Source organism: Dendrobates tinctorius, unplaced genomic scaffold (assembly GCF_039654945.1).
Source record: "Dendrobates tinctorius isolate UK_male_01 unplaced genomic scaffold, ASM3965494v1 ptg000032l, whole genome shotgun sequence".
In the NCBI taxonomy this organism is placed as follows: Eukaryota; Metazoa; Chordata; class Amphibia; order Anura; family Dendrobatidae; genus Dendrobates; species Dendrobates tinctorius.
This window is the reverse complement of record NW_027361700.1, coordinates 35,993,707-36,065,795: the sequence shown is the minus strand read 5'-3', so window position 1 is coordinate 36,065,795 and position 72,089 is coordinate 35,993,707.

The window sequence follows — 72,089 nt, the reverse complement described above, 5'->3', positions numbered from 1 at the left end:
GTATCTTACAGTGATTAACCTCTTTAGAAGGACATAGATCTGGGGATTTATTCTGACGGAATATAGGCTGAAGTGGATGGACAAATGGTTTTTTTTGGCCTTGCTAACTACGTATGTTACTATGTTACTAATTTTGAAATGCTGCGGAGTTTCAGAGACAAACATACTTTAAAAGCTGCCGGGGACTGAACCACGCTGGAGACTAGTCAGACAGGCAGGTTCTTGGCAGCTCTTCCCCGTCCGCTACCCTGGAGTGACAGGTCTCTGCCTTCGTGTGCATATGTGAAGAGATCTGTCAGTCATTGTTAGAGCGTGGCTCAGTCCCTGGCGGCTTTTTTAAGTCTTTCAGCATCAAACATACCTGGCTGAGATCGTAAGAGCCAATGTCTGATACATGCTGCCCATGGACCGAACAGCATGCATCACCTGTCAGGTTCACTTAAAGATAAACAGTGGTTGTTTTGTTATTTCCAGCAATCTGTAATCTGTGAGAGCACCTGGCAAGTGTCTGTTTTCCCTGCAGTGTCCCTCAGAAGTCCATATAATGTAATGAGTACTCCAGATAAAGGGCCTATTTACACTATCGCAGCCATTAAATAAACACCGAACAGCTACGTGTAAATGAATCGGCAGTTAATTATTGGCCTGTGTGTCCTAACCATACAATCATTCTTTCATGCGCACAAAGCGATCATTAACACAAGTGTTCTAAGTGTCCAAAATATTGTTTTTCTTGGCAAAAAGTTACCTGTTTACAGCTTTCTTAAAAGTCAAATCACCCAACAAGCGAGCGTTCTGCTCATGTTGGGCAATGGCCAGTCTGTTTATAAAGACAGATAATACATTTTTGTCCAGTGTAAATTAGCCCAAAGAGATTCTCTTTGTAGCCACTCTCTACGCTGAATAATAACAAGGTCTACCCACTTCTTTGGAGTTGTCCTTATCAACAGTCTTGACGTGTCAATTTTAGTAAATAATTTAATTTCTCATGAAGTAACAATTTTGGAGCATTATTTCTTCAACCATAGAATTTTTCTGTCCCTCTGTTATTCCTCCTAGAAATGTATCATTACATTGACAACTGGGTGTTACCACTGAATTAAAGGAGTGTTTCTCCACACAGTCTGACATTGTCAGCACTGATAAGATAATGTCATACTCCGCAGGGACACATCCCTAACTGGTAACACCAGATAATAATTTATAGATTTATAACACAGAAACACAATGCAAAGAAGCCCTGAATTGTTCTATTAGGAATACAAGTATTTATTAAACAAAGCATGTTAGCGGTGGTCACAGATCTTCTTTCACTTCTTGCACCAACTACTATTTAATACTTTTTAATAATGCATGTTTTTTTGTCTCCAGCAATAGCATTATATTGACAGTAAAGCACCATTATATATTAACCCCTTAACCCCCAAGGGTGGTTTGCACGTTAATGACCGGGTCAATTTTTACAATTCTGACCACTGTCCTTTTATGAGGTAATAACTCTGGAACGCTTCCATGGATCCCAGTGATTCTGACATTGTTTTCTTGTGACATATTGTACTTCATGTTAGTGGTAAAATGTCATTGATATAACTTGCGTTTATTTGTGAAAAAAACGGAAATTTTGCAGACATTTTGAAAATTTTACAAATTTTAATTTTTATGCCCTTAAATCACAGAGATACGGCACACAAAAAAACTTAATAAGTAACATTTCCCACATGTTTACTTTACATCAGCACAATTTGGGAACCAAAATTTTTTTTTGTTAGGAAGTTATAAGGGTTAAAAGTTGACCAGCGATTTCTCGTTTTTAAAACACCATTTTATTTTTAGGGACGACATCACATTTTAAGCCACTTTGAGGGGTCTATATGATAGGAAATACCCAAAAGTGACACCATTCTAAAAACTGCACCCCTCAAGGTGCTCAAAACCAGATTCAAGAAGTTTATTAACCCTTCAGGTACTTCACAGGAATTTTTTGAATGTTTTAAAAAAAATGAACATTTAACCTTTTTTCACAAAAAAATTACTTCAGGTCCAATTTTTTTTATTTTAGCAAGGGTAACAGGAGAAACTAGACTGCAAAAGTTATTGTGCAATTTGTCCTGAGCACGCTGATACCTGATATGTGGGGGGGAACCACTGTTTCGGCGCATGGCAGAGCTCAGAAGGGAAGGAGCGCCGTTTGACTTTTTCACTGCAAAATTGGCTGGAATTCAGATCGGACGCCATGTCACGTTTGGACAGCCCCTGATGTGCCAAAACAGTGGAAACCCCCACAAATGACACCACTTTGGAAACTAGACCCCCCCAAGGAACTTATCTAGATGTGTGGTGAGAACTTTGAACCCCCAAGGGCTTCACAGAAGTTTATAACATATTGCCGTACAATTAAACAAAATCATATTTTTTCCACAAACATGATCTTTTAGTCCCCAATTTTTTTATTTTCCCAAGGGTAAAAGGAGAAATTGGACCCCAAAAGTTGTTGTCCAATTTGTCCTGAGTATGCTGATATCCCATATATGGGAGAAAACTACTGTATGGGCACACATCGGGGCTCGCAAGGGAAGTAGTGACGTTTTGGAATGCAGACTTTGATGGAATGGTCTGCGGGTGTCATGTTGCTTTTGGAGAGCCCCTGATGTGCCTAAACTTGTGGAAACCCCCACAAGTGAGCCCATTTTGGAAACTAGACACCCCAAGGAACTTATCTAGATGTGCGGTGAGCACTTTGAACCCCCAAGTGCTTCACAGAACTTTATAAATGTGATGGTCAACGTGTGACTGGACACACCGCCTCCAGCAGGGCGAATTTCTATGGAACACGTGACCCTGGATACACTGCCTCCAGCAGAGCAAATTTAAATAACATAACGTGCAGCTGGATGCACCGCCTCCACCAGGCGAATTTCAGAATTACACATATAACTGGATACACTGCCTCCAGCAGGGCAAATTTAAATAATAAAGGGAAACACCAGGGAAACTGATACAATGGAGGGCCCTGTGATAGGGAACGGGGACGTGGAGACCTCCTGCACTCCCCTGAGTCAGTGTCTCTACACTCCTAATGATCCCTAGGCCGGTTCCGCACCGGGCGTCAATCAGGAACCTAAAAACCCTAGCTCGCCCTGCACCTAGCCCTTTCTAGTGAAATGGACGGTGCAGAAACTAATCTCACCACTGCACTGAAACACACAAAAGGAAAGTTACAAAACAGGGGTAACACCACTTAGCTTTGCTCTGTTGCTCTTGCTCCCAGCAACAGAGTCCACCTGAAGCTACTACACCAGAGCTCTGCCTGAGCTGCAAAGAACTCTCTGCAGTTCCTTCCTCCACCAGACTTGGTTGGAAATGAGCAATATCACTAACAGTGAGTGAGAGAGCAAGACACACCTATATAGTTAAACCAGAGCAATCACACCTGTTAGTGATAATCACGTGCACTAAACTAAAGAAACCAGAGTGCAATGACCCTACAGGCCACCGGGGGCAAAACTAGAACTGAAATCACCACAGTGCAATGACCCTAATGGCCACTGGGGGCAAAACTACCTTAAAGCCAAAGACTAGAAGGAAAAAAAAGGTTACTAGTGCATTTATCTGTCATAATCCAACCTGGATCATGACAGTAGAACCATAAAAATAAAAAAAATCATTTTTTCCACAAAAATATTTTTGCCCCCAATTTTTTATTTTCTCATGGGTAACAGGAGAAATTGGACCCCAAAAGTTGTTGTGCAATTTGTCCTGAATAGGCTGATACCCCATATGTGGGGGTAAACCACTGTTTGGGCGCATGGCAGAGCTTGGAAGGAAAGGAGCACCATTTGACTTTTTCAACGCAGAATTTGCTGGGATTGAGATCAGACGCCATGTTGCGCTTGGAGAGCACCTGATGTGCCCAAACAGTGGAAACCCCCCAATTCTAACTCTAACCCTAATCTCAGCCCTAGCCCTTGCCCTAACCCTAGCCCTAACTCTAGCCCTAGCCCTAATGGGTTAATGGAAATAAATAATTTTTTTAATTTTATTATTTTTCCCTAACTAAGGAAGTGATAAAGGGGGGTTTGAGTTACTATTATGGCGGGTTTTTATGCTTGGCAACTGTCTTACGCTAAAAGACGCTTTTTATTGTAAAAATAGTTTTTGCACCACCACATTTTGAGAGCTATAATTTTTCCATATTTTGACCCACTGAGTCATTTGAGGTCTTATTTTTTGCGGGAAGAGTTGATGTTTTTATTGGTACCATTTTCGGGCACATGACATTTTTTGATCACTTTTTATACCGATTTTTGGGACGCAGAATGAACAAAAACCAGCATTTTATGAATTTCTTTTGGGGGGTGCGTTTACACCATCCCGCGTGTGGTAAAATTGATAAATCGGTTTTATTCTTCAGGTCAGGATGATTACAGCGATACCTCATTTATGTCTTTTTTTATGTTTTGGCGCTTTTATGCAATAAAAACAATTTTATATAAAAAATAATTATTTTTGCATCGCTTTATTCTGCGAGCTATAACTTTTTTATTTTTTCGCTGATGATGCTTATTTTTTTGCGGGACAAGATGACGTTGTCAGTGGTACTATGTGGTTATTTATATCCGTCTTTTTGATTGCGCGTTATTGCACTTTTTGTTCGGCGGTATGATGATAAAGCATTGCTTTTTGCTATGTTCTTTATTTTTATTTTTTCAGGGGTTTACTAAAGGGGTTCACTAGTGGGACAGTGTTATAGGGCGGGTTGTTATGGACGAGGCGATACTAAATATGTGTACTTTTATTGTTTTGTTTTTTTATTTCCAAAAGATGAATTTATTTACTTTTTTTAAATTTATTTACTGATTTTTTATAAACTATTTTTACATTTTTTTTTTACTTTATTACTTTGTCCCAGGGGAGGACACTACTGTGAAGTGTCAGGCACTGAGGAAGCTGCCTCCCTGCAGGCCCTCGAAGGCCCTCGCGGCCATCTTGGATCCGGGGGCCTGCAGGGAAGGAGACCGTCGGAGCAGCACAGCAGATCGCGCTGCTCTGGTGGTCTCAGGGACTGCAACTGACAGCAAAAGCCTAAAGTATGAAAGTAGCCTTGGAATTTGTATTATGGCAAGAAAAAAGCAGCTAACAGTCTATTCAGTAGGACTATCATCTGTGTATCCACCAGACTTCTGCACAACACAACTGATGGTCCCAACCCCATTTATAAGGCAAAAAATCCCACTTATTAAACCTGACAGGGCACACCTGTGAAGTGAAAACCATTTCCGGTGACTACCTCTTGAAGCTCATCAAGAGAATGCCAAGAGTGTGCAAAGCAGTAATCAAAGCAAAAGGTGGCTACTTTGAAGAACCTAGAATATAAGACATATTTTCAGTTCTTTCACACTTTTTTGTTAATTATATAATTCCACATGTGTTATTTCATAGTTTTGATGCCTTCAGAGTGAATCTTCAATTTTCATAGTCATGAAAATAAAGAAAACTCTTTGAATGAGAAGGTGTGTCCAAACTTTTGGTCTGTACTGTACATATATACTGTATATGTAGAAAAAACACACAGAGACCTGCCTGGTTGGGTGACAGTCAGCCACAGCCTTTAATTCTATCTCTTGGAGTTTTTACCATAAAAACTTGATAAGTATAACATTAGCAAAGTGATCCCCGAAACATACAGGACTCCAGAAACATAAACAATTAACAGTTTCAAAAGTCTACTCAGCTGCTGGGGGGAAGAGGAAACCCCAAAGCAGCCTATATATATTATATGGGTGGGATATCAAACTAGCGGTTGAAGAATAGACTACTATATAATAACTAATATATCATATTGTCTATTCACCGGAGAATTATATTTTGTGAATTATACTAATGCACCTTGGTATATGCAGTGGTGTGATTGAGGTAAGATGGGATGGATTGTGGTTAGTGTTGAGCATTCCGATACCGCAAGTATCGGGTATCGGCCGATACTTGCTGTATCGGAATTCCGATACCGACATCGGATATTTTTTCAATATCGGGCATGGGCATCGGAATCGGAAGTTCAAAGTTGATTGACAGCCGAAATGACGTCATCATGATGCGCGGTGTGTGCGCATCATGATGCGCTGTCATTTTGGGCCTTCCGGGGGTCTCTGCCGGCCTGCCGGGGGGCTGTGTGGACTGCCCGGGGTCTGTACCGGCCTGCCGTGGGGCTGTGCCGGCCTGCCGGTGGTCTGTGCACCCTGTGGGGGTCTGTGCCGGCCTGCCGGGGGGCTGTGCCGGCCTGCCGGGGGGCTGTACCGGCCTGCCGGGGGGCTGTGCCGGCCTGCCGGGGGGCTGTGCACCCTGTGGGGGTCTGTACCGGCCTGCCGGGGGGCTGTGCCGGCCTGCCGGGGGGCTGTGCTGATGTCCGGGGGTCTGTGCAGGCATCGTCCGATGGGACTACAAGTCCCATCGAGCGATGCCTGCTACCATGACAGTGATTGACACATTAGCCAATGATGGGGCAGTAGTAGTCCCATCATCCGGCTAATGTGTTAAATGTTTAAAAAAAAAAATATATATACTACATACATAATACATACATACTACATGCATGCTACATATATACTACATGCTACATACATACCACATATATACTACATGCATGCTACATACATACTACATGCTACATACATACCACATATATACTACATGCATGCTACATACATACTACATACATACTACATATATACTACATGCATGCTACATACATACTACATGCTACATACATACTACACATATACTACATGCATGCTACATACATACTACATGCTACATACATACTACATACATACTACATGCATGCTACATACATACTACATGCTACATGCATGCTACATACATACTACATACATACTACATACATACTACATGCATGCTACATACATACTACATGTTACATACATACCACATATATACTACATACATACTACATGCATGCTACATACATACTACATGCTACATACATACCACATATATACTACATACATACTACATGCATGCTACATACATACTACATGCTACATACATACTACATATATACTACATGCATGCTGCATACATACTACATGCTACATGCATGCTACATACATACTACATGCTACATACATGCTACATACATACTACATGCATGCTACATACATACTACATGCTACATACATACCACATATATACTACATGTATGCTACATACATGCTACATGCTACATACATACTACATACATACTACATGCATGCTACATACATACTACATGCTACATACATACCACATATATACTACATACATACTACATACATGCTACATACATACTATATGCATGCTACATACAATACATACATAGACATACAGTACATATAACATAGAGTAACATACTTACCAATACTTGTCACATTGTTCCCCGAAGCCATTGTCGTCTACGGAATAAATATTAACATAACAAACCACAAAAATACTCACCCATGATCCGAAGCAGTCCACGAGTGTGTCCCATGACGATCTTGGGTAGAGAACTGCAGCATCAGCTGATGCTGCCGCTCTCTACGGGCTGCAGGAATCCAATGACGGAAGGTAGGTATCCTTCCGCACTGTATTCCTCCGCCACTTAAAAAAAAAAGTCCCTAGTCTCACTTTATGGTAAAAGCTTTTACCATAAAGTGAGACTAGGGATTTTTTTTTTTAAGTGGCGGAGGAATACACTGCGGAAGGATACCTACCTTCCGTCATTGGATTCCTGCAGCCCGTAGAGAGCGGCAGCATCAGCTGATGCTGCAGTTCTCTACCCAAGATCGTCGTGGGACACACTCGTGGACTGCTTCGGATCATGGGTGAGTATTTTTGTGGTTTGTTATGTTAATATTTATTCCGTAGATGACAATGGCTTCGGGGAACAATGTGACAAGTATTGGTAAGTATGTTACTCTATGTTATATGTACTGTATGTCTATGTATGTATTGTATGTAGCATGCATGTAGTATGTATGTAGCATGTATGTAGTATATATGTGGTATGTATGTAGCATGTAGTATGTATGTAGCATGCATGTAGTATGTATGTAGTATGTATGTAGCATGTAGCATGTATGTAGCATGCATGTAGTATATATGTGGTATGTATGTAGCATGTAGTATGTATGTAGCATGCATGTAGTATGTATGTAGTATGCATGTAGCATGTAGTATGTATGTAGCATGCATGTAGCATGTAGTATGTATGTAGCATGCATGTAGTATATATGTAGTATGTATGTAGCATGTAGTATGTATGTAGCATGCATGTAGTATGTATGTAGTATATATGTGGTATGTATGTAGCATGTAGTATGTATGTAGCATGCATGTAATATGTATGTAGTATATATGTGGTATGTATGTAGCATGTAGTATGTATGTAGCATGCATGTAGTATGTATGTAGCATGCATGTAGTATGTATGTAACATGCATGTAGTATATATGTAGTATGTATGTAGTATGTATGTAGCATGTAGTATGTATGTAGCATGCATGTAGTATGTATGTAGTATGTATGTAGCATGTAGTATGTATGTAGCATGCATGTAGTATGTATGTAGTATATATGTGGTATGTATGTAGCATGTAGTATGTATGTAGCATGCATGTAGTATGTATGTAGTATATATGTGGTATGTATGTAGCATGTAGTATGTATGTAGCATGCATGTAGTATGTATGTAGCATGTATGTAGTATGCATGTAGTATATATGTGGTATGTATGTAGCATGTAGTATGTAGCATGCATTTAGTATGTATGTAGTATGTATGTAGCATGTAGTATGTATGTAGCATGCATGCAGTATGTATGTAGCATGCATGTAGTATACACTCACTGGCCACTTTATTAGGTACACCTGTCCAACTGTGTGTTAAGACTTAATTTCTAATCAGCCAATCACATGGCGGCAACTCAGTGCATTTAGGCATGTAGACATGGTCAAGACAATCTCCTGCAGTTCAAACCGAGCATCAGTATGGGGAAGAAAGGTGATTTGAGTGCCTTTGAACGTGGCATGATTGTTGGTGCCAGAAGGGCTGGTCTGAGAATTTCAGAAACTGCTGATCTACTGGGATTTTCACGCACAACCATCTCTAGGGTTTACAGAGAATGGTCCGAAAAAGAAAAAAAATCCAGTGAGCGGCAGTTCTGTGGCCGGAAATGCCATGTTGATTCCAGAGGTCAGAGGAGAATGGGCAGACTGGTTCGAGCTGATAGAAAGGCAACAGTGACTCAAATTGCCACCCGTTACAACCAAGGTAGGCAGAAGAGCATCTCTGAACGCACAGTGCGTCGAACTTTGAGGCAGATGGGCTACAGCAGCAGAAGACCACACTGGGTACCACTCCTCTCAGCTAAGAACAGGAAACTGAGGCTACAATTTGCACAAGCTCATCGAAATTGGACAGTAGAAGATTGGAAAAACGTTGCCTGGTCTGATGAGTCTCGATTTCTGCTGCGACATTCGGATGGTAGGGTCAGAATTTGGCGTAAACAACATGAAAGCATGGATCCATCCTGCCTTGTATCAACGGTTCAGGCTGGTGGTGGTGGTGTCATGGTGTGGGGAATTTTTTCTGGGCACTCTTTGGGCCCCTTGGTACCAATTGAGCATCGTTGCAACGCCACAGCCTACCTGAGTATTGTTGCTGACCATGTCCATCCCTTTATGACCACAATGTACCCAACATCTGATGGCTACTTTCAGCAGGATAATGCGCCATGTCGTAAAGCTCGAATCATCTCAGATTGGTTTCTTGAACATGACAATGAGTTTACTGTACTCAAATGGCCTCCTCAGTCACCAGATCTCAATCCAATAGAGCATCTTTGGGATGTGGTGGAACGGGAGATTCGCATCAGGGATGTGCAGCCGACAAATCTGCGCCAACTGTGTGATGCCATCATGTCAATATGGTCCAAAATCTCTGAGGAATGCTTCCAGCACCTTGTTGAATCTCTGCCACGAAGAATTGAGGCAGTTCTGAAGGCAAAAGGGGGTCCAACCCCTTACTAGCATGGTGTACCTAATAAAGTGGCCAGTGAGTGTATATGTAGTATGTATGTAGTATGTATGTAGCATGTAGTATGTATGATGCATATATGTAGTATGTAGTATGTAGCATGTAGTATGTATGATGCATATATGTAGTATGTATGTAGTATGTATGTAGCATGTAGTATGTATGTAGCATGTATGTAGCATGCATGTAGTATGTATGTAGTATGTATGTAGCATGTAGCATGTATGTAGCATGCATGTAGTATATATGTAGTATATATGTACTATGTATGTAGCATGTAGTATGTATGTATGTAGTATTTTTTTTTTTTTTTTTTTACATTTAACACATTAGCCGGATGATGGGACTACTACTGTCCCATCATTGGCTAATGTGTCAATCACTGTCATGGTAGCAGGCATCGCCCGATGGGACTTGTAATCCCATCGGACGATGCCTGCAGAGACCCCCGGACACAGCACAGCCCCCCGGCAGGCCGGCACAGCCCCCCGGCAGGCCGGTACAGACCCCCACAGGGTGCACAGACCCCGGGCAGTCCGCACAGCCCACCGGCATGCCGGCACAGACCCCCGGCAGGCCGGCAGAGACCCCCGGAAGGCCCGTACAGACCCCCGAGAGGCTGTACAAGGGCAGGAAAGGGTTTTTCCAATTCCGATACTGGAAGTCTCATAGACTTGAATGGGACTTCCGGTATCGGCATTGGCGATACCGATACTTTTTTAAAGATCGTCCGATCCATTCCGATCCGATATTTTGAAGTATCGGACGGTATCGCTCAACTCTAATTGTGGTATGATTTTTATGTTTTAAAGATCTTTTGGTGTACTTCACTTTGTCTGTCAGGTCATATTTAAGTGATTTCTTGATTGAGAACAGGTATGGCAGTAATCAGGCCTGAGTGTGGCTAGGGTATTTGAACTCAGCTTTCCAAATATGTGATAAACCACAGCTAATTTAGGTTTTTCACAGAGTGCCCTGTAGGTTTGGATTTCTTTTTCCTTTAAAGAAAAAGACCTTCATTTAAAGGTGTCATTTGTCTTGTACGCTTCCTGACCTGAGAATTAATCAACAGTCTGTATGTATGCAGTAGTAACTAGTAGTTGGTACAATATATACAATAATAAGAATTATTAATTCACGTTCACTCAACACATACTTATACTGTTAGTACCGTAGTGGTTCTAAATTCTTCCAATTTGACTCTTGGAAGTGGCTTTGAATAACATCAGCTATCATATAGTCAGTCTCGCAATAAACTTAATCATACCACGCTCTATCAAATCATGCAAGTGATGATGTTTAACATCAATGTGTTTGGTTCTTGCATTGATCTTCTTCTCTCTGCATGCAGGTTTAATGCATCCTTTGTTATCTTCATAAATCGTCGTTGGTTGAGTTGATGGCTTACCAAGATCACCTAATAATTGGTTTAACCAAATTACCTCTTTACTTGCGTGGGCTGCAGACACATACTCTGCTGCTGTAGATGACAAGGCTACAGACACCTGTTATCGCTAAACCAAGAAATTAAATCTTCTCCATGCTCGAGAATATAGCTGCTAGTCGATTTATGATCACTTAAGTCACAAGCCCAGTCTGCGCCCACTTAGCCTGTGAGTTTTAGGTCTCCTGTTGCAAATATCCTTAAAAGTATGCCTTGAGTCTCTTTCAAATATTGAAGAACTCTCAACAGCATTCCAGTTTTTTGTCTCGGTTTTTCAACATATCTGCAGAGAATTCCAATTGTTTCTGCAATATCTGGTCGAGTCATAGCATCTATGAATAGAAACGCTCCCATTGACTGTCTGTATTTCTCATTGTTAGGTAACAGATCATCTTCTCCTTCCAGTTTTAAGTAGGATGGTGCCATTGGAGTTGATATATCTTTGGTTTCTGGCATTCCAAGCTGACTCAGAATTGAGTTGATTTTTGCACTTTGGTTTAGAAGAATCTTCCATCTTCTTTTTGGACCTGGATTCCTAGAAAATATGGTACATTTCCATGGGCTTTAGTTTCAAAATTCTAATTCAGAATTTTAGTCAGTTTTGTTTCCTCTTGATGAATCATAATCACATTGTCCACATACAATTTCTGTACTTTTCTGTACATTTTGTGCATAAAAATTAATCTTCTTGACCTTTTTTTTAAATCTTTCTTCCAAGGACACATTGTCCATTTTGGTGTTTCATGCACCTGCAGATTGCATAAGACCATAGAGAGATTTTTGGAGTTTGAAAATAAGATTCTCAAGATTCACCCTCTTTGATATAAACCTCATGTTGAATCATGTACAAGTCCTCTTCAATATGAATCCAAAAGATAAGGGGTGCTCACTGGTAAACAAGGGATGTTGGTGCTCTGAAGAAACAGCACTGAAAAAAATTCACACATTATCTATGTCTTTACACAGATTTATGCTTGAAAAAGGCTTAATCAAGCCAAGCTAAAATGTCACTGCTAGTGTTGAGCATTCCGATACCGCAAATATTGGGTATCGGCCGATATTTGCGGTATCGGAATTCCGATACTGAGTTCCGATACTTTTTGCATCTCTAATACCGGAATCATAAGTTCCCATAATGCTATGAGCCAGTTTGATTTGATTCAGCCAATGAGGAATCCTCAGAAGTGTGGGCACATCATGTTAGGCATGTAGGAATGTTAACTAATGGCATGGCTGTGATTGGCTGCTGAAATGATGTCATGATGCACTATAAAAGCCGCCGCCATTTAGGGTTCACTCCGCTGTGAATTCAGCTAGGGACAGGCTGCTGTTCAAGACTCTGAGGGACAGTTAGAGATAGCGATTTGCTATATAATATTGTGCTTTACCCAGGCTACATTATCAATCACTGTAGCTTTCTTTTGTCTTGCAGCGCTGTTCACAGCTGTCTGCATAGTCTGTGTGAGTGCAGCTCACGCTGTAGTGTGTCCTGCAGCCACCTCTGGTTGTAGGCCGCTCAGCGTGCGTCACTGCCTGTTAAATATTAATAATCCGTTAATTTCTTATTACACCCAGTTCTGTACATTGCTTTAGCTTACACGACATAGGCTATTTTTAAGCTTGGCTCATGGTAGAAAGACAGCTCCATATATGTAGAGACCATGTGCTTTAGGAGACGTATATAATTCATGGCTAACTGTAGAGGGCGCCTCTTCTTCCCTCACCATCATGAGAGACAGACGCAAGATGACATAACTCAACAGCTGGTATGTTATTTTAGTACGAAGAAGTCGAACAGAGAGACAGACGCCATTTGCCATGTGGGTTCCCGGAGAGAAAGAAGAATACATGCTGCTTTGCTATGAACAATGGACAATATCTCACCTCTTTTTATTCACCTGTTTTTCTGTAATAACCTTTCTTTGATGGAAGAATCCAAATAAACCACTATATTTTTATCTGGTAACTAGTCCTGAGTATTTTACAGGATATGCATTATTTTACATTGGAGAGCCAGCCAGATCTGAATTTTTGTACTTTTTTGCGGATTTCCTTCAACTTGCACACACGGGGGATTGGACTTTGCTAACGTCAAATCATATGTGCAAGTTATCGGGAATTCCACTACTTACAAGAATCACATGGAACCTAGAAGTAAGAAGTACCAGATAGATTGAGAAGTACTACAAGTGCCAAAAGTACCAGACCTAAGCCAGACGTGTGAAGACAGGAACCCAGCGTTGTCCATCAAAGGAGCTGAGACATTTCAAGGTAAGATAAAATGGATGTCATTAATTGTCTTGCTAAGCAGAGTAAATTGAAATTTAAGTCTGTAGACAATTCTAATTCAGAAGTTTTATGGTTAAGTTTATATGCCGAGTGTGAACTCGAGAATCAGAGGTTAGATTCTAAGTTTTTCAATAGAGAAAGAGAGAGATTAAAAAATATTCTACAGATGGTAGATATATTTCATAGATCTGTGTCAGAGAAATCTAAAAATGATTGTGTAGAGGATAGTGATATTCCCGAGATTCACTGTAATGTGGAGAAACAGTTACAAGTAGCAGTCATTGAAGGTGACCTTGCAGACGTGGAACAAGATGGAGAGGTAGGAGGAGACTTCAGAACTGACGTAGAGGACGTACAAGGGAAAGACGTACCACTAAAAATAGAAGACTCACAGGCCCAAATCCGAAGTAGCGTGAGGAAGAATTTGATAAAAATATGCCAAATAATTCCTGCTTATGACAACAAAATAGATGTTTATAGAAACTCTGAGATCTTTGAAAGTTGTACTGATAACTTTGATTTATCTAACGAGGAGAAGAATCAGTTGTTCAAAATGTGGATCCCTGTAAATTTTGCAAGGAGATTGTCTTTAAAGTTATCTGGTGAAACACATGAGAATTTAACTGATAAGGACAGATTAAAAATTCTCATTTTTTGTTCATCAAATGAAAATCATCCAGATATTGATATTCTTCAAAAATTAAGGATTGGTCGGAAGGAATGTATTTTTACGTTCATGTCCATATATGAACGTTTGTACAAAATGCTGAGTGAGAATGTCAAAACACCGTCCCTCATAAGGAGTTTTGTAAGCAAATTTTGGTTTCTAAATCCTGCATCTCGTGTTATTGCGTCACAAAAAGATTCTTTGTTTGAATGTGCGCAATTTCTTGATTTTGCCAGGAAACACGAGAATCGTGAAAGGAAAATAAATTGTGCTAATTTTGGAAAGACAGGCAGAGTAAAATCTTATCAGAAGCCTGTATTAGCAAAACCTTCTAAAATGAGTTTTCCCCAAAATCAAATCTACGAAGAAAGAAAAAGAAAATCACATGTTTGTTATAAACCATATGGAATGATGCAAAAGAACACCGAAAAGACACAAATTGAATTAAGAAAAATGATGAGTTCTGATTTTCTTTCTGTAACAAAGATGGCCGAATTTAACAGACAGAAACAGGTGGTGAGTGACATCATGGCCTGTAAACTGAATACTCTGCTCCAAGAATCTATTAGCTTTAAAATGGCAAGAACCTTTCAGGATATTTTTTGCAGAGAAATAAGTATGGGTGTAGGAATTGGCTAGGAAAAAAGTAATATATATTGTGTAACAGTGTTATACAATTAGTGAGTTATAGAGTATAATCCTGTAGTTTTATGGTTTGTGGATATATACATAGTCATACAGTATATATAGAGTGTTTGTAGAAGTAGAAATAGTAGAACTGTATTTTTTAATGAAAATTAAAATCTACATCAGTAATAATATTTAGAATATGAATATGATATTAATCTTATTTTTTATGTTTCCTTAGAATTTTCATTTCAAAGCAGGACTTAATCGAGAAAAATTCTCTTCCAAGGATTTATGCCTTTATTTACACAGGATGTTGCAATAATTGCATGATTTTATATATCTAACCCTTAAAAGGAAATAACCAATTGCTTTTTAAAATGTTCTGGGTGTGTGCTTTTTTTTTTACTGCATGGTTTGAATGACTACCACAGCAGGGGAATTTGAACCTTGTTCTAATAATACAAGTATATCAGTATACTATGTCCCTGTTCCTTAGGAAAAGAATTTTAAAGGGGGAATATTCAAAGAAATATTAAGAGACTAAATTGAAATAGTTTACAATGCATTGATAATTAGGATAATTTGGGTTAAAATACGTGTATTAAAGTTAATATGTGACACAGTCTGAGTGACAGTGACTGAGTGTATGAGCAGCTGCTGAGCGAGTAATGTGATACGTTTGTGAGACCTCAGGATCCTGAATGCATGAGAGAAAGAAAAAAAAAAAAAACCCCAAAGCTTTTATCTTTAGGAAATTAGAATATTAAGATACATAATGAAATATTATCTATACAAACATATATTTCTATATTTCTATAGTAATTATTATTTCTTGATTTAGTTAATTGTGGATAAGTGCAATCGCACAACAAAATAGAAAATAGTTTAGGAAGAAAATCTATTCTTTCCTTATCAGCTTTAGCTCTTTTAAACAGGCACCAGCACAGAGCCTGGTATTCACCAGCTGCATCTGGGAATAGTGGACCTTCCTTCTCTGTCCAAGTGTGTTACATTTAAATTAATTTTTCCAAAGGATAATTTTATGATATTCAAATTAATTTTGATGGTTACACATCTTCAGACAAATAATGGTATAAGCAGGTATAAATTCACATAATTTATACATTAATTATTTTTAATTTTGGTTTTGATAAATGAATTATTTCATGAAACAATATTTTTTGGTATTAAGGGAGAAATATGTTTTTTATCCTGACTACATAATCACATTTGATTAATACTTCTTCTTCACATATTTTAATAGGAAAAAATATTAATAAGGTACAATGGTATAAGTATTGGGTATAATAACAAGTATTATAAAGAGTCATTTCTTTACACTAAGAGGAATTACATGCAAAGTTGCATAATTTGAAGACATAACTACTCTGCATCAACATAAAGGCCTTATTCTTATTTTTATTTTTATTCTTATTTTTCATTATTTTTAATTCTTTCACCAATATTTAGTAAAGTAATATCTACTGAGAATATTGCTTCATTAAATATAGCAATTATATGGTTCTATTACTAAGGAAAATGTTTCACTTCTGAGTTATATGCAACAATTCTTTTATTCATTCATTCGCTCACTCATATATTCTTATTTTGGTTCATGGCTATACATTCCTACATATTATTAGTATAATAAATATATTCCTTATTAATAAAGATGAAAACACTGGTTACATAAAACACAGTGACACCTATGGGTTGAAAAAGGTAATTACACCTATGACATAAAAATGTTCTATCACATGAAAAAAAAATGGATAATAATGTATTATCACTTATTATTGGTTTATTATTTCAAATATTAAAATCCATATACAGTACAAATTCTGATAATAATTATATGGATATTACTGATTGCTATGGTACGCTGTGATATTATGGGATAGGGAAATTACCAGATTTGGTATAGAATAGGGAATGAAGACTTCAAGCAAGATACTGAAATTATGTTAATAAAGACTTTTCACATTTCTAAACTTCATTGATTTTTATCAGTTGCAAGAAGAAGAATGCCGCGATCCAGAAATCCCAGAAGGTAACAAAGCTATGATTACTGAGTAATAGACTGTGTTAATTACAAGTGCAGTATCCACCACTGACAGTCACAAGTGCAGTATCCACCACCGACAGTCACAATTAAAGTGTCTAACCTGACAACCAGAGGAGAGGACGATGATCCTATGATGCTGAGATGAACGGTGTTATCACGTTCTTATCAAGTTCCAGAGGTTTTCAATCACCTGAAAAGCTTCGATGAAAGCTGGTGAACAATGAAGGTAATTATCAGGAAGCTACAACCCTGACATATGTCCTGTGCATTAGGACAAGGACTGGTTATGGTGCTATGTTTAGCAAGGAAGAGTCATTTTAACCCTTGCTTTGCTGACCAAAGACGTCACACCTGTTCAAAGACCAGTACCGATGGAGGATTCCAGAATATCCAAGGCGAGCCAATGTAAGCCCAGGTTTTTAAAGATAACACTGCACAGATATTAAAGCTGCATAGACTTTGTTTTCGTATTAACATTTGAAATTATGGACTTTGATTTGATACACAACACATCTATATGCTATAAGAAAACTGTATTTTTAAAAGAACCAAGAAGAAGACAGAAGACATCAAAATGAAGACCAGATGACATCAGATGATGATGACTGGACCTGAGATGCTTCAATTTAGACTTAGGGAAGTATAATTATACATATTTTATATGAATATTGTTCACGGCTTACCATAACATGAATTCACATCAATTATGTCATTGAGTACTTATAACGGTAATCTAATATTATTATTATTATTATTATTATTATTATTATTGATATTAAATTATTTTGTCAAAGAAGAAGAAAAGAAGAAAGAAGATCTTGTTATATTTGAGGGTTCCAATTAATGTCTGTCTCCCTCAAAAGGGGGAATTGTTAAATATTAATAATCCGTTAATTTCTTATTACACCCAGTTCTGTACATTGCTTTAGCTTACACGACATAGGCTATTTTTAAGCTTGGCTCATGGTAGAAAGACAGCTCCATATATGTAGAGACCATGTGCTTTAGGAGACGTATATAATTCATGGCTAACTGTAGAGGGCGCCTCTTCTTCCCTCACCATCATGAGAGACAGACGCAAGATGACATAACTCAACAGCTGGTATGTTATTTTAGTACGAAGAAGTCGAACAGAGAGACAGACGCCATTTGCCATGTGGGTTCCCGGAGAGAAAGAAGAATACATGCTGCTTTGCTATGAACAATGGACAATATCTCACCTCTTTTTATTCACCTGTTTTTCTGTAATAACCTTTCTTTGATGGAAGAATCCAAATAAACCACTATATTTTTATCTGGTAACTAGTCCTGAGTATTTTACAGGATATGCATTATTTTACACTGCCTCATACATATTTATTTTTGTTTTATTGCTGCTCATTTTTCATTAATTCTCCTATTAGTGTGCATCCATCCGTATCCATCTACATTGGTTGCAAACACTATAGGAGTAGACAGCGGAGCCTTTCTGCAGCCTTTCAGTGCTAGTGCCCAGTTCTCTGCACTGTTCACGGCTGTCTGTGAGGTCTCTGTGTGTGTGCAGCTCACGTTGTAGTGTATTGTGCAGCCACCTCTGGTTGTAGTCAGCTCAGTGTGCGTCACTGCCTCATACATAGTCCTTTTTTTGTTCTATTGCAGCTCATTTTTCCTGATTTTTTTCTCCTATTAGTGTGCTTCCATCCGTATCCATCTACATTGGTTGGTTGCAAACACTATATAGGAGTAGATAGAGGAGCCTTTTTTCTGGCTTGTGCCCTGCAGCCGCAGCCAGATTAGTATTAGCCTATTTTTTGGAGCCTCATCTATTGCATTGTAGGTTACCTTCCTGCATTGTAATAGCTCCAAAAAGTTTGTGATACTATCGCTTTCACATCTTTGGTCATATCCTTTTTGTTTTTTTGAAAAAAAACCATGTAAATAAAGTTCACCAAACACTCCACTTGACAGTTGTGTAGCCCACATTAGCTCATATTAAAGGGTAGTCCACACACTTTATAAAATTAGTGTTTCTTATACCTGTTAGCAGCTGTTCAGGAATAAGCACACTAAGCCCCCCCTTTGTACTTTTCTGCCTATCTTTATCAGTCTACCGAGATGAAGAAGGCAGGGAGTAAGGCACGTGGTCGTGGAGTTTCAGCAGGGAGAGGACGTGGGGATTCTGTGCCCGCTGCGGGCACCAGTGATTCAGCATCCCCCAGTTTTACCAGGCAACAGTCCTTTATGCGCAGCTTTGTAGGACCTCGCCGTACCCCACTGCTGCGGGACGAACAAATTGAAGCCGTTGTCGGATGGATGGCAGCTAACGCATCAACTTCAATGACTTCCACATCCTGTCAGGGCCAGAGCACTGAAAAGCAACCATCTGTCTCTTCACCACCTGGCAAATTGCCCAGGCAGTCAGAGAGCCCTGGACAGGAGCCATCTCTACTTCTGTTCTCTGAATCTCTTGGCTTGGAAACAGGGGGCCAGCCAAGCAGCATTCTAGAATGTGAAGAAGAGGGAGTATGCAGTGATGCGCAACTGCTTTGTCCCTCTGAATCTGAAGAGGCGGGTGGGCCAGTGCCTATGGTCAGCACACCTCAGTACGCATCAGATGATGAGACTCAGGTGCCACTTTCTGGTGCATACTGTGCTGGCGAGACTACCCAGGAGAAGCAGGTGTTTGAAGAGGGGAGTGTAGATGATGAGGTCCTTGACCCATCATGGCGTGAAGAACAGGAAGGTGGTGGGAGCAGCTCAGAGGAAGAGATTCCCCGAACGGCCAAACTAGGAGGGAGAGGGAGGGGCCAGACTTGGTTGCCTGTAGCCTCCACTTCGACACCCGTTAGGAGCATTCCTCTTCCAAAACCCAAAACGGGCGCTCCCAGGACTTGCAGTGCGTGGTCCTTTTTTGACACAGTTGCAGATGACATTTGCTTTGTCAAATGCAAGCTGTGTAATCATAAAGTCAAAAGAGGGAAAAGTGTCAGCAACATCAATACCACAAATATGTGGAAACATGTGCGGACCAAGCACGTGGTGGAGTTACAAAGATGCACTGAAGACGTAGGCCAACCTACAGCACCACCTACCACCTCATCAGCTCGTTTTGTAGCCTCTTCCTCCAGCTCACACACAGCTGGTTCGGCTTCCTCACAGGATCGCCATGGAAGAACCACTGGCACTGTTGTCCAGAGACCCAGTGACATTCCACCCACAGCACCACGTTCCGTCATCCTCACACTCCCAGGCCACTCTACAGCCATCGGTAGCACAGGCATGGGAGAAAAGGCGGCTATACTCGGCAAACCATCCCAGAGCACAGGCTCTGAATGCTGGCATTGCAAAACTACTGGCCCTTGAAATGATCTCATTCAGGCTGGCTTCCGTAACTTCATGGCATTGGCAGTCCCACAATACACCGTGCCCAGCCGCTTTTATTTCAGCAGGCAAGCCATCCCTGCCCTGCAAAAGCATGTGGAGGGAAAAATTAAACATGCGCTACTAAACGCCAGCAGTAGCAAGGTCCACCTGACCACCGATGCGTGGACCAGTAGCCATGGACAGGGACGATACCTTTCCCTCACTGCCCATTGGGTCAATGTTGTGGAGCCGGGTACAGATCTTGAGAGTGGCGCTGTACGTGTTCTGCCAACTTCAAGGATTGCAGGAATCCTGTCTGTACACATTGACTCCTCCTCATACTCCAGTTCCTCTGAATCAGCGCTGCAGGAGCCGTCACGGTCTGCCTCCACATGGACCCGTGAACGCTTACCCGATATGCGCACAGCCGTGGCCAAACGTCAACAGGCAGTCCTGAAATTAATTTCTTTGGGGAATCGAAGCCACACAGCGCAGGAGCTCTGGAATGCCATCAAGCAGGAGAGCGACGTGTGGTTTGTGCCAGCGAATCTTCAGCTGGGCTTGGTAGTGTGTGACAATGGCCGAAATCTGGTGGCAGCTCTGGGCCTAGGCAATCTCACTCACATCCCATGTGTGGCACATGTGCTCAACTTGGTCGTGCAGAGCTTTCTGAGGGACTAACCGGATCTTGATGCACTGCTGCACAAGGTCCGCATAGATTGCGCTCACTTGCGGCGTTCCAGCATGGCAAGATCGCGCATTGCAGCTCTGCAGCGCCGATTCCGCCTTCCGGAACATCGCATCATATGTGACCTACCCACCAGGTGGAATTCAAAGTCACATATGTTGGAGCGGTTGTGTGAGCAGCAGGCAGCAGTAATGGAGTACCAGCTTCATCAGGCGCAAACAAGTCGCACTGTGCGCCGGTCACACTTCAGCACCACTGAGTGGGCCTCTATGAAGGACATCTGCCACGTTTTGCGTGCCTTTGATGATTCCACGCGGATGGCGAGTGCAGATGATGCACTAGTCAGCATGACTGTCCCCCTTGTTTGCCTACTTCAAAAACCACTGCTAGCACTAAGGGAGGAGGTTTTGGAAGAGGTGGAGGATGAGGAGTCACAAATGCCATCTGCTTCTGGACAATCTGTGCAACGTGGTTCCTCACAAAGGCCTAGGCAGGGGACACTTTGTGAGGAGGATGAGGAGGAGTCAATGGAGGAAAACATCTCTCCAGAGGAGGGAGGTACACAATGCTCTTGTAGTCAGTATGCAGAGCGAGGGTGGGGTGATGCAGAGCAGGCAGAGATGACGCCTCAAGCAGGGGACAGCGTTTCTTGGGAGTCTGTAGCACATGGTTGATTTCATGCTGCAGTGCCTGAGAAACGACCGCCGCATCGCCCACATTCTCAACACGGCTGATTATTGGGTGTACACACTCCTAGATCCTAGCTACCGGGACAACTAACAAAGCCTCATAACACCATTGAACCGGGAGCGTAAAATGCGGGGGTACCAAGACTCACTGGTGCATTCCATCATGTTCTCAATTCCACCCGAGAGCAATGCTGCTAGTGCTTTACAAAGCAGCTCTGTGCGCCGAGGCAGTGGAGGAAGCTCTGCACAAAGAGGGAGCAGAGGCAGCACTTCAGCACAAGGCAAGAAAAGTATGGCCCAAATGTGGCAAAGTTTTGTGTGCCCATCACAAATGTCTACACCATCACAGACGGCTCCAGTCAGCAGGATGCAACGTTTCTGTCAGATGGTGACAGACTACATGTTTTGCCCTCTCAGTGTACTCCAAGACGGCTCTTCCCCCTTCAAGTTTTGGGTCTCTAAGCTGGATACATGGCCAGAGCTTAGCCAGTATGCATTGGAGGTGCTGGCTTGCCCTGCTGCTAGTGTATTATCGGAACGCGTCTTTAGTGCCGTAGGTGGTGTACTAACAGACCGTCGCATGAGACTATCCTCCGATAACATTGACTGCCTTACTTTTATGAAAATGATCAAGGCCTGGATCTCGCCGGAATTTACCAGTCCTCTTCCAGAATAAATAATTGGTTGGCAACAGTATCCAGGTCTCCTGTTGTGTTCATGTTTCTACCACCTGAACTGTAATCCCTGGACTCCAACACCGCCATTTGTTGCTCAGAAGTGCCGTCTGCACAGAGAAAAACACATGCTCCAGTGTTAGTGGGGTTCAGTAACGCCAGCTGCTCCCATGCTGTGTGTCCGGCAAAGTCTCCTGCTGCCTCCACATTCAAACTACATCAGATATTAAACTTGCTCCAAGGAGGCCTCAGCCAACACCATGATTTATCCTGGGCTCCAACACCGCCAGTTGTTGCTCAGAAGTGCCGTCTGCACAGAGAAAAACACTAGCTCCTGTGTTAGTGGGGTTCAGTAAGGCCAGCTGCTCCCCTGCTGTGTGTCCGGCAATATCTCCTGCTCCCTCCACATTCAAACTACATCAGATATTAAACTTGCTCCAAGGAGGCCAAAGCCTACACCATGATTGATCCTGGGCTCCATCACCACCAGTTGTTGCTCAGAAGTGCCGTCTGCACAGAAAAAACACTAGCTCCTGTGTTATTGGGGTTCAGTAACGCCAGCTGCTCCCCTGCTGTGTGTCCGGCAATATCTCCTGCTCCCTCCACATTCACCCCGCATCAGATATTAATCTTGCTCCAATTAGGCCTCAGCCTACTCCTTGATTGATCCTGGGCTCCAACACTGCCAGTTGTTGCTCAGAAGTGCCATCTGCACAGAGAAAAACACTAGCTCCTGTGTTAGTGGGGTTCAGTAACACCAGCTGCTCCCCTGCTGTGTGTCCGGCAATATCTCCTGCTCCCTCCACATTCAAACTGCATCAGATATTAAACTTGCTCCAAGTAGGCCCCAGCCTACACCATGATTGATCCTGGGCTCCAACACCGCCAGTTGTTGCTCAGAAGTGCCGTCTGCACAGAAAAAAACACTAGCTCCTGTGTTAGTGGGGTTCAGTAACTCCAGCTGCTCTCCTGCTGTGTGTCCGGCAATATCTCTTTTTTTAAAATGACCAATAATATCACATCCAAAGGGACTAATACCACCGCACCATGACAAGACACAATATTACCACCACATAGTGACCTATAGAACAACATACAACCACATAAAAGGAACAAATACAGCCTGTTATGAATGGGTCACCGAGGAGGAAAACTAAACAAGCTAAGTCACAGAAAACCAGAGAGGTTGGTAACTATGCAGATTGCAGACCCACGATCCTAACCACACAACTAGCAGCAGCCGTGGAGCTTTCCTACGATGAATCTAGATGCCTCGTCACAGCCGGAGGACTAAATAAGCCTAAAACAAGAAAAGAGGAAAACTAACTGCCCCAGAGCAGACCCCCAAAAAATAGACAGCGCCCACACATGTATTGACAGTGAAACAAGATGAAAACACAAACACAGGCAGGAAAATAGGCTGAGCAAACGATGGGGCCCAAACTAACTAGAAAGGACAGGAAAAGAAAGACACTGTCTGCAATCGGCCCAAAACATTCTACAAAAATAATGTCCAACACTTCTGATAACAAATTTAACCCTGAAGTCACTAGACTTCTCCCACTATATCAGCACTCTGAAATATTCTGAGACAGAGCAAAAAAGAGGCCAATCTAATAAGGGATAAAAAGCAAATTGGCAAATACAGATAAATTTAGCACAGCCCCAGCTGGGGCTGGCTGACCACATAAAAAACTGAATAGACCAACAAAATCAAGTGTGAACATTAGCAGGAACACTTAGCTTGAGATGACTGGAACAGAGCTGAAAACCAAGACCTGAAAAGCCAGAAGGAATAACCAGCACCAGAATAAGGTGTCGGCTGTCTTAAATCCAGTCTGAGATTGCAGAGATCCAATCGTTATCCTCATCATCAGTTGGCAGATCTCTACCAATTAACTCAACCTCACTACCTCCTGTTACCACCAGAGGGAGCCCGGAAGGAGAACTCACAACTGGTAGACAAGAAAATGAGTTCACAACAGTAACCCCCCCTTGAGGAGGGGTCACCGAGCCCTCATCCACGCCACCAGGCCGATCAGGATGGGCCCGGTGAAAAGCACGAACCAATCTATTGGCATGAATATCAGAGGCAGAGACCCAAGAATTATCCTCCTGGCCATAACCCTTCCATTTGACCAAATACTGGAGTCTCCGTCTAACCAAACGAGAATCCAATATTTTCTCTACCTCATATTCCACATTGCCTTTAATCAATACAGGGTCAGGAGGTGCTGCCATAGGAACTACTGGCTCAACAAACCTCTTCAAGAGTGATTTGTGAAATACGTTATGGATCTTGAACGTAACTGGAAGAGCCAATCGAAAAGAAACAGGATTAAGAATCTCCAAAATCTTATAAGGTCCAATAAATCTTGGCTTAAATTTTGGAGATGCAACCTTCATAGGAATATTCTTAGACGACAACCAGACCATATCCCCCACTTTAAACCGGGGACCAATGGTCCTATGCCGGTTGAAAAATCGCTGGGCCTTTTCCTGAGAGAGTGACAACTTATCCACCACTTGGTCCCATATCTGCTGCATTCTCTCAACCACAGTGTCCACACCTGGGCAGGATGAAGATTCAACTTGCCCTGAAGAGAATCGAGGATGAAACCCAAAATTACAGAAAAAGGGTGACATCAAAGTGGCAGAACTAGCTCTATTGTTCAGCGCGAATTCGGCAAAGGGCAAAAATGAGACCCAATCATCCTGATCAGCAGATATAAAACATCTTAAATAAGATTCCAAGGTCTTGTTTGTTCTCTCAGTCTGCCTTTTGGTCTGGGGATGAAACGCGGAGGAGAAGGATAGCTGAATTCCCAGATTGGAACAAAAGGCTTTCCAGAATCTGGAAACAAACTGGACTCCTCTGTCCGACACAATGTTCTCAGGAATCCCATGTAACCGAACTACCTGTTGTAAAAACAAGGGCACAAACTCAGCGGAAGATGGCAACTTTGGGAGTGGTACAAGATGGACAATCTTTGAAAATCTATCACAAATCACCCAGATAACAGTCATTCTCTGAGAGACAGGAAGAGCAGAAATAAAATCCATTGAGTTATGGGTCCATGGCCTCTTGGGCACCGGCAGGGGCATCAGCAACCCACTAGAACGAGAACAGGGTTTAGACCGAGAACAAGTCCCACGGGACTGTACAAAATTCCTGACATCACAAGATAAGGCAGGCCACCAAAAAGACCAAATCACCAAATCTCTGGTACCAAAAATACCTGGATGACCAGCCAATGCAGAGCAATGAACTTCAGACATCACTCTCTTTCTCCACTGGTCAAGAACATACAATTTTCCCATAGGGCAACGCTCAGGTTTATCCTCCTGAAATTCCTCCAGGGCGCATCTCAAATCGGGCAAAATGGCAGAAAGAACTACCCCCTCACCTAGGATGGTAATAGGCTCGGTCACATTAAGAGAATCAGCAAAGAAACTCCTAGACAGGCGTCAGCCTTAACATTCTTAGTGCCTGGAAGAAAAGAGACCACAAAATTAAAACGCGAGAAAAACAAGGCACATCTAACCTGTCTAGGATTCAAGCGTTTGGCCGACTCCAGATAAATCAAACTCTTTTGATTGGTGAGGACTAGAGTTGAGCGAAACGGGTCAAAATATTTCAAAAGTCGCCGAATTTTGGCAAAGTCGGGTTTCATGAAATGAAACCCGACCCTAGGATGAGGTCGGCCACGAGGTCGGCGATTTAAGCGCCAAAGTCGCGTTTCAAAAGTTTGTTTTGCGCTCTTTTTCAGCCAATCAGGATCCACGGACACTGTGGGCAACGTGATGACATAGGCAGGGGTCACCACCATCTTTCAGAAGGGCATGCGAGTGATTGGCTTGCTTTGGTGGGCGTCACAGGGGGTATAAAAGGGCGTGCACGCCGACCGCCATGTTACTCATGCTGATCTCAGAATAGGGAGAGCTGCTGCTGATGATTTTGTAGGGAGAGCGTTAGGCAGGGAAGAAGACACCAAAAACTGCTTCTGCTGTTAGCGATTTTGCCTGTACAACACACCAGTCACTCTGTGTGCAGTGCAAGTGGAGGATATATTTTGCTGGATCAGCAGTGTTGGCTGTTAGGCTGCCTTCTAAGGCTTCCTGACGGCTGCATTGCTGTTTACCCACTGCTCTGCAAACTGCTTTTTTAAAAGCAATCCCAATTTTTTTTTTGTCCTGGTGAGGTACTGAGCGTGCATTTTTTCACACCATACAGCGGTGCACACTCCTCACACAGTACCGTGTAACAGCTGTTGTCACAGCCACAGTGAAGCTATCTGTGTGTCACTCTGTGGACATGTTCCGTTCTTACAGAGCTGCACCTTCTAGTTTTGTCTAGCTTTCAAACAGTTAAATATATTTGCTGTTTGATCACATTCAAAACTATAGAGAGACAGCGTGTGTCAGTCCGTATACTTAAAAAACATGGAGCTTGACAATTTTACGTACACTGGACAGCCGTGTACGAGCACGCTCCTCTCTCAGTACCGTGTAACGGCTGTTATCATGGCCACAGTGAAGCTGTGTGTCGCTCTGTAAGGATAAGTCGAGGACAAGTTCCGTTGTTACAGACCTGCACCTTCTAGTTTTGTCTAGTTTTCAAACAGTTAAATATATTTGCTGTTTTATCACATTCAAAACTATAGAGACAGCATGCGTCAGTCCCTATACTTAAAAAACACGGAGATTGACAATTTTACGTACACTGGACAGCCGTGTACGTGCACACTCCTCTCTCAGTGCCGTGTAACGGCTGTTATCACGGCCACAGTGAAGCTATCTGTGTGTCGCTCTGTAAGGATAAGTCGAGGACTTGTTCCGTTCTTACAGACCTACACTCTAGGGAGATTCCTATTCTGCCCAATTCTATATACACCTTGTAGTTTGTCATACACTAGCCAATTTCTGCCTGTGACATAGCGCTGTGATATTCACTGGGCCTCACACAATCCAAAAATGTCCAGTGTCCACAAGTGTGTGCAGAAATTCAAAATCTCCGTTATCCTCTAGTGCCATTTTTCACACCTGCGACATCGAGCCTGTGACATAGCGCTGTGATATTCAGTGGGCCTCACACAATCCAAAAGTGTCCAGTGTCCACAAGTGTGTGCAGAAATTCAAAATCTCCGTTATCCTCTAGTGACATTTTTCACACCTGCGACATCGAGCCTATGACATAGTGCTGTGATATTCAGTGGGCCTCAGACAATCCAAAAGTGTCCAGTGTCCACAAGTGTGCAGAAATTCAAAATCTCCGTTATCCTCTAGTGACATTTTTCACACCTGCGACATCGAGCCTGTGACATAGCGCTGTGATATTCAGTGGGCCTCAGACAATCCAAAAGTGTCCAGTGTCCACAAGTGTGTGCAGAAATTCAAAATCTCCGTTATCCTCTAGTGACATTTTTCACACCTGCGACATCGAGCCTGTGACATAGCGCTGTGATATTCAGTGGGCCTCACACAATCCAAAAGTGTCCAGTGTCCACAAGTGTGTGCATAAATTCAAAATCTCTGTTATGCTCTAGTGACATTTTTCACACCTGCGACATCGAGCCTGTGACATAGCGCTGTGATATTCAGTGGGCCTCACACAATCCAAAAGTGTCCAGTGTCCACAAGTGTGTGCAGAAATTCAAAATCTCTGTTATCCTCTAGTGACATTTTTCACACCTGCGACATCGAGCCTGTGACATAGCGCTGTGATATTCAGTGGGCCTCACACAATCCAAAAGTGTCCAGTGTCCACAAGTGTGTGCAGAAATTCAAAATCTCCGTTATCCTCTAGTGACATTTTTCACACCTGCGACATCGAGCCTGTGACATAGTGCTGTGATATTCAGTGGGCCTCACACAATCCAAAAGTGTCCAGTGTCCACAAGTGTGTGCAGAAATTCAAAATCTCCGTTATCCTCTAGTGACATTTTTCACACCTGCGACATCGAGCCTGTGACATAACGCTGTGATATTCAGTGGGCCTCAGACAATCCAAAAGTGTCCAGTGTCCACAAGTGTGTGCAGAAATTCAAAATCTCCGTTATCCTCTAGTGACATTTTTCACACCTGCGACATCGAGCCTGTGACATAGTGCTGTGATATTCAGTGGGCCTCACACAATCCAAAAGTGTCCAGTGTCCACAAGTTTGTGCAGAAATTCAAAATTTCCCCTGTCCTATAGATTCCTTGTACCTTGTTTTACATTACTATATAGTTTGCTGGATTTTGTCTACATTTCTACCAAAAATGAGGAAGGCTGGTGGAAGAGGCCGTGGAATTGGGCGCGGGTTGGCAGCTGGTAATGATGGTGTTGGTGGTGGATCTGATGGTAGTGGCAAAAGCAAAATAGGACCGAATGCAGGAGGTGTTGAGCCTGCGTCATCATCTGGCTCCACAAGGCCTCGAAGGCTTAGTTTTTTAGGAGTTGGCAAACCGCTTTTAAAGCCAGAGCTTCAGGAAAAAGTTTTGTCTTACATTGCTGACTCAGCCTCCAGCTCTATCGCCTCCTCTTCTGAAGTTGTAAAAAATAAAAGCACTGAGTCGTCATTGGAGGCTCATGGTCATGAACCACACCTTTCATTGTGTCCATCACCCCAACCAAAATTAAAGGATGACGCAGGCCATACTACTGATTACTCCATGGAGCTGTTTTCACATACCATGCCTGGATTATCAAGTGAAATGGTGAATTACCCAGGCCAAGATGAATCTGACATGGAGTGCACTGATGCACAGCCACTGATAGATGATTCTGCTGGTACATTCACTCAGAGCACTACATTGTCCTCGCAGTGTACAGAGCCAGATTCTGACCCTGATGAGACTCAGGTGCCCCTTCCCGCACACTATACCACCATACACAATGACACAGAGGAAGGTGCACATGACATTGAAGAGGAGGTGATGGATGACCCAGTTGTTGACCCAGATTGGCATCCATTGGGGGAAGAGGGTGCTGTTTCCAATAGCTCAGATGAGGAGGAGGAGCATCCACAGCAGACATCGACATCGCAACAGCTGTTATCTGGCAGGCCCGGAGCACTCCAAAGACAGGTTCCAAAAATCAAAAGGGTTGCTAGACAGCTTGTCCAGAGGGTCAAAATATCACAGCGTGCTAGGCCGCAAAATGTCTGCCAAAGTAGGAAGAGCGCAGTGTGGCACTTTTTTGAACAAAATCCTCATGATCAGGCCAAGGTTATCTGTAAGAAGTGCGCAAAGACCTTTAGCCGAGGGAAAAATCTGAAAAATTTGAATACCAGTTGCATGCTTAGACATTTAACCAGCATGCATTTGCAAGCGTGGACACAACAACAAACCTCAAGTACCACATGTGCAACTGATCACAAAGAAGGTAGTCAGCAACGCTACATTGTTTCCCCCACTGTAAGCCCACCGGTTAGCACAGCAGCAAATGTTGAGGTGTCGTTGCAAGGCCACAGCAGTCAGGGAATCCCACTGTTATATCAACGAAAGACTGAATCTAGGCCATCAGTAAGAACACCAACTCCATCACCATCATCAACCCTTTCTCAGTCCGCCCTGTCCACCGCTACTTCCACCATATGCAGCTCTCAAGTCCAGCTCACCCTCCCAGACACTATGAGTAGGTCAAGAAAGTACTCAGTCTCTCATCTGCGTACACTGGGTTTGAACGCCCACATTGCCAAACTAATCTCGTTAGAGATGATGCCCTATCGGTTGGTGGAAAGCGCAGCTTTCTGCAAACTCATGGCCTATGCAGTACCACGCTATGACCTACCCAGTCGCCACTTCTTCTCTCGCAAAGCCATCCCAGCCCTCCACCATCATGTGAAAGACCGCATTGTCCATGCACTCAAGCAGTCAGTGAGTGGAAAGGTGCACCTCACAACTGATGCATGGTCCAGTCGGCATGGCCAGGGCCGTTACGTGTCCATCACTGCGCACTGGGTTAATGTGGTGGATGCAGGGTCCACAGGGGACAGCGGTGGTGGGACAGTGCTGCCTAGCCCACGGTATAGGAAACAGTTGGCTGTAGGAGTTCGACCCTCCTCCTCCAGAAGCGAAAGCTCGTCCACAGAGCGCAGTCGTACGAGCACTCCATCTGCAGCTGCCACTGTTGCACACGAGGTGTCCCCCTATCGAGCAGTTAGTGGAAAGCGTCAGCAGGCTGTGTTGCAGATGATGTGTTTGGGCGACAGACACACCGCCGAGGTGCTGGCCGAGTACTTTCAGCGACAAACTGAGTCATGGCTGGGCAGTGTACATCTTGAGGCAGGCAAGGTAGTGATAACGGCCGTAATTTTGTGGCAGCAATAGCCCTTTCAAAACTCAGCCCCATACCTTGCTTGGCTCACACCTTGAACCTGGTGGTGCAGTGCTTCCTCAAAAATTATCCGGAGTTAACAGCCCTGCTCCAGAAGGTGCGAAGACTGTGCACGCACATCCGCCGGTCGCCTGTACACTCCATTCGTATGCAGAAGCTGCAGCGATTGCTCCACCTTCCCAACCACCGCCTCATTATCGACATTGCAACAAGGTGGAACTCCACCCTGCACATGGTTGAGCGGATGTGCGAGCAGAGGCAGGCCATAATGCATTTGTGGGAGGATACACGGCCAGGCACTTTGAGAGCAGACATGGAGTTGACAGGTGTGCAGTGGTCGAAGCTGAAAGACCTCTGTAAAGTCCTTCAGTGTTTTGAGGAATGCACACAGCTGGTAAGCGCAGACGACGCCATCCTAAGCATGAGCATCCCACTTATGCGTCTGCTCATGCAAACTTTGACGCACCTTAAGGAGCAGGCGTCTGCAGCCAATGTTGACGAGGAGGAAGAGGTGGAGGGAATCCTTGATGACATTCAGCCATTGTCTGCTCAGGGACCTCTCCTGGACGAGGTGGAGGAAGAAGAGGAGGAGGATGATGGGGATGATTACTTAGGGGAGGAGAATGCATCTCATGGGGCAAGTGAAAATGTTGGCGTGGCAAGGTCTGGTACAGGGTTTGTGCGTGACTGGAGGGATGTGGATTTGCCAGAAAGTGCTCCTCCACCCAGCACTCGCAGTGCATCATTGACACCGGGAACATTGGCCCACATGTCAGATTATGCCTTGCAGATCCTAAAAAGGGACCCACGCATTGCCAAAATGATGAACGATGATAACTACTGGTTGGCCAGCATCCTGGATCCACGCTATAAAGGCAAATTACAAAACATCATGCAACAGGAGAACCTTGACCTAATATTGGCTACTAAACAAGCAACTCTGGTTAACCGGTTGGTTGAGGCATTCCCAGCACACAGCAACGGTGATGGCTCTCACACGAGCCGTACGGGCCGGGGGCAGCTTGGCAGAGGTGTTCGTGGTGCACACAGCAGAAGTGGCGTTGGAGTCAGGGGTTTCATGACAATGTTGTGGACTGATTTTTCACGGACCGCTCACACAACTGGTAATACTGCATCGATGGAAAGTAACAGGAGACAGCAGTTGTCAACTATGGTTAACAACTACTTTTCCTCCCATATCGATGTTCTCCCGCACAGGTCATTCCCCTTTGACTATTGGGCCGCTAAACTGGACACCTGGCCTGAATTGGCACAATATGCCTTACAGGAGCTCACTTGCCCAGCTGCAAGTGTGCTATCAGAAAGAGTCTTCAGTGCAGCTGGATCAATCCTGACAGAAAAAAGGACCCATCTGTCAACCCAAAATGTGGATGATCTAACCTTCATTAAAATGAACCATGCATGGGTTTCCAAGGATTTTGTCCCACCTTCCCTTGATGACACATAGGTTGCCAGAAAAATGGCTTGCTTTGGTCCTCCTCCTATTCCGCGAACTTGACCTATTTCGCCTTTTGCAGTAGCTGAATGACCCACATCTACATATGCCACTTTGTAAACCTCCCTAAGTGGGCGGCCCCCCCCCATGGCTGGGGTCACCACCTAGCGCACAAAACTGTGCGAGTGCCGTTGCCCTGGACAGGTGGGTAGGCCGACTCTTGGGAGCGGGCACTGGCATAGGGTCCCTCATAGTGCAATCAAGTGTCTCTGACAGTGGTGGTGCACACCCACCGTCAGACACACCGCCGTACTATGAGGGGCCCAGTGCCAGTACCGACGCCCACGAGTGTGCCCCCCTTGCTTGGGCAGGGCCCCAGCATTTGCAATGTTTACCTCTCCCTGCTCCTCCGCTGTGTAGTCTGGGCTGTCAAATCCTTCACTGGGACTGCCACTACAAATTGATTGAACTGAAAGATGATGGTTAAGATGTAGCTATGCCCCGTCCTGCTGGCCGGGCTCTAGCTCCAGATGATGAGTGGCTTCCATTTCTTATGGACGTCGACTCACAATTATATGCAGTGGTGGTTTATCATCAGCTTTCACGGTTTTCCTACTCACAAACGTGTGACATTCCGGCGCACATTTCAAAATGTGCCCTCTCATGCCAATCAAATAGAATCGCCTACGGCCTGTGGCTTCTGTCTTTTGCACTCCAAAGTTACATGACAGATCATGATAGCCAGTGAGCACCATGTTTACATCGCTCCCTGTGATAAAAATTGGATTGAGATGAGTAACAGTGATGGAATCAACGGAAGTGCGATACAGCAAAACTTTATTCACAAAAAAATGTTTTCACTGTCTCAACACACAAATTAATTGAGGGTCAGCATCGCCTATGAGAATTGTGACGGAAGTTTTTCCCATGAATAATAATTCCTAGATTTCTGCAATCAATAGCCTTTATGTCACTAATTGTATGCATCTCATTTCCTATTGCGGAGAGGCTGGACTGTATTACTGAGACAGAAATATACATGAAGATTTAAAAATAACACCAAAAGTATATAGTTGTCTACGCCTCAAATGCATTTCCTTTTTTCCACTTTTTAGATTGCTGTGTAATCCATACTGAGAACACGGAGATTTTACATGTTTAAACTATGCTATATATACCCGCTATCCAGTGATAAAGTACCCTTTCTCAACTTTGTACAATCCGGTCAAATCCATACTGGGCCTGAGAACATCTGAGTCTGCCTCCTGATCTATAGACATATATTTTTAATGTGTAAACTAAGCTACATATATACGTGTTATCCGGTGAAACTGTACCCTTTATCAACTTTCTACAATGTTGTTGAATCCATACTGGGCCTGAGAACGGCTGCCGAGGTGTTAAGCAAGCTACAGCACCTGTGGTTTGGACACGTAATTTTTTCAGGAATGACGGTTAGGCCTAACTCCGGAATTGCGGTTGACCTGAACTTACTGGGAAATCATCGTTCGCGGGGAATAATCTGAATCCCAGATCCCCATCACTAACGGAGTTCAGCAGGTTATCTGCACCTGTAAGCGACAAAAGCTGGTCGTTTCAGTGTAGCGCGTGCATGCAGCCCTGGACATGTACTGGAATGCTAGACCTGTTATTGCTCGATCACATGTGCCACAGCCTCGCGTATCCCTCTAGTAAGCTTGACGCGTACAGCGGGGCCATGCCGGAGTCTCGGTCATTAACGGAATAAAGCTGAGAAATCGCTAGCACAACTACAAACGGACATACCACACCACACACAGAATCGACAAAGCTTGCAATCTGTCCATCTTTTCTGTAGCTTCTATGGTAGTGGTTTCCCGGGTGCAGTCCAATTAAGCCATAGGCTCCACTCCTGGTGGTGCCCTTTTGGACATTCCTTTAAGGTTCAGCTTTGCAATCATACTGCCCCCGGAAACCAAAAACTTTGCCTTCAGGGACGCTGTTTGGAGGTTCGTGGGAATAACGCCGCCCGATCAGCAGTCGGCATATGGGTCGCCCTCCCAGGGCTGTGGGGTACTCGGTACCGGGCCGGTGTCAGTGGGATGTGTCACAGCAGCGGTGACCCGGACGGTGGCCCTGGGCGCCCATGTAAATGGCGTGGTATAATGGTAAAGAGTTAGTTTGACGCCACCTGTGGTGTTCGGCAACATAGATGTTAGGCCGACGCTGCATGCAGATCCTCTGGGACTGATGGTGTTGTGCAGCAAAGATGGTGAAGCTCCCCACAGGTGGAGCTGGAGTCCCAGGGAAGTGTAGATGTAGTGATGGGGGAAAGGCACAGGCGGTGTAGGTGCTGGTACCCAGATGTAGCGGTGCTGGAATAACTGTAGGACACCAAAGCGTGCAGTTCCAAAGCTTTACTCACAGTCTGCAGGTTACACAGATGCCTGCCTCCGTGCTGTGTCCTCCGGGTCAGGACCTCTGCCAACCTCCGGGACCAGAATGGAAAGCTCCCTTCCAACACTCCGCCAACATGTACCTTCCTGAACGTCTCCTTTCTAGCGCTTGTGGGGGAAGCACTCACAGGACCGTGGTTCACTGAAACGCCTCCTGTCTAACAGATGTTCCTCAGACTTTACTTGTATGGCAGACAGCTGTAGCCTTTTCCTTCTGCCTCGCACACATCGATGCTGGGGCCTCCGAGCCTTAGTTGGGTACAGAGCATTTATAGCTGCTACTTCCCCCGGTTTCTGCTGCAGGAACGTCAGTGTCCCTACAAACTCGGAGACCGGAATCCCGACCATGCCCTCCAGCTAGGAGTGAGCCTTAACTCTGCTCATCCTCCAGCTCCCCTTCTCACGTCCACACACTTCCCCTTCACTGCACAGAGTGCCCTAACTTACCTCCTCCCGACCACAGAGAGCAGCTCCTCAGCAGTCAGGTTCAGAGGTCTCCCTGCTGGCCTGGAGTGGGAAATGTGTTGTGTGTTGGTTTCACTGCTAGAGAGATCCTTCGTTGCTCCCAAGCTTGACAACACACTCCCTAGGAGGAAGGCAATGCCACAGTGGCGACCGTACTCTTGGGGATGCCACAAGTGCACTGAGGCACAGCCACTGCTGGATGATGCTGCTGGTACATTGACCCAGACCACTACATTCCCCTCGCACTCTACACAGCCAGAATCTGACCCAGAGGAAACTCAGGTTCCCCATCCCGCATACTATACCACCTTACACGGTGACAAAGAGGAAGGTGCAGATGAAAGTGGAGGTTCCTTGAGCAGGTGGGGGGGCATACTCATGGGCGATGGCACTGGCACAGGGCACCGCATAGTACGCAAAAGTGTCTCTGCCGGTGGGAGGGCCTAAACAGCCAAGTGCAGTGAGATGGAAGATGGGGAGGACAAGGAGTTCAGAGTAGTGAAGGGATTCCCTAGCAAGGAGACTTATGTAATTGTTTTCAATGTTGGGACAGCAATTTTTGGGGAGCACTCTACTCTGGTGAATGATATATGGGGCCCACCATACACTGGAGCATTCCAAAGGTGGACATCAGACACTGGAGCAGCATTTACAGGGCCCATTATACACTAGAGCAGTAGAAATGGGGCCCATTATATATGGAGCATTATTTGGGCCCATAAGACAGTGGAGCTTCATCCATTGGGACCAACATATACTGTAGCATTATGTGGAGCTCATCATATACGGTTTGAAACATTATATGGGAATAATGATTCCGTATGGAGAAATATATGGGCCTCATTACTCTGTATAGCGCACTAAGCGCTGGCCATAATACTGTATGGAGTTACATACTGTCCGTTTTTGGAGGTATTGGAGAATTTAAAATGGATATCAGTCATGAGATGTAAGAAGTGAAGTATTTTTCATTGTACTATACTGCTATTTCTCTGCCATATCTGAGCATCATGAGTTGTGGTATGTGTCAAAGGGCGCTCTTTGGCCCTGGGCCCACGAAAACCTGGAGCCAGCCCTCCCCCCCACAACTGTAGCCCAATAACCCCCATTTTTCAGTGCGTAACTAGTATTATGAAGTTAATTAAGGTTGACAAGCTTCAGTAACAAGAATTTATGCTTTTGGCATTCAAATGGGCACTGTTGGTGTGTTTCCTGTTCTCCTCTCACTGCCGACTTTAATTCTCCATTGACTTACATTGGGTTTCGTGTTTCGGGATGACCCCGACTTTTCCCTATAGTCGGCCGATTTTGCTCTACCCGACTTTTGGAAAAGTCGGGTTTCATGACAAGAAACTCGACCCTAAAAAACCAAAAGTCGCTCAACACTATTGAGGACCACAACTTGATGTCTAGCTCCCTCCAATCAATGTCTCCACTCCTCAAATGCCCATTTCATGGCCAACAATTCCCGATTCCCCATGTCATAGTTGCGTTCAGATGGGGAGAACTTTCGAGAAAAGAAGGCACAGGGATTGATTTTAGAAGTCACAGGGTCTTTTTGGGACAAAACAGCTCCTGCACCAATCTCAGAAGCATCTACCTCCACCTGAAATGGAAGTGAGACATCAGGTTGTCGTAAAACTGGAGCTGAAGTAAATATCCGCTTAAGCTCCTGAAATGCTGAGACAGCTTCAGGAGACCAATTCAGCACATCAGCGCCCTTCTTGGTCAGATCAGTCAGTGGTTTGGCAATACCAGAAAAATTACCTATAAATTTACGATAGAAATTAGCAAAACCCAAAAACTTCTGGAGAGCCTTCAAAGAAGTAGGCTGAACCCAATCATAAATGGCCTGTACCTTGGCCGGGTCTATTTCAATAGTCGATAGAGACAAGATAAATCCCAAAAAGGAAATCCTCTGTACACCAAACAGGCATTTCGATCCCTTAACAAACAAGGAATTCTCCCTCAAAATCCGGAACACAGTCCAGACATGTTCCACATGAGAATCCCAATCACTAGAAAAGATCAAAATATCATCCAGATAGATGATCAAAAATTTATCCACAAAGTCTAGGAAAATATCATTCATAAAGGACTGGAAGACAGAAGGGGCATTAGTGAGCCCAAAAGGCATCACCAGGTACTCAAAATGTCCCTCCGGAGTATTAAACGCCGTCTTCCATTCATCCCCGTGCTTGATGCGAATAAGATTATACGCCCCCCTGAGGTCAAGCTTAGTAAACCAGCAGGCACTCTTAACTCTGGAGAATAAATCAGACATCAGAGGTAACGGGTACTGATATTCAACCGTCATCTTGTTAAGGGAACAATAATCAATACACGGTCTTAATGAACCATCTTTCTTGCCCACAAAAAAAACCCAGCACCTAAAGGTGACGAGGATAGTCTAATATGACCCTTCTCCAACGACTCATTAATATAGGATCGCATAGCATCATATTCGGGTACTGATAAGTTGAAAAGCCGACCCTTGGGAAATTTACACCCAGGCATCAACTCAATTGCACAGTCATAACTCCTATGACGAGGCAAAGATGCAAACTTAATCTTACTAAATACATCAGAAAAATCGGCCAGATAATCAGGAATATCATGAGACTGAGGAGAGGTGGAGAAAACAGGAGCATCCCGAAGAACACACTGATAACCCCAACTCACCACAGACCCAGATTTCCAATCCAAAACTGGAATATGAGTTTGCAACCAGGGAAAACCTAGAACAAAAGTACCATGCAAATTAAGCAGCACCAAAAATTTACAATTTTCTTGGTGGTCTGGGGCAACTCGCATTATCACCTGGGTCCAAAACTGAGGTTTATTCTCCGCCAAAGGAGTAGCATCAATACCCCTCAAAGGAATAGGCGTCCGCAGTGGCTTCATGCAAAAATCACAACGTTTAGCAAAGTCCAAATCCATCAGATTCAAAGCTGCTCCTGAATCCACAAAAGCCTTAGTGGAAAACGTGGATAAGGAGCAGATCAGAGTAATTGCCAAAAGGAACTTAGGTTGTACACTGCCCACAGCAAATGTGTGTGCAAAACTTTTCTCTCATTTAGGGCAGACAGAAATAGTTTGAGAGGCGTCTCCACAGAAAAAACACAGCTTATAACGCCTTCTAAACTCCTGACGTTGTGCCCTAGACAAAACCCCATCACAATGCATAGGTTCAGACGTTTGTTCAAAAGGTGGCAGCGCCTCCCGTGTAGTTTTACGTTCATGTAAGCGCCGATCAACTTGAATGGCTAATGACTTAGAATCATCCAGACCAGGGGGAACAGGAAATCCCACCATAACATCTTTTACGGTCTTTGATAAACCCTTCCGAAAGAGAGCTGCCAATGCACTATCATTCCATGTAGTAAGGACCGCCCACTTTCGGAATTTTTGACAGTGTAACTCTGCAGAATCCTGAACCTGGTTTAATGCCAACAGGGTCCTCTCAGCGTGATCAACAGCATTAGGTTCATCATACAACAACCCCAAGGCCTGAAAAAATTAATCCACATTAGTCAGAATAGGATTTTCAGGTGTCAGAGAAAAAGCCCAATCCTGGGGATCGCCGCGCAGCAAGGAGATGACAATTTTAACCTGCTGCGCAGAGCTCCCCGATGAGTTAGGCTTCAAGGCAAGAAATAATTTACAATTATTCTTAAAATTCAGAAATTTAGACCGATCCCCAAAAATCACATCAGGAGTAGGAATCTTAGGTTCAGCAGCATGTGACTGAATGAGGTAGGTGGAAATTCCCTGCACATCAGCAGCGAGCTGCTCCACACGATCAAACAATTGCTTAATCTCCATTAGGAAAAAAATCCTCCTGCGGCCCCAGAGAAAAAGAGGAAAAAAAAAAAAAAATTCTGACACTTTTTTTTTTTAAACAATTTTTCCCTGCTTTTGAGTACCCTAGAATCTGCGGTATGGCTGGTGATTCTGTTATGATTGAGTCACCGAGGAGGAAAACTAAGCAAGCTAAGCCACAGAAAACCAGAGAGGTTGGTAACTATGCAGATTGCAGACCCCTGATCCTAACCACGCAACTAGCAGCAGCCGTGGAGCGTTTCTACGATGAATCTAGACACCTCGTCACAGCCGGAGGACTAAATAAGCCTAAAGCAAGAAAACGGGAAAACTAACTGCCCCAGAGCAGACCCCAAAGGAATAGACAGCCCCCACACATGTATTGACGGTGAAACAAGATGAAAACACAAACACAGGTGTTATGAGCTCATTTTCTGCTCCACCAGTTGAGAGTTCTCCTTCTGTTCTCCCTCTGCTGGTGACAGGCGGTAGTGAGGTTGGTTTAATTGATAGTGATCTGCCACCTGATGAGGATGATAATGATTGGATCTCTGGAGTATCAGACTGGATATAAGACAGCCCACGCCCTATCCTGTTGCTGGTAATTCAGTCTGCTTCTCAGGTCTTGGACTCAGCTCTGTTCCAGTCTTCTCAAGTTAAGTTTGTTTTTGCTAATGTTCACACTTGCTCTTGTTGGTCAATTCAGTTTTTTGTGTGGTCAGCCAGCCCGGGTGGGCTGTGCTGAATTTCCACTCTTATTTATCTGTATTTGCCAATTTGCCTTTTTTGTCCCTTATTAGATTGGCCTCTTTTTGCTCTCTCTCAGAATATTTCAGAGTGCTGATATAGTGGGAGAAGTCTAGTGACTTCAGGGCTAATTTTGCTATCAGTTGTGTTGGACATTATTTTTGCCAGGGTTTTTGGCAGATTGCAGACAGTGGCTTTCCTTTCCTGTCCTTTCTAGTTAGTCGGGCCCCATCGTTTGCTCAGCCTATTTTCCTGCCTTTGTGTGTGTTTTCATCTTGTTTCACCGTCAATACATGTGGGGGCTGTCTATTCCTTTGGGGTCTGCTCTGGGGCAGTTAGTTTTCCCCTTTTCTTGCTTTAGGCTTATGTAGCTCTACGGTTGTGACAAGGCGTCTAGGACCAACGTAGGAACGCTCCATGACTGCTACTAGTTGTGTGGTTAGAATCAGGGATCTGCAGTCTGCATAGTTACCAACTTCTCTGGTTTTCTGAGACTTAGCCTTTGTTGTTTTTTTCCCCTCGGTGACCCATTCATAACACACAGGCAGGAAAATAGGCTGAGCAAACGATGGGGCCCAAACTAACTAGAAAGGACAGGAAAGGAAAGACAATGTCTGCAATCTGCCCAAATAACCCTACAAAAATAATGTCCAACACAACTAATAACAAAATTAACCCTGAAGTCACTAGACTTCTCCCACTATATCAGCACTCTGAAATATTCTGAGACAGAGCAAAAGAGAGGCCAATCTAATAAGGGACAAAAAGCAAATTGGCAAATACAGATAAATAAGAGTGGAAATTCAGCACAGCCCCAGCCGGGGCTGGCTGACCACACAAAAAACTGAATAGACCAACAAAATCAAGTGTGAACATTAGCAGAAACACTTAGCTTGAGATGACTGGAACAGAGCTGAAAACCAAGACCTGAAAAGCCAGAAGGAATCACCAGCACCGGAATAGGGCGTCGGCTGTCTTAAATCCAGTCTGAGATTCCAGAGATCCAATCGTTATCCTCATCATCAGGTGGCAGATCTCTACTAATTAAATCAACCTCACTACCTCCTGTTACCACCAGAGGGAGCCCGGAAGGAGAACTCACAACTGGTAGACCAGAAAATGAGTTCACAACAACAGCCACACCATGTTCAGACCACATGTTACCACCACAGTGGCTGAATAATAGCACATACAAGGGATAAATGCCACCACACCATGACCAGACCACATATTACCACAACATGGTGACTGAATATTACAATACTGATCATTAATACAAAACACGATACTATCACCATAAGTGCCATTATACATAGGAGATCTGTACTTAGTATGCAGTGTCTGTGAATAGGTAATACAGTGATCACTGGTGACTAGAGATGAGCGACTTTGCCTTTTTTAGGGTCGAGTCGGGTTTCATGAAACCCAACTTTCTCAAAAGTCAGGTCGAATGAAATCGGCCGACTATAGGGAAAAGTCGGAGGCCGACTGAAACACGAAACCCAATGCAAGGCAATGGGGAAGCAAAGTCGGCAGGGAGTGGAGGACAGTAAACACACCTACAGTGCCCATTTCAATGCCAACAACATCGATTCTTATTACTGAAGCTTGTCAACCTTAATTTACTTCATAATAATAGTTACGCATTGAAAACTGGGGGTTATTTGGCTAAAGTTGTGGGTGGGGGTAGGCCTGGCTCCAGGTTTTCGCGTGCCCTGGGCCAAAGAGTGTCAGTGTGCCCCTTTAGCACATACCACAACTCATGATGCTCCGATACGGCACAGAAATATAGGTATAGTGCAATGACAAATACTTCACTGCTTACATGACATGACTGATCTATTTTAAATTGAACAATAGCTCAAAAAAAGGACAGTATATTACCCCATACAGTATTATGGCCACCACATTGTGCGCCATACAAAATAGTGAGCCCCATATATTTCTCCATACAGAATAATTGGTCACATATAATGTTCCATACAGTATATGATGAGCTCCACATAATGCTACACTATATGATGGTCCCCATGGACGATGCTCCAGTGTGTTATGGGCCCAAATAATGCTCCATATATAATGGGCCCCATTTCTAATGCTCCAGTGTATCATGTGCCCCATAGATGTTGCTCCAGTGTCTGATCTGCCCTATTTGGAATGCTCCAGTATATGATGGGCCTCATGGATGATGCTCCAGTGTCTTATGGGCCCTAATAATGCTCCATATATAATGGGCCCCATTTCTAATGCTCCAGTGTATCATGTGCCCCATAGATGCTGCTCCAGTGTCTGATCTGCCCCATTTAGAATGCTCCAGTATCTTATGGGCCCTAATAATGCTCCATATATAATGGGCCCCATTTCTAATGCTCCAGTGTATCATGTGTCCCATAGATGCTGCTCCAGTGTCTGATCTGCCCCATTTGGAATGCTCCAATATATGCTGGGCCTCATGGATGATGCTCCAGTGTCTTATGGGACCTAATGATGCTCCATATATAATGGGCCCCATTTCTAATGCTCCAGTGTATCATGTGCCTCATAGATGCTGCTCCAGTGTCAGATCTGCCCCATTTAGAATGCTCCAGTATATGCTGGGCCTCATGGATGATGCTCCAGTGTCAGATGTCCCCCATTTTGAATGCTCCAGTATATGATGGGCCCCATTTTTAATTAACCCAGGCATGGTATGTGAAAAGAGCTCCATGGAGTAATCTGAAGTGTGTGCTGCCACATCATTCACTTTTGGTGTGCGTGAAGGACACAAGGAAAGTGGTTGCTCCTGACCAGAAGCCTGTACTTACGACTCAGTGCTTGCATTTTTTTAAACTTCAGAAGAGGAGGCGATAGAGCTGGAGGCTGTTTCAGCAATGTAAGGCAAAAACAGTTCCTGATGCTCCGGCTTTAAAAGCAGTCTACCTACTCCCAGAAAACAGAGCCTTGCAGGCCTTCCAGAGCTACACTATGACACAGGCTCAACACCTCCTGCCTAAGCTGCTATTGTGTTTTTGGCACTACGAGCAAATGCACCACCACCACCATTAGTACCAGGTGGCCCCCCACGCCCACGTCCGCATCCTCTTCCACCATACTTCCTCATGTTTTAGAAAATTGACCCAAAATACCAGCAGATATATGGTACTGTATCAGAAGCGTACAGCTCTATACAGTCTAGGGATAACAGTAAATCTACGTATATATTTCATGAGTCATACGCACACTGTTATGAAAGAGTCACCGTAGGAGGCAAACCCAAAAATAGTTGCTACGTCCAGAAAACCAGAGAAGTTGGCCGCTATCAGATTGCAGACCCCTGAACCTATCATCACAACTAGCAGTAGCCGTGGGGGGTTCCTACGGTGCCCTAGACCCCTCGATCACAGCCGGAGGGCTAAATAGCCTAAAGACAGAAAGGGAAATCTAAACTGCCCCAGAGCAGACCCCAAAGTAATAGGCAGCCCCCAACATATAATGACGGTGAAGCAAGATGAAAAAACACATACACAGACAGAAAGATAGGCTGAGCAAACGATGGGGCCCAAGCTAACTAAATAGGACAGTAAAGGAAGGCTGCTGTCTGCAATCTGCCAAAACCCTTTCAAAGACAAAAGCCAACAGACTGATATGGAAAAAGGCCCTGAAGATGCTAGGCTTCAAAAATACTATATCAGTACTCAGGTATTTTCTGAAGACAGAGCTAATAGGAATTCAGCTCACGCCAGCAAGGAATGGCAGAAATCAGAAAAACAAAGCAAAACAAAATCTAAACACAAATGCAAAAAGGAGAGCATAAAACTTAGCTTTTGAGGAGCAGGAATCCAGACTGGTCTCCAAGAATACCTCAGAGAAATCACCCGCAAGGCAGAAGGGCATCGCCAGGCCTATATCCAGTCCGTTACTCCACTCAGCCAGTCATCATCATTAGGCTCAGGTGCTTGATAATCAGGCTCACTACTTTCCTTTACCAGAAGAGGGAGTTCACCAGACCTCAGCAGCGAAGGGGAAAATGAACTCACAACAGTACCTCCCCCTTGAGGAGGGGTCACCGAACCCTCAACCACGCCACCAGGGCGATCAGGGTGAGCCCGATGAAAGGCACGCACCAATCTTTGGGCATGAATATCAGAGGCAGAGACCCAGGAATTATCCTCCTGACCATAACCCTTCCACTTAACCAAATACTGGAGTCTCCGTCTAGCCAGACGGGAATCCAGTATTTTCTCTACCTCATATTCCATGTTACCTTCAACCAATACAGGGTCCGGAGGTGCCACCCCAGGAACAACTGGTTCAACAAACCTCTTCAACAAGGACTTATGGAACACATTATGGATATTAAATGTGACAGGAAGAGTCAAACGAAAAGAGACGGGATTAATAATCTCCAAAATCTTGTAAGGTCCAATAAATCTAGGCTTAAACTTAGGAGAAGCCACCTTCATAGCAATATTTTTTTATGATAACCACACCAAATCACCAACCTTAAACTGGGGACCAATTGTCCTATGTCGGTTGGAAAACCGCTGGGCCTTTTCCTGGGAGAGAGATAACTTATCCACCACTTGGTCCCAGATCTGGTGCATTCTCTCCACCACAGTGTCAACACCTGGGCAGGCAGAAGGCTCCATCTGCCCTGAAGAAAATCGAGGATGAAACCCAAAGTTACAAAAAAAAGGTGACATCAAAGTGGCAGAACTAGCTCTATTATTTAAAGCAAATTCGGCCAAGGGCAAAAATGAAAACCAATCATCCTGATCAGCGGAAATAAAACATCTCAAATACGACTCCAAGGTCTGGTTTGTTCTCTCTGTCTGCCCATTGGTCTGAGGGTGAAAAGCAGAGGAGAAGGACAACTGAATTCCCAGCTTGGAACAGAAAGTCCTCCAAAATCTAGACACAAACCGAACTCCTCTGTCAGACACAATGTTCTCAGGAATCCCATGCAAGCGAACCACCTGTTGCAAAAACAGGGGCACCAACTCAGAGGAAGACTGTTATTTGGGTGATTTGTAATAGGTTCTCTAAGATGGTTCATCTTGTACCACTCCCTAAGTTGTACAAGATGAACCATCTTAGAGAACCTATCACAAATCACCCAAATAACAGTCATTCTTTGAGAGACAGGCATATCAGAGATGAAATCCATTGAAATATGGGTCCATGGCCTCCTGGGGATCGGCAAAGGCATCAACAACCCACTAGAGCGAGAACAAGATTTAGACCGGGAACAAGTCCCACAGGACTGCACAAAATTCCTGACATCATGAGACAAGGTGGGTCACCAAAAAGACCGACTCACCAGATCTCTAGTACCAAAAATACCTGGATGACCAGCCAATGCAGAGCAATGAACTTCAGACATCACTCTCTTCTTCCACTGGTCAGGAACATACAACTTTCCACTGGGACAACGCTCAGGTTTGTCCTCCTGGAACTCTTCCAGAGCACGCCTCAAATCGGGCGAGATGGCAGAAAGAACTACCCCTTCGCCTAAGATGGTAGCAGGCTTGGTCATAACAGGAGAATCAGCAAAGAAGCTCCTAGAGAGGGCGTCTGCCTTGACATTCTTAGTTCTAGGAAGAAAAGAGACCACAAAATCAAAACGTGTAAAAAACAAGGCCCACCTAGCCTGTCTAGGGTTCAAGCGTTTAGCCGACTCAAGGTAAATCAAATTCTTGTGGTCAGTGAGGACCACGACTTGATGTTTAGCTCCCTCCAACCAATGTCTCCACTCCTCAAATGCCCATTTCATGGCCAACAGTTCCCGATTCCCCACATCATAGTTACGTTCAGATGGAGAGAACTTTCAGGAAAAGAAAGCACAGGGATTCATTTTAGATGTTACAGGATCCTTTTGGGACAAAACAGCTCCTGCACCAATCTCAGAAGCATCCACCTCTACCTGGAACGGGAGTGAGATATCAGGTTGCCGTAAAACCGGGGCGGAGGTTAATCTTCGCTTCAGCTCCTGAAAGGAAGAAACAGCCTCCGGAGACCAATTCAACACATCAGCACCCTTCTTAGTCAGATCAGTCAATGGCTTGGCAATACTAGAAAATTTTGCTATAAATTTCCGATAAAAATTAGCAAAACCCAAAAACTTCTGGAGGGCCTTCAAAGAAGTGGGCTGAACCCAATCATAAATGGCCTGTACCTTGGCCGGGTCCATTTCAATAGCTGATGGAGACAAAATAAATCCCAAAAATGAAATCCTCTGTACTCCAAAAAGGCATTTCGATCCTTTGACATACAGGGAATTCTCCCTCAAGATCCGGAACACAGTCCGAACATGTTCCACATGAGAATCCTAATCCTTGGAGAAGATCAAAATATCATCCAGATAGATAATCAAAAATTTATTGGCAAAGTCTCGGAAAATATCGTTCATGAAGCACTGGAAGACAGAAGGGGCATTAGTGAGCCCAAAAGGCATCACCAGGTACTCAAAATGTCCCTCCGGGGTATTAAATGCCGTCTTCCATTCATCCCCATGCTTAATGCGGATAAGATTATACGCCCCCCTGAGGTCAAGCTTGGTAAACCAGCAAGCACCTTTAACTCTAGAGAATAGATCCGAAATCAGGGGTAACGGATACTGATATTTAACACTAATTTTGTTGAGGGTACGATAATCAATACAAGGCCTTAATGAACCATCCTTTTTGGCCACAAAAAAAAAAACCCAGCACCTAAGGGTGAAGAGGATGGTCTAATATGACCCTTCTCCAATGCCTCCTTAATATAGGATCGCATAGCCTCGTGCTTGGGTACAGATAAATTGAAGAGCCGACCCTTGGGAAATTTACACCCCGGGCTCAGTTCAATTGCACAGTCATAACTCCTATGAGGAGGCAAAGACGCAGACTGATTCTCACTAAATACATCATAAAAGTCCGCCAAATAGTCAGGAACATCATGCGACTGAGGAGAGGTGGAAAAAACCGGAGCCTCACTAAAGGCACACCGACAACCCCAACTCACCACAGACACAGATTTCCAATCCAAAACTGGGTTATGAATTTGTAACCAGGGAAACCCCAGAACAATGGTATCATGCAGATTATGCAACACCAAAAATCTGCAATTTTCTTGATGGTCTGGGGTGACCCGCATAACCACCTGGGTCCAAAACTGAGGTTTATTTTTCGCCAAAGGAGTAGCATCAATCCCCCTCAAAGGGATAGGCGTCTGAAGAGGTGTCATCGGAAATCCACAACGTTTAGCAAAATCCAAGGCCATAAGGTTTAGAGCTGCTCCCGAATCCACAAAAGCCTTGGCGGAAAATGTGGACAGGGAGCAGATCAGAGTAATAGCCAGAAGAAACTTAGGTTGAACACCACCAACAGAAAACATGTGTGCAAAGCGTTTCTCTCGTTTAGGACAGACAGAAATAATATGCGAGGCATCTCCACAGAAAAAACACAACTTATTACGCCTTCTGAACTCCTGATGCTGCTCCCTGGACAAAACTCTATCACATTGCATGGGTTCAGACACCTCTTCAACTGGTGGCAACACCTCTCGTGCAATCCTGCGTTCACGCAAACGCCGATCAACCTGAATGGCTAATGACATAGAATCGTCCAGACCAGAGGGAACAGGAAATCCCACCATAGTATCTTTTATGGCTTCTGACAAACCCTTCCGAAAGAGAGCAGCCAAGTCATTATCATTCCAGGTAGTAAGGACCGCCCACTTTCAGAATTTTTGACAGTACAATTCTGCAGAATCTCGACCCTGGTTCAATGCCAACAGGGTCTTTTCAGCCTAATCAGTAGCATTAGGTTCGTCATACAACAACCCCAAGGCTTGAAAAAATGCGTTCACATTAGTCAGAATAGGATCATCTGGTTTCAAAGAAAACGCCCAATCCTGGGGATCGCCACGCAGCAAAGAGATGACAATTTTAACCTGCTGCGCGGAGCTCCCTGACGAGTTAGGTTTCAAGGCAAAAAATAATTTACAATTATTTTTGAAATTCAAAAATTTCGACCGATCCCCAAAAAATACGTCAGGTGGAGGGATCTTTGGTTCAACAGCATGCGAACTAGCAAGGTAGGCGGAAATTCCCCGCACTTCCGCAGCGAGCTGCTCCACACGATCAGACAATTGCTTTATCTCCATTGAGAGAGAAAAAAAAAAATTCCCCCTATGGCCTCAGAGATATAGAGGAAAAAATATACACTTTTTTTTTTTCTTTTTAACAATTCCTTCCTACTATTGAGTACCCTAGGATCTGCGGTATGGCGGGTGATTCTGTTATGAAAGAGTCACCGTAGGAGGCAAACACAAAAATAGTTACTACGTCCAGAAAACCAGAGAAGTTGGCCGCTATCAGATTGCAGACCCCTGAACCTATCAACACAACTAGCAGTAGCCGTGGGGGGTTCCTACGGTGCCCTAGACCCCTCGATCACGGCCGGAGATTTAAATAGCCTAAAGACAGAAAGGGAAATCTAAACTGCCCCAGAGCAGACCCCAAAGTAATAGGCAGCCCCCAACATATAATGACGGTGAAGCAAGATGAAAAGACACTAACACAGATAGAAAGATAGGCTGATCAAACGATGGGGCCCAAGCTAACTAAATAGGACAGGAAAGGAAGGTTGCTGTCTGCAATCTGCCAAAACCCTTTCAAAGACAAAAGCCAACAGACTGATATGGAAAAAGGCCCTGAAGACGCTCGGCTTCAAAAATACTATATCAGTACTCAGGTATTTTCTGAAGACAGAGCTAATAGGAATTCAGCTCACCCCAGCAGGGAATGGCAGAAATCCAGAAAAACAAAGCAAAACAAAATCAAAACACAAATGCAAAAAGGAGAGCAGAAAACTTAGCTTTTGAGGAGCAGGAATCCAGACTGGTCTCCAAGAATATCTCAGAGAAATCACCCGCAAGGCAGAAGGGCGTCGCCGGCCTTATATCCAGTCCATGACTCCACTCAGCCAGTCATCATCATTAGGCTCAGGTGCTTGATAATCAGGCTCACTACCTTCCTTTACCAGAAGAGGGAGTTCACCAGACCTCAGCAGAGAAGGGGAAAATGAACTCACAACAGCACACACTCACAGGCGCAGTATGGATTACCCAATAAAATAAAAAGGTGAAAAAGAGTACAGTATCACCAGATACAAGGTATATATAGTATAGTGAAAACATTCTGAATCTCCGTATACATTTCAGGAGGCAGACACAAACGCTCTCAGGCCCAGTATGGATTACACAAGAATATGAAATGCTGTAAATGGGTACTGTAATGCAAGCGTACAGCTGTATACAGTATTGGGCAAATTTGAAATCTCGGTATATATTTCCGGATTCACCCTCAGACGCTCACTCAGTCTGGGTTTTACCATAATAAAAAATGTTGTAAAAAAAGGTACTGGATAGCAAGTATATATATTATAGGGTACAATTGAAATCTCTGTATGCATAGTCCCGTAGTCACTCTCAGACGCTAACTCAGTATGGATTTGACCGTAATACTAAATGTTGAACAAAGGTACTGGATAACAAGATACAAGCTGTATCGAGTATAGGGTAAAAAATGGTATCTCTGATTCACCGTATATATAGAATGCGTAAACCACACACGCTCACTCACTATGGATGATACCGTAATACAAAATTTGGAACAAAGGTACTGTATCAGCACATACCAGGTGTATCCAGTCTAGGGGTAATTGTAAATTTCCATCTATACTTCCTGAGTCAGACACAGACACTCACAGGCTCAGTATGTATTACACCAGAATTTAACAAGTAGAAAAAGGGAAAGGTAGTCGAAGCGTACAACAGTATACAGTGTTGTGGTACTTTTAAATCTTCATATATATTTCAATCTCAGTAAGCCAGTCCAGACTCTCCGCTACTGGAAACTACATGGATGCAAGTACAGACGGAAAGTCGAGAGCAGAAATTTGGGAATTACTCATCGCGGGAAATCCTCCCGGTAGATGTTGCAGAGGCGATGCAGACCCTCAATTACTGTGTCTGTGGAGACAGCAAAAATGGTTCTTTGTGAAGAAAGGATTGCTTTATCACAGTAGCATGGATCACATCACTGTTACTCGTCTCCATCAAACTGTGATCACAGGGAGAGATGTAGACATGGCTCTCACTGCCTATCATGATGTGTCTGGTCATTTTGAAGTGCCAAAGACAGAAGCCACAGGCCGTAGACACTTCTATTGGATTGGCATGAGAGGAGACAATGAAAAATGGTGGCAGGAATGTCACACGTCTGTTACTATCACAACTATGAAAGGTGATCATAAAGCACCACTGCATCCGCTTGTAAGTTGACGTCCATTACAAATGGTAGCCATTAATCATCAGAAGGTAGAGGCCAGCAGGATAGGGCATAGCTACATCTTAACCATCATCGATCAATACACCAACTTTCTAGTGGCCGTCCCTGTGAAGAATTTAACTGCCCAGACTACACAGTGGTGGAGCAGGGAGAGGTAAGTATTGCAACTTGCAAGTGCTGTGGCCAGACTAAGCAGGGGGGGCACACTTGTGGTCGACTGTACTGGCACAGGGCCCCTCATAGTACGCTGGTGTGTCTGACGGTGAGTGGGCCCCCCCACCATCAGAGACACTGTATTGTACTATGAGGGGCCCTGTGCCAGTGCCGTCGGCCATCTGTGGGCCCATCCACCTGTTCAGATCAACGGCACTTGCCCGGGTGCGCCAGGTGTTGACCCCAGCCATTGGGGGGGTGGGCAGCCCACTTAGGGAGGTTTAAAAAATGGCATATGTTGATGTGTTGGCTTGACATTCAGCTGCTGCAAAGGGCGGAATTGGGAAAGTCCGAGGAAGAGGAGGACAAAAGCGAGGCAATTTTCTGGGAACCTATGTGTCATCTGGGGAAGGTGGGACAAAATCCTTTGCAACCATGCATGGTTCATTTTAATGAAGGTTAGATCATCAACATTTTGGGTAGACAGATGGGTCCTTTTTTCTGTCAGGATTGATCCAGCAGCACTGGAGACTCTTTCAGATAACACACTAGCAGCAGGGCAAGCGAGCTCCTGTAAGGCATATTGTGCCAATTCAGGCCAGGCGTCCAGTTTAGAGGCCCAATAGTCAAAGGGGAATGACTTGTGAGGGAGAAAATTGATATGGGAGAAGTAGTTTGTAACCATAGTTGATGACAACTGCTGTCTCCTGTCACTTTTAATCGATGCAGTATTAGCAGTCGTGTGAGCGGTACTTGAGAAATCATTCCACAACATGGTCATTAAACCCAGTCTCCAACGCCACTTCGGCTGTGTGCACCATGAACACCTATTCCGTTGTGCCCACTACGGCTGGTGGGAGAAACAGCACCGCTGCTGTGTGCTGTGAAAGCCTCAAACAACCTTTTTACCAGAGTTGCTTGTTTGTTAGCCAATATTATCTCTAGGTTCTCTTGTGGCATGACGTTGTGTAATTTGCCTTTGTAGCATGAATCGAGGATGCTGGCAAGCCAGTAGTCTTCATCTCTCATCATTTTGGCAATGCGGGGGTCCCTTTTTAGGATCCGCAAGGCATAATCGCACATGTGCAAACCAGACAGGCCTAAATGCATCTGCACTTTAGAGGCCCAATAGTCAAAGGGGAATGACCTGTGAGGGAGAACATCGATATGGGAGTAGTTTGTAACTATCGTTGACAACTGCTGTCTCCTGTCACTTTTAATCGATGCAGTATTAGCAGTCGTGTGAGCGGTACTTGAGAAATCATTGCACAACATGGTCATTAAACCCCTGTCTCCAACGCCACTTCGGCTGTGTGAACCACGCACACCTCTTTCATTGTGCCCACTACGGCTTGTGGGAGAACGAGCACCGCTGCTGTGTGCTGGGAAAACCTCAAACGGTTTACCAGAGTTGCTTGTTTGTTAGCCAATATTATCTCTAGGTTCTCCTGTGGCATGATGTTGTGTAATTTGCCTTTGTAGCGTGGATCAAGGATGCTGGCCAGCCAGTAGTCGTCATCCCTAGTGTTGAGCGATACCTTCTGATATCGGGAAATATCGGATTGGATCGGACCGATACCTCAAAAATATCGGGTATCGCCGATTCCGATACCGGAAACCCATGCAAGTCAATGGGGCACAAATATCGGAATGAAAACAAACCCTTTCTTTCCTTGCACATCCAGTTCGGGAGGGGGGAAGAGTGTGGGCGGTGCATTGGCGGAGACTGGTGCATGTGTGTGTGCGGCCGGGTCTGTGCGGGCCACTCAGGGGTCTGTGCGGGCCTGCCGGGGGTTGTGTGTGTGTGCAGGCATCGTCCGATGGGACTACAAGTCCCATCGGGCTATGCCTGCTACAATGACAGTGATTGACACATTAGCCAATGATGGGACAGTAGTAGTCCCATCATCCGGCTAATGAGTTGAATGTAAAAAAAAAAAAAAAACCATACATACTAAATACATACTACATTCATACAACATACATACATACTTCATATATACTACATTCATACAACATACATACATACTACATATATACTACATTCATACAACATACATACTACATACAACATACATACTACATATATACTACATTCATACAACATACATACTACATACTACATTCATACAACATACATACTACATACATACTACATACATACAATACATTCATGCAATACATACATATGGACATACAGTACATATAACATAGAGTACATACTCACCATCACTTGTCACTTTGATCCCCGAAGCCAGTGTCATCTGTAAAAAATATTAAAATAACAAACAACCAATATACTCCCTGATCCGCAGAAATCCACGAGTGTCCCACGACGATCTCTCGTGGAGAACAGCAGCATCAGCTGATGCGACCGCTCTCTAGGGGCTCCAGGAATACAATGATGGGAGGTAGGTATCCTTCTGCACTGTATTCCTCCGCCCCTGTAAAAAAATAGTCCTCAGTCTCACTTTTGGCATTCCTGTGTGAGAAAGTTCCCACGCAGCTTTTGCCATAAAGTGAGACCAGTGAACTATAGTAACCTCTCAGTGATGCACTGCAGGAGATCGTCATGGTACACTCGTGGATTTCTGCGGATCAGGGAGTATATTGGTTGTTTGTTATTTTAATATTTTTTACAGTGAGATGACACTGGCTTCGGGGATCAAAGTGACAAGTGATGGTGAGTATTCACTCTTATGGACTTCCATTCTCCCTCTCGTGGTGACAGGAGGTAGTGAGGTTGGATTAAGTGGTAGTGATCTGCCACCTGATGAGGAGGATAACGATTGGATCTCTGGAGTATCAGACTGGATATAAGACAGCCGACGCCCTATCCTGGTGCTGGTGATTCAGTCTGCTTCTCAGGTCTTGGACTTCAGCTCTCTTCCAGTCTTCTCAAGTTAAGTTTGTTTTTTGCTAATGTTCACACTTGCGCTTGTTGGTCAATTCAGTTTCTTGTGTGGTCAGCCTGCCCCTGCTGGGGCTATGCTGAACTTCCACTCCTATTTATCTGTATTTGCCAATTTGCCTTTTTTGTCCCTTATTAGATTGGCCTCTTTTTGCTCTGTTTCAGAATATTTCAGAGTGCTGATATAGTGGGAGAAGTCTAGTGACTTCAGGGTTAATTTTGCTGTCAGTCGTGTTGGACATTATTTTGGTAGGGTTTTTTGGCAGATTGCAGACAGTGGCTTTCCTTTCCTGTCCTTTCTAGTTAGTCAGGCCCCATCGTTTGCTCAGCCTATTTTCCTGCCTTTGTGTTTTCATCTTGTTTCACCGCCAATACATGTGGGGGGCTGTCTTTCCTTTGGGGTCTGCTCTGGGGCAGTTAGTTTTCCTCTTTTCCTGCTTTAGGCTTATGTAGCTCTCCGGTTGTGAGGCGTCTAGGACCATCGTAGGAATGCTCCACGACTGCTGCTAGTTGTGTGGTTAAGATCAGGGATCTGCAATCTGCATAGTTACCAACCTCTCTGGTTTTCTGAGACTTAGCTTGTTGTTTTTTTCCTCCTCGGTGACCCATTCATAACAGCACTCTATGTTATATGTACTGTATGTCTATATGTATGTATTGTATGAATGAATTGTATGAAGTATGTATGTTGTATGTATGTAGCATGTTGTATGTATGTTGTACAGTTGTGGCCAAAAGTATTGACACCCCTGCAATTCTGTCAGATAATACTCAGTTTCTTTCTGAAATTGATTGCTAACACAAATTCTTTGGTATTATCTTCATTTAATTTGTCTTAAATGAAAAAACACAAAATGAATTGTCCTAAAGCCAAATTGGATATAATTCCACACCAAACATAAAAAAGAGGGTGGACAAAAGTATTGGCACTGCTCGAAAAATCATGTGATGCTTCTCTAATTTGTGTAATTAACAGCACCTGTAACTTACCTTTGGCACCTAACAGGTGTTAGCAATAACTAAATCACACTTGCAGCCAGTTGACATGGATTAAAGTTGACTCAACCTCTGTCCTGTGTCCTTGTGTGCACCACATTGAGCATGGAGAAAAGAAAGAAGACCAAAGAACTTTCTGAGGACTTGAGAAACCAAATTGTGACGAAGCATGAGCAATCTCAAGGCTACAAGTCCATCTCCAAAGACCTGAATATTCCTGTGTCTACCGTGCGCAGTCTCATCAAGAAGTTTAAAGCCCATGGCACTGTGGCTAACGTCCCTAGATGTAGACGGAAAAGAAAAATTGACAAGAGATTTCAATGCAAGATTGTGCGGATGTTGGATAAACAACCTCGACTAACATCCAAACAAGTTCAAGCTGCCCTGCAGTCCGAGGGTACAACAGTGTCAACCTTTACTATCCGTCGGCATCTGAATGAAAAGGGACTGTATGGTAGGAGACCCAGGAAGACCCCACCTCTTACCCAGAGACATAAAAAAGCCAGGATGGAGTTTGCCAAAACTTACCTGAAAAAGCCTAAAACGTTTTGGAAGAATGTTCTCTTGTCAGATGAGACAAAAGTAGAGCTTTTTGGGCAAAGGCATCAACAGAGTTTACAGGAGAAAAAAGAGGCATTCAAAGAAAAGAACACAGTCAAACATGGCGGAGGTTCCCTGATGTTTTGGGGTTGCTTTGCTGCCTCTGGCACTGGACTGCTTGACCGTGTGCATGGCATTATGAAGTCTGAAGACTACCAACAAATTTTGCAGCATAATGTAGGGCCCAGTGTGAGAAAGCTGGGTCTCCCTCAGAGGTCATGGGTCTTCCAGCAGGACAATGACCCAAAACACACTTCAAAAAGCACAAGAAAATGGTTTGAGAGAAAGCACTGGAGACTTCTAAGGTGGCCAGCAATGAGTCCAGACCTGAATCCCATAGAACACCTGTGGAGAGATCTAAAATTGACAGTTTGGAGAAGGTACCCTTCAAATATCAGGGACCTGGAGCAGTTTGCCAAAGAAGAATGGTCTAAAATTCCAGCAGAGCATTGTAAGAAACTCATTGATGGTTACCGGAAGCGGTTGGTCGCAGTTATTTTGGCTAAAGGTTGTGCAACCAAGTATTAGGCTGAGGGTGTGAATACTTTTGTCTGGCCCATTTTTGGAGTTTTGTGTGAAATGATCAATGTTTTGCTTTTTGCTTCATTCTCTTTTGTGTTTTTTTCATTTAAGACAAATTAAATGAAGATAATAATACTAAAGAATGTGTTTGCAATCATTTTCACGAAGAAACTGAGTCATATCTGACAGAATTGCAGGGGTGTCAATACTTTTGGCCACAACTGTATGTATGTAGTAAGTATGTAGTATGTATGTATGTTGTATGAATGTAGTATATATGTAGTATGTATGTAGTATCAAATTCAAATTCAAAGAAGCTTTATTGGCAGGACTAAATACACATTAGTTTTGCCAAAGCAAGTGTACAAAAGGGAGTAGGGATAGGGACTGTAGGGATGTTGGGAAGGGGCTGTAGGAAAGGTGGGTGGGGGCAGATCCAGGATGGGGGCTATTGAAGTCCATGGCATAGTGAAGGTGGATGGGGGGGATGGAGGCAGATCCAGGATGGGGACTATAGAAGTCCATGGCATAGGGAAGGTGAATGGGGGGCATGGTATGTAGTATGTATGTATATTGTATGACTGTAGTATATATGTAGTATGTATATATGTATGTTGTATGAATGTAGTATATATGTAGTGTATATGTAGTATGTATGTTGTATGAATGTAGTATACAGTGGGGAAAAAAAGTATTTAGTCAGTCAGCAATAGTGCAAGTTCCACCACTTAAAAAGATGAGAGGCGTCTGTAATTTACATCATAGGTAGACCTCAACTATGGGAGACAAACTGAGAAAAAAAAATCCAGAAAATCACATTGTCTGTTTTTTTTTTTCATTTAATTTGCATATTATGGTGGAAAATAAGTATTTGGTCAGAAACAAAATTTCATCTCAATACTTTGTGATATATCCTTTGTTGGCAATGACAGAGGTCAAACGTTTTCTGTAAGTCTTCACAAAGTTGCCACACACTGTTGTTGGTATGTTGGCCCATTCCTCCATGCAGATCTCCTCTAGAGCAGTGATGTTTTTGGCTTTTCACTTGGCAACACGGACTTTCAACTCCCTCCAAAGGTTTTCTATAGGGTTGAGATCTGGAGACTGGCTAGGCCACTCCAGGACCTTGAAATGCTTCTTACGAAGCCACTCCTTCGTTGCCCTGGCGGTGTGCTTTGGATCATTGTCATGTTGAAAGACCCAGCCACGTTTCATCTTCAATGCCCTTGCTGATGGAAGGAGGTTTGCACTCAAAATCTCACGATACATGGCCCCATTCATTCTTTCATGTACCCGGATCAGTCGTCCTGGCCCCTTTGCAGAGAAACAGCCCCAAAGCATGATGTTTCCACCACCATGCTTTACAGTAGGTATGGTGTTTGATGGATGCAACTCAGTATTCTTTTTCCTCCAAACACGACAAGTTGTGTTTCTACCAAAAAGTTCCAGTTTGGTTTCATCAGACCATAGGACATTCTCCCAAAACTCCTCTGGATCATCCAAATGCTCTCTAGCAAACTTCAGACGGGCCCGGACATGTACAGGCTTAAGCAGTGGGACACGTCTGGCACTGCAGGATCTGAGTCCATGGTGGCGTAGTGTGTTACTTATGGTAGGCCTTGTTACATTGGTCCCAGCTCTCTGCAGTTCATTCACTAGGTCCCCCCCGCATGGTTTTGGGATTTTTGCTCACCGTTCTTGTGATCATTCTGACCCCACGGGGTGGGATTTTGCGTGGAGCACCAGATCGAGGGAGATTATCAGTGGTCTTGTATGTCTTTCATTTTCTAATTATTGCTCCCACAGTTGATTTCTTCACTCCAAGCTGGTTGGCTATTGCAGATTCAGTCTTCCCAGCCTGGTGCAGGGCTACAATTTTGTTTCTGGTGTCCTTTGACAGCTCTTTGGTCTTCACCATAGTGGAGTTTGGAGTCAGACTGTTTGAGGGTGTGCACAGGTGTCTTTTTATACTGATAACAAGTTTAAACAGGTGCCATTACTACAGGTAATGAGTGGAGGAAAGAGGAGACTCTTAAAGAAGAAGTTACAGGTCTGTGAGAGCCAGAAATCTTGATTGCTTGTTTCTGACCAAATACTTATTTTCCACCATAATATGCAAATAAAATGAAAAAAAAGCAGACAATGTGATTTTCTGGATTTTTTTTTCTCAGTTTGTCTCCCATAGTTGAGGTCTACCTATGATGTAAATTACAGACGCCTCTCATCTTTTTAAGTGGTGGAACTTGCACTATTGCTGACTGACTAAATACTTTTTTTCCCCACTGTATATGTAGTATATATGTAGTATGTTGGGAAGGGGCTGTAGGAAAGGTGGGTGGGGGCAGATACAGGATGGGGGACTATAGAAGTCCATGGCATAGGGAAGGTGAATGGGAGGCATGGTATATAGTATGTATGTATATTGTATGAATGTAGTATATATGTAGTATGTATATATGTATGTTGTATGAATGTAGTATATATGTAGTATGTATGTATTATGTAGTATGTATGTATGTTGTATGAATGTAGTATATATGTAGTGTATATGTAGTATGTATGTTGTATGAATGTAGTATATATGTAGTATATATGTAGTATGTATGTATGTTGTATGAATGTAGTATATATGTATTATATAGTATGTATGTTGTATGAATGTAGTATATATGAAGTATGTAGTATGTATGTTGTATGAATGTTGTATATATGTAGTATGTATGTAGTATGTAGAGTTTTTTTTTACATTCAACACATTAGCCGGATGATGTGACTACTACTGTCCCATCATTGGCTAATGTGTCAATCACTGTCATTGTAGCACACATAGCCCGATGGGACTTGTAGTCCCATCGGACGATGCCTGCACACACACACACAACCCCCGGCAGGCCCGCACAGACCCCCGGCAGGCCCGCACAGATCCCCGACAGGCCCACAAAGACCCCCGGCAGTCCCGCACAGACCCCTGGCAGGCTGCACAGACCCCCGGCAGGCCGCACAGACCCCCGGCAGGCCCGCACAGACCCCCCGGCAGGCCCGCACAGACCCCCCGGCAGGCCCGCACAGACCGCGCATCATGATGACATCATTTTAGCAGCCAATCACAGCCATGCCATTAGTTAACATGGCTAACACAGCTGGCTCATTGCATTATGGGAACTTCCGATTCCGGTATTCGATATTGTAAAAATATCGGAACTCGATATCGGAACTTCGATACAGCGAATTTCGGCCGATACCCGATATTTGCAGTATCGGAATGCTCAACACTAGTCATCCCTCATCATTTTGGCAATGCAAGGCATAATCGCACATGTGGGCCAATGTTCCAGGTGTCAATGCTGCACTGCCACTGCTGGGTGGAGGAGCACTTTCTGGCAAATCCACATCCCTACAGTCACGCACAAACTGTTGTGAGTTCTTTTTCCCCTTCACCATTGAAGTCTGATGAACTCCCTCTTCTGGTGAAGGAAGGTAGTGAGGTTGATTACCAAGCACCTGAGCAGGATGATGATTACTGGGTGACTGGAATTGCTGACTGGATATAAGGCAGCCGACGCCCTTCTGCCTTGCTGGTGAGTTCTCAGAGGGATTCTAGGAGACCAGTTTGATTCCTGCTCCTCAAAAGCTAAGTTTTCTGCTCTGCTTTTTGCATTTGTGTTTTGGTTTTGTTTTGCCTTGTTTTTCTGGATTTCTGCCACTCCCTGCTGGGGTGAGCTGAATTCCTTTTTGCTCTGTCTTCAGAAAATACCTGAGTACTGATATAGTCTTTTTGAAGCCTAGCGTCTTCAGGGCTTTTTTTCATATCAGTCTGTTGGCTCTGGTTTTGATAGGGTTTTGGCGGATTGCAGACAGCAGCTTTTCTATCCTGTCCTATTTAGTTAGCTTGGGCCCCATCTTTTGCTCAGCCTATCTTTCTATCTGTGTGAGTGTTTTTTCATCTTGCTTCAACGTCATTATATGTTGGGGGCTGCCTATTGCTTTGGGGTCTGCTCTGGGGCAGTTTAGATTTCCCTTTCTGTCTTTAGGCTATTTAGTTCTCTGGCTGTGATCGAGGGGTCTAGGGCACCGTAGGAACCCCCCACGGCTACTGCTAGTTGTTGTTGATAGGTTCAGGGGTCTGCAATCCGATAGCTGCCAACTTCTCTGGTTTTCTGGACTTAGCTAGTATTTCTGTTTTTGCCTCCTACGGTGACTCATTCATAATAGAATCACCAGCCATACCGCAGATCCTAGGGTACTCAATAGCAGGAAAGAATTGTAAAAAAAAAAAAAAAGTGTGTATATTTTTTCCTCTATATCTCTGAGGCCGTAAGGGGAATTTATTTTTCTCTCAATGGAGATAAAGCAATTGTCTGATCGTGTGGAGCAGCTCGCTGTGGAAGTGCGGGGAATTTCCGCCTACCTTGCTCATTCACATGCTGCTGAACCAAAGATCCCTACTCCTGATGTGTTTTTTGGGGATCGGTCTAAATTTTTGAATTTCAAAAATAATTGTAAATTATTTTTTGCCTTAAAACCTAACTCGTCAGGTAGCTCCGCACAGCGGGTTAAAATTGTCATCTCTTTGCTGCGTGGCGATCCCCAGGATTGGGCATCTTCTTTGAAACCAGATGATCCTATTCTGACTAATGTGAACGTATTTTTTCAAGCCTTGGGGTTGTTGTATGACGAACCTAATGCTATTGATCAGGCTGAAAAGACCCTGTTGGCATTGAGCCAGGGTCGAGATTCTGCAGAATTGTACTGTCAAAAATTCCAAAAGTGGGCGGTCCTTACTACCTGGAATGCCTTGGCAGTTCTCTTTCGGAAGGGTTTGTCAGAAGCCGTAAAAGATACTATGGTGGGATTTCCTGTTCCCTCTGGTCTTGACGATTCTATGTCATTAGCCATTCAGGTTGATCAGCGTTTATGTGAACGCAGGACTGCACGAGAGGTGTTGCCACCTGTTGAACAAGTGTCTGAACCTATGCAATGTGATAGAGTTTTGTCCAGGGAGCAACGTCAGGAGTTCAGAAGGCGTAATAAGCTGTGTTTTTTTTGTGGCGATGCCTCGCATTTTATTTCTGTCTGTCCTAAACGAGAGAAAGGTTTTGCACACACGTTTTCTGTGGGTGGTGTTCAACCTAAGTTTCTTCTGGCAATTACTCTGATCTGCTCCCTGTCCACATTTTCCGCCAAGGCTTTTGTGGATTCGGGAGCAGCCCTGATCCTAATAGACTTGGATTTTGCTAAACGATGTGGATTTCCGATGACACCTCTGCGGACGCCTATCCCTTTGAGGGGGATTGATGCTACTCCTTTGGCGAAAAATAAACCTCAGTTTTGGACCCAGGTGGTAATGCGGGTCGCCCCAGACCATCAAGAAAATTGCAGATTTTTGGTGTTGCATAATCTGCATGATACCATTGTTCTGGGGTTTCACTGGTTGCAAATTCATAATCCAGTTTTGGATTGGAAATCTGTGTCTGTGGTGAGTAGGGGTTGTCGGTGTGCCCTTAGTGAGGCTCCATTTTTTTCCACCTCTCCTCAGTCGCATGATGTTCCTGACTATTTGGCGGACTTTTATGATGTATTTAGTGAGAATGAGTGTGTCTTTGCCTCCTCATAGGAGTTATGACTGTGCAATTGAACTGAGTCCGGGGTGTAAATTTCCCAAGGGTCGGCTCTTCAATTTATCTGTACCCGAGCACGAGGCTATGCGATCCTATATTAAGGAGGCATTGGAGAAGGGTTATATTAGACCATCCTCTTCACCCTTAGGTGCCGGGTTTTTTTTCATGGCCAAAAAGGATGGTTTATTAAGGCCTTGTATTGATTATCGTGCCCTCAACAAAATTACTATTAAATATCAGTATCCGTTACCCATGATTTCGCATCTATTCTCCAGAGTTAAAGGTGCTTGCTGGTTTACCAAGCTTGACCTCAGGGGGGCATATAATCTTATCCGCATTAAGCATGGGGATGAATGGAAGACGGCGTTTAATACCCCGGAGGGACATTTTGAGTACCTGGTGATGCCTTTTGGGCTCACTAATGCCCCTTCTGTCTTCCAGTGCTTCATGAACGACATTTTCCGCGACTTTGTGGATAAATTTTTGATTATCTATCTGGATGATATTTTGATCTTCTCCAAGGATTGGGATTCTCATGTGGAACATGTTCGGACTGTGTTCCGGATCTTGAGGGAGAATTCCCTGTATGTCAAAGGATCGAAATGCCTTTTTGGTGTACAGAGGATTTCATTTTTGGGATTTATTTTGTCTCCGTCAACTATTGAAATGGACCCAGCGAAGGTACAGGCCATTTATGATTGGGTTCAGCCCACTTCTTTGAAGGCCCTCCAGAAGTTATTCAGAATCAGCAGCAGCAACCTCTCCCCATGCTAAGATCGGCAGAAGATGGCGGATGGAGGTCGGTGGTCATAGCCTTTTATACCCACTGTGACGCCACACATAGCCAGCCAATCACTTCAATGCCCTTCTTTAAGATGGTGGTGGCCGCTGCCTATGTCATCGCGTTGCCCACAGTGTGCGTCCTCCATCATTGGCTGAAAAAAGGCACTGGAAGCATTATTTGAAACGCGACTTTGGCGCTCGGGTCACCAACCTCATGGCCGACCTCACGCTATGTTTGGGTTTCGATTCATGAAACCCGACTTTGGCGAAAGTCGGCGATTTTTTAATTTGACCGACCCGTTTCACTCAACTCTACCGGTGACATTATACACAGGAGTTCTGTATATAGTGTCAGTGTACAGGTAATACAGTGATCACTGGTGACATTGTACACAGGACCTCTGTATATAGTGCCAGTGTACAGGTAATACAGTGAGCACTGGTGACATTGTACACAGGAACTCTGTATATATTGTATAGTGTCAGTGTACAGGTAACACACTGATTAATCAGAGACATCTCTAGGTGAAGTCTTTCATCTTCGCTTTTCATCTTCATCCAGCACAGACCGCCAGCACGTCTTCCAGCCAGAGCTCTTCTCTGCAGAAAACACAGTTATCTAGAGCTCCACTTGCAGAACACATTACTTCATTTTTTTCTCAACTTCTACACTATACCAGATGAAGAAAAAAATGTGACATAGTGTCGCTCTGCACAGTAACAGGACCTCCCCCCATTTAAAACATTATCCTCCAAAAAAATAAAATAAATACATCACTGCAGTGATAATATCCCTTAAATAGCCCCTATGGTAATAATATCCCCCATTCTGGCCCTGTGTATCTCCTTCCTGGTTCCAGCCATATGTTCTCTCATCCTGCCCTCATGAGAATCCATTCTGCCCCATATGATCTCCCCATCCTGCCCCATCTGTCCCATGATCCTGCCCCATCTGTCCCATGATCCTGACCCATCTGTCCCGAGATCATGCCCCATCATCCTACCCCATCTGTCTCCATTGTATCCATCCCTCCCCATGATCCTGCACCAAGTGTCCTCCCTGCACCATGATCCTGTCACATCTGTCTCCATTCTGCCCCATATTCCTGTCCCTTTTGTCTCCATCCTGCCTCCGAGTCTCCATCCAGCCCTGTGTCTCCATTCTGCACCATGTGTTTACATCCTGCCCCCCGTGTCTCCCATCCTGCCACCGTGTCTCCATTCTCCCCCGTATCTTCCATCCTGCCCCATGTTTCCATTTTGCCCTTTGTCTCCCATCCTGCCCCCGGGTCTCCCATCCTGCCCCCGGGTCTCCCATCCTGCCCCTGGGTCTCCCATCCTGCCCCTGGGTCTCCCATCCTGCCCCTATGTCTCCCATCCTGCCCCATGTCTCCCATCCTGCCCCGAGTCTCTATTCTGCTCCTCGTCTCCATTCTTCCCCATGTCTCTATTGTGCCCCGTGCCTCCATTCCACCCCATGTGTTTACATCCTGCCCCCGTGTCTCCGATCCTGCCCCAATGTCTCCGATCCTGCCCCAATGTCTCCGATCCTGCCCCATGTGTTTACATCCTGCCTCTGTGTCTCCCATCCTGCCCCCCATGCCAATGTCCATCCCAGGCATTTCCGCGCGGACTCGCCGGCGAATGACAATGACATCATACGCCAGTGACGTGCACGTTGACGTCAACTGCCAGCCTCCGACTGGCTTGGTGGCTTTTAACTATTGCGGGCCAGCACGGCAATAGAGTTTAACTAAACCTTCGTCTCGGATGGAGGTTCAGTTTCTGCACCGGCAGAAGCCTGCCGCTGGGGCCCGATGAGCAGAAGAGACAGGGCCTGATGCGGGCCCCCTCTGATCATCGGCTCCCATACGCCAGTCAGGGCAGTAATTCCCTAATGGCGGCCCTGTTCCCGCAGCTCATCATACAGCACCTCTATCCTAGACAAAGTCAAAACAAAAGCATTAATGGAAACTCAATCATTTACCAATCTGGAACCAAATTTTGCCAAGGAACAATGCTCATGAAACTGAACACGAATCTGAATGTACTTTGTTCATGTTGAATTTGAGATTGGCGAACATTTTCCAAACAAGTTCACTCATCTCTAGTGGCAGTCTAGATGATTGTAAAAAACATGAATCAGTCAATGAATGCATGAAATAAAACCAGCAGCAAGGCTTACAAATTACTATATGAATGTCATACACTATACGTATTGCCACAGCTCACCGTTGACGAATTGTAGGTAAGAGAGGTATTATTGCATAATATAAAAGAGATTTGAGGCAGCCCTGAAAAGTCTGGAAAAACACAAAAAACACTGGCAGCTTTGATGTATTTCTGAGTACAGATTGCTGGAAAAAAACATGAATCGTTCAATGAGTCCATGGAAAAATGCCACAGCAGCAAGGTTTAGAATAATGCAATAATCCCTGACTAGATTTCTGTCATACGAAATACCTACTGCAACACCTCACCTTAGACGAATTGCAGATAAGAACATTATTATTATAACATAATAGAATCTATTTGAATTAGTCCAGAAAACAACAATTAGTTTAATGTAGCAGCATCAAAGACTGTTATTTCATTAACTCTGCTGGGGAATGTAGGGGAGAGCTTCGTATCTACTCAGCTTGAAATGGAGGAGACCAGGATCTTCTTTACTTACTGTACAAACTCACCTGTCCTTGCTGTGAAATCCTGTATGCAGTATGAGAACACCCTATGTTACAACCACCTGACAGCACACAACAAGGCATTGAATCTTATACTAATAGAACCCATCGGCTCTTTTGGTTTCAAACATTTTTCCCTCAAATAGAAGATGGATCCACAGAAAAGCATTTTTTCCCATTATTAAGGAGTGGGTCACCTACACTGGTTAAGCATATGCACTAAGTGCAAGAAATGTCAAAAATTAGAAGGATAAACCCCAATACCCCTCTGAAGAGATGTAGTGGAGGGCATCAGAACTTTTTCTCCCTGTTTTTAAGGAGTGGTTATCCTAAACTGGTAAAATATATATATATATATATATATATATATATGTGTATTTTGCGGTGTAGTGACCACTGTGTCTGCTAGGGGGTGCTGTGTGGGTGTCCCAGGAGAGAGGATGAGTGGCAGGATGCTGAATGATCGTTATGTATTCCAAGGTAGGAGGCCTTGGGATGGAAGCTTGAAAATGTGTGTTGATCAGCAGAGGTACTGCTGAGCTTTCGTTACACTGTGTCAGGGAGAGCTTTCCAGGTAGCTGGTGAGATGGGCAGGACCAGCTACCTACAAACCCACCTAGGGGTGGTGTCTAGAACGCCATAGTAAAGTGGATGTGTGTGGGAAGGACCTGCGATGAGGTCATAGCCATTTGATCCGGTGGGCGTGGCTACGGACTATATAAGGTGACCAGGGTAGGTCACATGAGTGAATGCTTGGACCCGATTGGTCCATATGGAGTGTCTCATCAGGAAGATGTGGCTGCCTTCCTAACAGCATGTGTGGACGCTGTGTTTAATGGCTGCAAGTGCCTGAGAGTTCCCAGGGGAGGGAATGGACGTCTGCAGTGTGGTGAAGCAACCATGAGGTAGCCCAGCCACGGGGTGAGATAACTGTGAGGCTAGAGATCCTGCGTATTGGACATTGCATAACCTGTGTAACTACAGGGTTAACAGAGTGGAGCTCTGTCATGGATGCTATGCTTTTGATATGAACTTTCTGTTGCTGTTCATGGTTTATGATGCTTAATAAACCGCATGGACTGTTGAAGCTATATGAGAAACCCATGCCAGACCTGGCTATTTGGCTACCTAGCGAGTATCCCCTACCTTAATGACAAGCACTACCTTACAATATATACACAGTAGACTGTATATATACTGTAAAATAATATTCAAGGTTGGTGTAACAACCCTGCCGGCATCACTGCATGGCCTCCCATACCCCACACTCGAACTTACTGCTCCAGGCCTTGCTGTGTGTTCTGCCGGCTGCCAACTCCATGCTGTGTGCCTCTTGCTTCCTGCCTGCTCTCTGCATGCTTCCTTGCTGTGTGCATAGGGGGTGGCGCTGGCACTCTCTGGTTCTTTTGAAATCAGAGTGCACCTGTCTAATGTGTCCTTGGCCAATCACCAAGAGGCCTCTAATATTTAGGGCAGCTCCACCCAGTGGTAGCTGCCTGACAAATGCCTTAACTCAGTTAGTGTCTTGCTGCTGTGTTGCCAGGTCTTGTCCTGTGTTTCGCCTACTCTGGAGGCTTAATTCCTAGTCCTGTGTCTGTACCTGTCCTGGCCGCCCTCCAGGAGGCAGAACATCCTGATCCCTATGCTATTGTTCCTTGACTTGTCTCGCACCTGTCTGCTCTGCCCTCCAAGAGGCAGTATGTTATGTATGGGTCACCGAGGAGAAAAAGACTAAACAATGCAGATTGCAGATCCCTGATCCTAACCACACAACTAGCAGCAGCCGTGGAGCATACCTACGATGGTCCTAGATGCTTCGTCACAGCCGGAGAACTAAATAAGCCTAAAGCAAGAAAAGGGGAAAACTAACTGCCCCAGAGCAGACCCCAAAGGAAAGACAGCCCCGTCACATGTATTGATGGTGAAACAAGATGAAAGCACAAACACAGGCAGGAAAATAGGCTGAGCAAATGATGGGGCCCAAACTAACTACAAAGGATAGGAAAGGAAAGACACTGTCTGCAATCTGCAAAAAACCCTACAAAAATAATGTCCAACACTTCTGATAGCAAAATTAACCCTGAAGTCACTAGACTTCTCCCACTATATCAGCACTCTGAAATATTCTGAGACAGAGCAAAAAGAGGCCAATCTAATAAGGGACAAAAAGCAAATTGGCAAATACAGATAAATAAGAGTGGAAATTCAGTACAGCCCCAGCCGGGGCTGGCTGACCACACAAAAAACTGAATAGACCAACAAAATCAAGTGTGAACATTGGCAGAAAAACTTAGCTTGAAATGACTGGAACAGTGCTGAAAACCAGGACCTGAAAAGCCAGAAGGAATCACCAGCACCAGAATAGGGCGTCGGCTGTCTTAAATCCAATCTGAGATTCCTGAGGTCCAATCGTCATCCTCATTATCAGGTGGCAGATCTCTACTGATTAAATCAGCCTCACTACCTCCAGTTACCACCAGAGGGAGCCTGGAAGGAGAACTCACAACTGGTGGACCGGAAAATGAACTCACAACAGCAGTATATCCAGCTCTCTGTGTCTTTGTTCCAGTACCTTGTCTTGCACCGTTACCTTGTCTGAACTCTATCCTACCTCTGCCTGTGCGCTGTACTTTTGAGACTCTGCCTGCTCTGTACTCTTGCAGCTCTGCCTGTGCTCCACACTCTTGCGGCTCTGCCTGCTCCGTACTCTTGTGGCTCTGCTTGTGCTCTGCACTCCTGTGGTTCTGCTTTGTTCTGCTTCTGCAGAACCTCTTGCTGCTAACTGCAGCTCCTCACCGCAGCCTTGCGGTCCTTCTCCAGTGTGAACAGATCCAAACCTGTTCCTTCTTACCATCTATATTTCCATCCTTCCCGTACCAATACCAGCACCTCCTGTGTGAACAGGCCTCTTCCTATTCCATACACCACTCCTTCCTGTCCATGTCCTTGTGCCTGCCTATCAGCCGTGCCCGCCTGCCTGTGTCTTAGCCATGTCCGCCTGCCAGTGTCTCAGCCATGCCTGCCTGCCGGTGTCTCAGCCATGCCCACCTGCCAGAGTACAAGCCGTGCCTGCCATGCTCACCTGCCTGTCAGTCGCACCTGTCCTAGTGTCCTGTTCCCCAGTGGGATCAGCAGCCACAGCCAGACACCACCCTGGAGTGGCATCTGGCAGCTACCTGCCGCACAAGCCTGACCTCACAATCGGAGGCTGCAGCGAAGACCGGGGTAGTTGTCCTAGTCACGTCCCTTCCAAGGTAGTCTGGTTTGTGGCACAGTGGGGCCACAACCCCCTAGCTCGCGCCAACCTGCCAAGGCGTCAGCGTGACAGTAGGCCTCTAAAAATGGTTAATGCAGCTTCAGAAAAACCTTTAAATTTTTTTTAACGACAGTAGCATGACCACCTTGTTGATATGGTGGTGGTGGTGGAGGAAGATGACACAAAGAAACCAAAATCCTGAAGTGGATACCCATGTTTGGGTGGGAAGGGGTACATGTGAATAGACCAGAAAAGCAAAAAAAGAAAAAAAAAACCATGGATTTGAGTCTATGTTCCGCTGTTGTCATACGGTGGTGCAGAGAAGTCTGCCCAATGCAGTCCTTGTTCATTTTGATAAGAGTCAGCCTCTCAGCATTTTCAGTTGACAGGCAGTTATAATACCCACAGCAGCACTAAAAACTCGTTCTGACAAAATGATAGCAGCAGGGCAGCCCATGACCTCCAAGGCATAGAGAGACAGTTCATATCACATGTCTAGTTTGGATACCCAATAGTTCTAAGGTACAGAGGAATCAAGGAGGACGCTAGTACGATTGGCAAAGCACTCCTTCAGCACCTTCCAAAACTTTCCCCTCCTTGTCAGAGTACCCGACGCATCAGGTCCTGGGCACTGGGAAGGTTGGAGAAAACTTTTCTATACCTTTAAGAGTATTCCCCTGCCTCTGCTGCAACTGGTGTTTCCCTCGTCTTCGCTCCTTGGTTGTCTAAGGAATTGTGAACCTTTGCCGCCAGTGTTGTAAGATGGGAATTTTTTTTAGTAATTCTTCAACTCAGGCCATCTAGTATTGCAACATTTTATTAGACCTTTCCACCATGGGAAGGAGAGATGTAAAGTCCTCCTTGTAGCGTCCGTCTAGAAGGGTGACCTACCAGCAATTAGTGTTGGCCAAAATGTGTACAATTCGAGAGTCAAGAAAAAGGAAGCGGAACTTAAACTCAGCCATGTATCCCAGATTACCAACAGGCAGCACTTCCCTGTCCCCAACAAGAGGGCAACTGTCCATGTTGTCCTCATCCTCCCTATCCTCCTTGTCTTCAAGCCATTCACAGTGAACAGATGAGTTGAAGGTGGTGTAGGTTCTACTGATTGAAGAGCAGGCATCCAGCTCCTGTTCGTCCTCCTCATTATTATTACTCAATCCGCATTGAGAAGATACGATGAGGCTGGGCTGTGTAGCATCACTCAGTATAGTTTCTTGCTACATCATCAACTTGCTCCACTTGCAAAGCCTCCTCTTTAATTGTGAGCAGCGGGTGTTTCAGTAGACAGAAACCTGGATGGTGACCTGATTATGGCGTCATTACCACTCATGATCTTGGTCGAGTTCTCAAAATTTTGGAGAACTGCATAGATGTCAGACATCTAAGCCCACTCATCAGCTCTTATGTCTGGAGGCTGACCTGAATACCGACTTGCATGGTGTATTTGGTATTCAACTACTGCCCTCTGCTGCTCACAAAGCCTTGCCAACATATGTAATGTTGAGCTCCAATACGTGACAACATCGCACACCAGTCGATGAGCTGGAAGTTGCAAATGCTGCTGCAGTCCTGCCAGGGCGATGGCAGTTGTAGCTGACTGGTGGAAATGGGCACACATGTGGCGTACTTTCACAAGTAGCTCAGACAGATCTAGGTAAGTTTTGTGAAACCGCTGAACCACTAAGTTGAGCATGTGGGCCAGGCAGGTATGTGTGCAAGGTTACCAAGCTTTTGAGCTACCACGAGGTTACGGCCATTGTCACACACAACCATGCCTGTTTGTAGTTTCAGGGGCAAGAGCCACAGTTTAGTCTGGCTTGATAGACCTTTTAACAACTCCGCGGCGGTGTATGGTTTGTCACCTATGCAGATTAGCTTCAGCAGAGCTTGCTGCCCCTTGGCCAAGGCAATGCTTCCAGCTTGTGACTGATGTTGATATTTGTGAGATGGAGAGTGTGAAGGAGGTGCAGAAACTGTTGTACAAGGTGAGGGCAACCCTGTGTTAGGGCTCGTGGAGCACACCAAATATTAAAAGATGGTAATAAAGTGCGTTCGCAGCCCGGAGTCCACCGTGCAGGGGTGGTAAACTGCTGCTAAGTAATGGCAGATGCTATATGGCGGTATAATAGAAAAACACATGCGGGTTAGCGTCACCCAGTGTGTACAGGGGCGGACTCTGTTGTTTCACAGAGCCACACTACCACAGAACATAAATGCCGGAGCCTGTTTAAAGCTCACAGAGCTCAACAAGGGAGTGCACAGAATGCGGTCACAGAACTCTGCCCCAAGGACACTGGGTCGGAGTCCCTCTAGACCTTCTGGGCTCGTGGCGTCGCACCTGCGGACACCACTATAGACGCTGACTATGGTGGAGTGTCGAGCACGTGCACTGTGGCATGCAGAGCCAGCGGTGGACACTGAAGCCAGTCTCAGACTCTGCCTCTACCTACACCTAAGCCTGGGTGCTTAACAGGCTAGGCTGCACAACACATGCGTACCAAGGGTAAGGGTTTCTTAATGAGTCATTCACCAGAGACATTCATACCTGCATACAACACTCACTCCTCATAGTCTGGTAATGCAGTCTATACTAGCGCATGGCCAAGTGGCCAAGTGAACCTTTTACAGCAGCGTCCTTCTGGAACCTACCTGACCTTTTTGATAGTCCAATCTGAGCTGGAGAAGGACCTGAGCATGTGACCTCGATCTCCAATGAGAGATCGTCCCATGAGCATGCTCAGTGGACCGAAAGGAGGACTTATTCCCTGAAGTAGCTCGCTGCTGACCAGCATGCATTGCTATAGCTGGACCAGAGTTGGCAGCAGCAACCAAACCCACAGAGCTGGTCTGAGCAGAGTGCCGGGATTGACGAGTCTGCTGAACAGCCTCCTCTGCGGCCGGAGAGGAATAGGAGACTGCTGAATGCAAGGCTCGGGATTCCTGCTGTGCAGCGACGGGAACCCGACGCCTAACACCCTGATTGAACCAGGGCCCGCAATCCTTGGTGTTGGTATTATGTGCTCCATCCCAAGGTCCAATTTGGGTCACAGCTGCCACAATGTTTTCTCAATGTGCTATCAGGTAATTGTAGTGTCACTGGCCACAAGCACTTATCCAGGTGTCCATGGTTAAGTGGACCTTCCCAGTCACAGCTTTAGTTAAGGCACAGCTAATGTTATGGAACACATGCTTGTGTAAGGTGGGGACGACACACTAGGAGAAATAGTGGAGGCTGAGGACCGTATACTGAGGGATGTCCGCAGCCATGAGATTGTGGAAAGCTTCCATCGCAACAATCCAAAATGGCAACATTTCCAGGACAAGCAGTCTGGAAATGTGGCCATCTAGTATTGGAGCCTGTGGGTGGTTGGACACGTATTTACGCTTGTGTTCCAAGGTCTGGGGTATGGATAACTATAAGCTCCGCTGAGACAAGAACATGGATGTGGTTGCTGTTGGTGGTTGCAAGTGTGCAACGACAGGTGCAGGGTGGGAGACATGTTCTCCTACGTCATGAACAGAGGATTGGTGTGCCCACAGAACAGGGAAAGAGGCAGTGGTATCACCCACAGACACTGTTTCTGGACCCTAGCGTTCAGCCGAAGTAGTTGGGTGCTTTGCTTGCATGTGCCTGAGCATGCTGATGGTGGTCAGGCTGGTAGTTGTGGTGCCCCTACTGATGTGTCCATGGCAGTTGTTGCAAATGGCCTTTTTTGGATTAATTGGATGGTTAAAAAAGTGCCAGACTCGGGAACACCTAACCATTGACCTGCCAACTTCAATTGTGTTGGAACTCTGGAGATCAGTTGCATGCCTTCTGTTTCTGGCCACCCCACTGTCTCTTGCTACCTGTTGTGGTGCTTTGGATCCCTACCCCTGTGTGCTGCTGTCCTCGCTTGCATGTCTCCTTCCCAGGTTGGGTCAGTGACTTCATCTACACCAAGGGATTACAAGGGATAGAAGGTATTAAGCCACTCTCCTCAATTCCTAGATTGTGCTGTAGACACCGGATGTTGCAGAAGTGTCCGCAGAAAATTTGGTACATCCTCATACCACCAGAACAAGATGTACTTAATGTGCCTCCAGCCTACTGCACCTTGAACTTGACCTTGCCTCACAAACACTAACTCTTACTAACCATGTTCTGCCTTCATACACGTTGACACTGTGTGCAATTCAGCATTCAGCATAAACCACTGTCCTGTGTTCCAAATAAGCAGACTGTTCTCTGTAGTCTAACTTGTTTATTGGTTTACAGTATAGAACATGCGCGATAAAACTACGAGAAATACAAAATGACATAGGTAAGTATTCGGCAGATGATAAAACAGCTAACACATTTATAGAAAGTGTACAGTGATGCAAACATTACATGAAAATACAGTTAGGTCCATATATATTTGGACAGAGACAACATTTTTCTAATTTTGGTTCTAGACATTACCACAAC